This window comes from Wolffia australiana, chromosome 15, assembly GCF_029677425.1.
Source record: "Wolffia australiana isolate 7733 chromosome 15, ASM2967742v1".
NCBI lineage: Eukaryota > Viridiplantae > Streptophyta > Magnoliopsida > Alismatales > Araceae > Wolffia > Wolffia australiana.
The window spans coordinates 13,961,032-14,033,120 of NC_135849.1; the positions used below are offsets into that span (position 1 = coordinate 13,961,032).

At 43.6% G+C, this 72,089-nt stretch overlaps 1 protein-coding gene across 1 annotated transcript; it reads right to left on the minus strand.

Moving 5' to 3' along the window:
* Window positions 1–7,305: 7,305 nt before the first annotated feature.
* LOC144712828 (uncharacterized) lies at window positions 7,306–58,845 on the minus strand. The gene is made up of 25 exons (XM_078587161.1): window positions 58,579–58,845; window positions 58,249–58,372; window positions 58,061–58,132; window positions 46,224–46,325; window positions 45,975–46,143; window positions 44,258–44,356; window positions 43,996–44,145; window positions 43,553–43,592; window positions 36,208–36,265; window positions 35,581–35,669; window positions 30,094–30,192; window positions 29,891–30,006; window positions 29,684–29,802; window positions 17,698–17,768; window positions 12,071–12,173; window positions 11,650–11,789; window positions 11,311–11,469; window positions 11,128–11,231; window positions 10,779–10,954; window positions 10,487–10,676; window positions 10,254–10,353; window positions 8,569–8,737; window positions 8,086–8,168; window positions 7,929–8,005; window positions 7,306–7,809 (listed from the first exon to the last, which is right to left on the minus strand). Exons 1-25 carry the CDS (start codon window positions 58,828–58,830, stop codon window positions 7,638–7,640), a joined length of 3,033 nt encoding a protein of 1,010 aa, XP_078443287.1. The 5' UTR covers window positions 58,831–58,845; the 3' UTR covers window positions 7,306–7,637.
* Between the last annotated feature and the right edge of the window lie 13,244 nt (window positions 58,846–72,089).

The window sequence follows — 72,089 nt, forward strand, 5'->3', positions numbered from 1 at the left end:
TATCGACTTACAAAAATTATATATTTTCAAATTTAATGTCAAAAAATTCCAAAAAATGATATTCTGTCCCCAAAATTATATTCTTTTAGAATCTATTGTCAAAATCCAAAAAAATACTCATAAATGTAGAAAATTCAGAATTCATTCTAAAAATAGATTGAATCATTTTAAGCTTGATAACATGCAAATATGAGTAATTTAATGCAGATAAGCATGTAAATATGATCATATAAGGTAAAAATGCATGTTATCAGTCAACTTTGAAATTTTCTCCTCTACCTACAACAACATTAACTTTAGTGGTTTGCCTCTGCTAAAGTGGTTTAGAGTAGTAATTAAGCCACATACTGTCATGCTCAGTGGGTTATTGGGGCATGGTTGATTGTTCTCTTATTGGTGTCAAAGCATCAATCTAATATGAGGAAGTTTGAGATCTGGATCTGTTAAATAAGCCTATATAAAAGGGGTTATGCCTTGTTCGTCTTGTGTTCATTTGTTATGGTCTCATTTATCAATATATATATAATAATAACAATAATAATAATAAAGACAAAACAAACAAAAAATTCACTGAGACAGAAGGGAGAGAAAGCATACCTGAATACTCGATCGGACTGATCAAAATGTAGTTATTCCACTAAAATGTAAATCGAGGGTCAATTATTAAATTAACTTTTTAAAGGAATTTCCACTTCATATTTCACTTGAATAATCGGAGGCTGTTTGTTTTAGAGTTTGTAGAAGAAAAAATCCAAATGATCTCTAATTCAAAGTAAAGAAAGCTTCTAACACTTTCTCTGCCCAAAAAAGATGTCATTTGACGGGAGCAAATCATTAGTTCATTTTAAGATATGATGTGTGAATCAGAAATAGAGTTCTAAACTAGTAAAATGCATGATTTCAAGTCCACTGATGAATACGGGTTAAATCCACAAAGGCCTATGGTTGACTTTTAAAATGATTGATTTGGTCAAAAATTTTAAATTTTATTAAAAATTAGTTAAAATTCTTAAAATAAATTATAAATTCATATGTAAAAGATATATCAATCCAATGAAACTAAAATTAGCCAAAAAAGGGAGTATACTTCTGACAAGAAATCAGAGATGAAGTAAAATCATGCAAATTCTTTGCCAAAGTAAATTCCTTAATTCTGGAATAAAATTTTAATGGAAGTCATGTTATTCTAATTAAGATAGTATGATAGTTATATGAATTGCTTTATATTTAAAAAAAAAATTAAATAAGATGACCTTTAAAGTGTTGACTCTGACTTGCTCATTGGCTTCATGTGAAATAAAGGTGAAAATGGAAGAATAATATCAAAATATTATATTTCCATAAGTATAAAGATAATGGATGGCAATCATATAAATATGATGCTATTTGTAGAAGCGACAGAGTTAGTATGGATTTCTAAAGCCAATTCTTAGAAAGTGACCTGATTATGAAGTCTGATCAAAGCAAAGGAATAGTGACAGAATTATTTGATTGGGTAAACGAGTGAGCCAATAGATGGTAAGTTTAGGAGTAGTGGATTCCAAGGAAGAAAAAATCATGTAAATTTGAGGTTTAAGTATCAAGATATGGCTCCCAAATATCAGTGCCCAGATATTGATTCTTTCATTAGGATGATGTCGTCAAATAAATTTGAGGAGTTAAAACTCAACAGAAAAGCAAAAATTTTTGCACATAAAGAGCCCTTGAAAAAATATATTCCTACCAAACCATGAGATTTGGTAAAGCAATGAGGGAGAAATCTAGGGATGAACTTTACGCAACAAAATGACAAAGAACTTTGGAAAACAGTTAGTATTTTTTCCAAATCACAGTAATTTGATAAATTAGTTCTGAAATTAATATTATCTAAATTAAAAAAGCAAAAATGGTTATATATTTCCAACCCATAATGCCAAAGAATTCAGCATTAAACAAAGTTTAAATCTCACTATTCAATTTTGGATATTTGCTGCATGTCGTGGAAAGTTGTCCCTCCTCTTTTGATGGATTGAAAATATATTTTTATACCAAGTCAAGACTCACCAAGTTAATTATGCAAATCACTTGGTTTTTATCAAATAAACATGATTGCACATTTTTTGATTGATCAAGGATTCCTTAGGTAGGTTCAACATGAAGAGAGAGAATATACATTCATATGAAGTAGAGAGACCATGGGCGTCTATCTTGTTAAATGAAAGCATATGATAGAGATATCACCCTGTTGCACAATGTGAGTGGCCATGCCACACAGGTTGTGCGGTCTTCAGTGCTTAAATTGTTGATATTTTCCTTTGAGATTCATAAATGATAGAGAGTTTGTAATATTATATTTTTTAAAACCATTGTATATTTACTCCTTGATACATTTATACTTTAAATGACATGGCCCACTTTATGATTACAAAAAAGATATGTTTTGTGATAATAAACTTTAAACTTGATATGTTTTTCCTTCCAACTAGATGGTCCAAATGGAATCCATGAAATAAATTCATAAATTAATACCTGTACCCTCATCAAAGAGGATCTCCAATGTTAGGCATTAGTTTGTTTTTTGTTAGAAATATTTTTCCCATGTAGAGTTTTTAAAAAAAACTGGACGGATAGTTTTACAACCGATAATGAAGTTATAATCAATATTTTATTCATTTGATAGATGAAAAAGTCTGATGAATGTCATCTGTGAACTTTACATGTGGTAAGGAAGATGGGGACGTTTGTCACCAAATGAAAATAAGCATCATGTGCTTAAGGCCCCTTCTTTGTAGCACATTTATGCCTCAATCTCAATTGAAACCACTATATCTACAATTCTTGAACATTTTTTAGGGTATGTGCTTCATGCTGGATTGAGATGGCGAGCACACCTGCTACATTCAGTTCCCACTATGCTTCAAATGCATTGACTCTCTGATCACCACGCCAACCTAAATTTAATCTTATTTAAATCCATTATAAATGAAAAAAATTATTAGACTGAAAATGTTTCATGTATTACAATAAGTATTTTGACTTGAAAAGTCAAACTAAGACAACTTTAAAAGTTGACTTTTATTATTCTAATATTAGGCTTCTTTTTGCTTCCTCGTTTGTCCATTAAGTCTTAAAATAACTGAACTTAATAAATATGGTTAATTTAAAATGGTATGACTTTGAAAAAAGGTCAAACATGAATAACTAATATAATTAACCTTGAATTAATGTAAAATTAAGACAGTGGAATGGCACGGTAATGGTGAAAATAATATAAAATAATGAGTGATAGTATAAATGAATCCACATCATGGGTTTTATCCTTTATGCAGACAGTGGAATGGCATGGTAATAATGAGTCATATGAATGTCATATATGGCAATTCAAGAGGAGTTTCGGGTGTGTACTTCAAGGGTAGTTATGTATTTCTCTCTTTTATCCATCAATGTAACAATACATTCTTGGATTTGCTTCTAAATGTTTCTAGAAAGTAATTATACATTTCAATAATAACTATTAGTTTCATTATTTCATCAAATGAATGTAGGATAAATATGTTTGAAGAGGTTGGATAAGGGTTTCGGAGGAAAGCATGGAGAATCCATGAGTGCACTCCATTGAGATACTCACGTGATCATCTCCCCCACTGAACCTGATTTTTTCACTATTTTTCAAGGTTATTATTATCATTGATAGCCTTCAGAATAACCTTTTCATCAGAGAAAATGAACATCACAATTATACTTTATGCCATCGCACCCGCCACACTCTATCTTTCGGACCAATGCCTAGTGATGCTCGAATGCTGCCAAAGGTTCATATTTTGTTCATCTCCAGACTATTTGATTCATAAACATCATCATAAACTACCAAAGGTTTCTAGAAAATCAAATAAATTATTTTAAAAATTAAAGAAGTATTTTTCCAACATCTTAATTTTTTTATTTATTATGCTTCTATGTCATCATACCTAATTCCTAAAAGTATAAAAATGGACACAAATATGAATTGACTTAATTTTTCAAAAATTTCTCTATGTGGGTTCAACCATTGCTCTATGCACTTCATAATGAAGTTTGCTCACTCAATTTTCTCTAACATTTGTTTAGTAGACCCCACCTAAATAAAGTCAAGCCTTTTGCTCTCCACACATTCACTGCATGTTTTGAACCTGAATTTTGAATTTCACAATTGGAAGCATAAATCAGGGTATCCATTGCCCATTTTAAAGCTGAATTTTAGTTTCACAATTGGGAGTGAATACACATAACTGTTCACAAGATATGCGATAAGATTTAACATGCTAGTATCTGATGACAATAGGACCCATAAGATAATAGGTTGAGAACACAAGTTCACATCCCAGTAAGTAAAACATAAATGTCATAAACTAGATTGAAAATGCCCAAATAATCTTCATGAATACATCTTATATGACACCCCCTTTACTTAGGCGATTACACTTCTCATATATAACCAGATTCTCTGAGTATATCTTCCAATCCAATATAATTTAAAATTTTTATTGGTTTCTGGTAAATGTATTTTCCTAAATCTTGCAGAATTTTTGGAATACTTCTTGGTCTTTTTCTCGTCCAAAAAAGAATATGAATATATTTTTAGCTATTAAATTTGATTTTGACTTAAGTACTATGATGTCATGATAAGTCCAAAACTTAGGTACTTTCTTAAATTCTATTAATTCAGAGATCAAAAAGGTTATGCAAGAAATTTATATTTAGGTAATATATAAGTAAATTAAGGGTAAGTGAAGAATTCATCTGATACTCTCAAAACACAATTTTACTTTATGATGGTGTTGTCTTGTGCGCTCAATCAATAATTTTATAAAACCTTGTATTCATTGAAATAAACATAACTAGTGATTATTATGGATCTTCTCCATATGGAACATTGAGTAGGGACTTGAAACTTCGTAAATGGTAGTTAAAGTTATGAGATAAGATACATGTAAAATACGAGATTGTGTGACTTGGGAAATGGCAAGGTGAGAAGGTGATAGTTAATATTTATTAAGAGTGAGAGGAAAAATACTGTGAATAACGGACATAAAGTAGTGATCAGAGAAGGAAAATGAGTGAGAGAGAGATAGAGGATAAAGAAAAGTGATGATCAGGGGATGAGAATGTGGATAAATAGATTCAAGTAACTGTAGATGTCTAATTGGAAGCAAACATTAATGAGTGTTAAGGAGTGTTAAGAGGGGATGACGAAGATAGAATAAGATGGGAAAATATGATAAGAAAGATCTAACCTAATAATGATGATGAAGATGAGACAATTTAAGGCTAGAATACTTACCCTAGGTCCTTATATTCAGCCAAAAGCACAACACTTTGCTGATGATTGGCACCTCATCTTAGCCACATAAAATTATTCTTGATCAGCCTTCTGTATCATCAGATATCATAGATTGAAGTTGGATCAATCCTGGCCCCTGCTTTCATTTAAAAATATTATTTTTGCTTGTCACCATAGTCACTGCATCATATCAGGTTTTGTTCCTTTACTCCCCCCAACCTCCAACACAATGGTTGGAGCAGATTTGTTGCACTATCTTTGATCTAAGAATTCGATACACCCACGTTTTCCCACATATAATAAGACAAAAGAAATTAATTCAAAGAGTAAAATTAAATAAACATTGCTACACACCACATTTACAAGTTTAATTTCACCAAGTGACATCTGTCAACATGTCATTTAGCAAAATATATTAGAACCACAAGATATTAGAACCACAATGTGGCAACATCTGGCGACGCAGTTTGTGCCTGCCACATCACTAAATTTCTCTTATGTCAAATGTAATATGACATGTATAGGTGCCATTTTTTACTTTTAAGCCATTTATTGCTTATTGAGTCCTGACTAGGGATCGCCCATCCCCATACTGACATCGGATTATGGTATCGAGACGGATGCTGTACCGGATACCAGATATTAAATTTCCAGTATCCGTTTTTTCTGATATCCAGATGTTGGATGATATTATCGAATATCGGATGATGATATCGAATATCGGTTGCTACAGTACTGATATCCAATATCGAGATCCATCTTGATGTCGTCATCCGCCTCTGTCTATCATGAAGGATGACGATATCAGAGTTGGATATCGGATTTCGATATCCAACATAGGAAGGTTGTAAAAATAAATATAATTCGTTGTAGCTGTCATCATGGCAAAGTTTGGAGACGACATCTGTGGGCTAGCAGGTAATCGTAGAGCTTTCTGAATAATATATTAGGTCGTTAAATATATACAGCTCAAAATTTTAATTTTCTTCCATATAGGATAATAGGATTCAGAGTTCAAGATTAATATCCGAATCCTATTATCCTATATGGAAGAAAACAAAAATTGTAAGGTATATGTATTATACGAGCCACTAATATAGTAAATATACATGAATTAAATAATAATTAACTATATTTGTTAACTCAAAATTCTTATTTTCTTCCATATGGGACAATATGATTAGGAGTTTAAAATTGGACGCTGAATCCTACTATCCCATATTTTAGAAAACAAAAAGTTTGAGGTGTATATATAAAACGAGATAACAATATAGTAAAAACAGTTGTCTATGTTAATGTAAATCATCTGAAATCATGATAATTATTTATTTTTTCTTGATACCGGATATCGATATCCTGATACCGGTTTCAAGATCCCAATATTGAAATCCAATATCCATCTTGTCCTTACCCATTCAATATCCGTCCCCGATATCCATTTTCACCTGCCAAACGAAATCCGTCTGATATCCAATATCTGATATCAGACAGCGTCCCAATTTTTTCCAGATATCGGATATCGAATGTCTGATACCAGATATCAGACAGACATTCCCTAGTCCTGACATGAGTCCCTTTTTTCTTGTTCTTTGTGATTGAATTTATTGCAATTTTAATCCATCCTTTTTTTTCTATTGATCCACTTCTCCTCTTCAACTAAAAAAATCTAAGATGGGTCAGCTCATGATTAGCTATCATAGCATCATGAATTGCTCTCGTCTTGCAAATATAATCGATAGGGAAATTGTAGGAAACTTCACTTACAAAAATAAACAGACATGGATGAAGTCTTCCCGCCTGCAGCCATCCCAGCTATTGCAACTATTCTACTAAAATATACTGATGAATTTCATCATTTAGATTTCCCGTCTTGGACTAGTATCAAAAAAATTTCTGTTAATCTGAAAGGTTAATCTGAAGACCAATATTTGTTTGAATCATCAACGTCTCATCTTAAATGTATGTACTGAGTTTGATGAGTTGAACACCACTTGATGCCATTCTCATAGCAAAAACCAACTGACAAAGACAAGACAGATTACAACCCGTGTTCACTCTCCAGTCAGAAACCTTTGAGTATAAGTTGTTTGTCATACATCATGTTGACTTATAAAGCCCTGCAAATGTCTCATCAAATCCCTCAAACTGCAGCCATAGGACCCATGCCAGCAACGACTCAGGTGCAGGCATTGTCAAAGTCATAACAACCATAAGTCAAAGAACTATTGCTGTGATTCCATCAGGTTGTTCTCCCACTCTCTCTCTCAATCCATTACTCTCCACTGCTCTACCTCTCTCTTCTCTATCTCTCTCTCTGTGCAATGAAAGAGAAGCGGTGCTAGTTGATCTTGGCCTTGGGGCGCCTGGGGCGTAGCACAAACCATAGAATAGCAGCCACCACAAAGAAGGCGGGGATAGTTGTCATGTCAAACTCCACTTGAACCTTCCTCTCTCGCGTGCAGTGGATAGGGTGCAGCTGTGCAACGGCCGTCTGCACTGACTCTTTGAAGCTGCATCAGAAAAAGGTGCGATTTATAAGAAAAAAAAAGACATTAAAAACCCCAAGGAAAATGAATGGTGAGGCCATTCATTTTTTGTCAGATAGCAGGACCGACTGAATAAATCACACCTTTTTGACGTCTCATCCAGCATGTTCAAAAGTCTCAAAGCATCACCGAATCGCAGCCCAGCAGAAACAGATGAAATCTGGAAAAGAAGACAAATTGATGAAGGCGATCAGCCAAAATGGCTCGTTTAGGGGGTAAAAGCAAATCTTTTTTGCTTACTCTTCTCCATAGATCGACAATCGAATTGTACTTTTCAACTATATCTCGCTGCATCGGTAGGAATACCTTGAAACCCTTCTTAGCTGATTTCTACAGTCAAGTGCAAGCAACGTTCGCAACTTCATTACTAGACTTCCGGGGTCACACTCCTATCTCTTGGTATTTATTGAAATAACTTCCACGAATGTAAAGATAAAAGTGACAGGATGCAAATTTAACTTCTCAATGGTGACCTTGAAATAAAACGGCTAAATTGCCAAAAATAACGAAGCAAATAAGAATAAAAGCGCAAAAGTGGACACAGAATATTGACTTAGAAAATGCAGGGGGAGACATGCTAGTGCCTTACCTTTGTGTAAGATAACAGAAGAAGGGAAATCTCGCAAGATCATTTCATTGGCTATACTACTTTCACCGCATGGGGTGAACATAGCCGAAAGGTATATAATTGAAAGAAGATGCACATAAAGAAGTCAAGGATACTCGTACGCTCCGACAAGAGAAGATGGACTGCTTCATTGACAGCCTGAATAGATTCTTCGAGAGTAGTGGTGATGTAGTTACGAGAAATCGCATCAGACTGGAACCCTGAGATCTGCCACCCTTGAGATGTTATGGAAAGGGGATTACATCCGACAGACCAAATCCAATCCTGCGAAAAATCATCCAATGAGTAAATCTGAAACAATGATGAGATAACTTCTCTAAATTAAACAGAGAAATGGAATATTGCGCAACATCGTGAACCAAGTAGCCAGTAGTCTATCAATGATTACCCTGTCTTATAAGGCCAACAAAAGTGAAAGGGCATAATAAACACAGACGGCCAATAGAGCATTCAGAAACACCAAATCTAAGGTATTAAATACAAAAGAACATGATATGTGATCTCAGAAATCAAATTACAAGTCACTATGCATATAGTTTGTTTGTCTGTCAGTGCACCAACCTGTACTCATAAGGAGAAGATGCAATTTCTCTGAATAAGAAATTCCATGAATGACCCTAATTGTGTAATCGAACATGTTGGCATGTCACTTCATGTGATAATCTAAAGCCAAGCCATTGCACCGTCCTTCCACTTTGACACTTTGTCATCTGATTACACTTTAAGTTAAGGCATTCACATCATCCAGTGATGCTCACCATTCTACTCTATGTTAGGATTTGACACATCCCTACAACGTTGATATGTGAAGTTGACGTTGGGATTGGTAGACGCTTTGCTGACAACGATGTCAACACCAACTGGCATCAATGCCATAGTCACTGTTTACTTTCCTACATCATCGTCATAGTTAAGTGGGGCAGTTGATGCTAATGGCACTGACCATCAGTCATTTTTTTATTTAGAATTCTACAAAGGAGAAGGCTGACGTTAGGGATGGAATCAAGTCTGAGACCTGTCATTGTCACAACCCTCAATGGTTAAACACCACCAATGTCATCTGTAATCACCCAAAAATCTGTCAAATTCAACGTCAACAGTGACATCACAGAGGATCATCATTGACTATGAAAACTACTATACCTTGAACCATGCAAATAACTATAAAAAATATACCTGCAAACATACTGATTTGGTGGATGGACGCGGATGACAAAATAGTAAATGCCAAATGAGGGATTTCCGAACGACAAATAGAAAATTGCAGGACCTTAGTATGTCCAGGGGTGACATTCACTGGCTAAGGAATACTGTTAGACTCTGCAGATGCATATTTTGCAGTATCCTTCCATTTCTGGGGTTTGAGAGGAAAGAGTCGTTCATTCAGGAGAGGTTATTGGCAAAAATACGGGTTACAATATGCGAGGGCCCATTATGATTTAAGTAAACCTGCTCACTTACAACCAATATAACATAAAACTCAGAAACAGGATAACTTCCCATAAATCTGAATACCATTCACAAGGGAATAGGAAAGAGAGAAGACTGACGGACACAGGGACGTGAAGGTGTAGGCCAGTGCTCAAGAAATACTATTGAAGAACATATTGACTGATAGCATAATACAAGAGACCCACAGGTAACCCAATAACAAATTCTAAACAGTACTTGGTTGCCTTCATCATAAATGTGGCAGGAAATTATTGCCTGGACACGCTTAAGCAATGGTCAAAAGAGATTCAGCAGATAAAAAGTCTATAATCACTCCGCAGAATAATACCTCAACAGCAGTTTCATGGGCAGGGCTGTAGACCAAGTGAGGAGGAAGAAGTCCAGAAATATGCTCAGCGGTCGCAGCAATTGCAGCTTTTATGGGCATCCTGCAACATTAACCCAAGTACACACACATTAAAAGAAGATATGGTAATTAAAGATATTGGCACAACAACAGAAATCTTAACCTCAAATCTCACAAAGGGAGAAATGAAGAGAAAACAGAATAGTACAGCTAACCTCAAGTCCCACAAAAGTGGACGATTATTGCATTGAAAATGACTTTCCCACGAGGATAAATCTGACTGGACGACGATGACCATGTCAGACAGGCCCTTTGCCTGGTAATGTTTATCCACAAACAAAGGATCGCTATGTATGAACCAGAAGATAGGAACTTCGAGCACTGAATGACTATCAGCATGCTTTCCTGAAACAAATCAACCAGCATGCAAGCGTCAACACAATGCCAACACTTGTTGAATGAGTGGAAGTGGTGAACTATCTTTTCTCTACATTGACCACAGGGTACCTTTCAGCGATCCATTATCATTTAATCTCCGCAGCTGAAATTGGAGTGTATTAGAATCAAAATATGAACGAACAGTTGTCCTGTAGGTTCCATTAACAAGTAAAAGAGGCACAGCAGCCGCCCGACGTGCCACAGCAAATGCCATCGCCAAAGGAGGATTTTCTGACAGCGCCAATCTAACAAAGATGAACAAGTGTCATTGTCGCATCAATTTTTTTCAAGCAAATCAGATATTTTTCTAGAACTGTAATACCATTGGAGGTAAATTACTTCAGAAAACTAAAACATATTTTGGTCCTGAAATTGGAGAAATATGTCATAATAGACCTAACAAAAGATCGGAACATACAACTTTGTGCTAAACAGCACTTCCTGAGAGGGCACCCTTAGAGATGAGAGACCTTCCTTAAGAGCGACGAGGTTCACCGGCAGCTGCTTGACATCTCTTATTTTCTGAAACGACAGCATAAATGAAATTGATAGAATGACAATGCAACAGGATCCCCTCAGCGCAAAGCAGACAAAGGGTTACCTCTTGAGTGATGAAATATAGTTGGAACGATAACTTATGGTAGAAGTGGTAGGCCCCGTCGGAAACAGATGGCGCAATTACATGACTCATGAAACCCCTCAAGGTTGCCCCAAGTTGAGCCAGAAATGAATCACGTGCAACAGTGTAGTTCTGAACACCCTATAACCATGCAATAAAACAAAAAGATTAAGATCTGACATCGGAACCATTCTTCTCAGATTTTTTGTGAAGTAAACAAAAACTCAATCGTCAGTCAATACTAGTACAATGAAGAACCAAACATCACGCCATGCGTTCCCAAAGACTCAATGTTTTTGCCGGAATCAAAGAGAACAATACCTCATAGGCATCGCTGAATAAATTCCAGTTCTCCATCCTTCTTAAGGCTTCCAATGCCTTTTTCTTGTTGGTCTCGTTATGCTCTTCACCGTCGTATGTTTTCAGCTCATTCTTCAAGTCCTTCATCCTCTCATCAAGTTCTGAAGACAGCATATGCAAATGAAATGTGGTGCTTCTCCAAAGGGAGAAAGATACACAATTTTCATATAAAAATACAAAGAGGTCGAATAGACTGATCTAAAAGCTTATAATCCAATGTAAAGTAATCAACGAAGTTGGACCACAAATGGAATAATGCGCGTTTTATTAAAAAAAATGGAACGATATTAGTATTTCTTAAAAATACAACTAGGCTATTAATAAGAAAAAAGAGTCATTCAAGATTATGTTCAAACTGCTTTCAAGTGTTAAAATGACTTACCTTCACAAAGAGCAAGTTTCACCTTTCGGCCCTTGCAGTGTTTGAAAGCGAAAAACTCATAAACATCAATCTCAGCGAGGAGTATGTCAATAGCTTGATGATCCTGTGACAAGATATAACCCAAAATTCCATTAGCCAATGAAAACAGATTGAAACCCAAAGATAATAGAAACTAGGATGCTTTTGAGAGGCAGACCAAACAGAAATAGATACTGTTGATCTGAGTATTACATGTCTTTATTTTCTCTCTCTTGTTAGCCCATTAAGGGCCCTCTCTAGTCAGCCCATTAGGGCTTCCTATAAAACCCTGTAATCTCTTTCATTTGTTATCAAGAATTGTTCTTTTCTTGTTTACGTGGTATCAGAGCCCTAACCCTAACCCTAATCTGGGTTTCCTGGGCTCAACCTTGCGCTCCGATCTTCGGCGGTTCTCACGACCGCCTGATCTCGCGCTCCGGTCTCTCGCCGTCTCGCTCCGGGCCTCCCAGGCGCTCGCCATTCTGACATCCGCCGTCCCAGCGTCTTCCGCTCCGCGCCCGCCGTCCGGCCCGCCTGGCTCGCGCCCTCGGCTCGCGCCGCCCGGCTCGCGCCCTCGCTCGCGCCGGCTCGCGCTCCGGCTCGCGCCGCCCGGCTCGCGCCGCTTCGCGACCGACGTCCCGCGATCGTTGCCCAGCGCCGCCCCCAGCGACCGTCGCCCCGCGCCGCTGCCCGCGCCCGCCGTCCCGGCGCCCGACATCCCGGCGCCCGACGTCCCAGCACCCGCCGTCCCAGCTCCCACCGTCCCGACGCCCGACGTCTCGGCGCCTGCAGTCCCGGCTTCTCGTCGTTCCGGCGCCTTCTGACTGTGGTCTACTCTGCTTTCATCATGATGAACCCGGTTGAAGCCCAGACCTCTACTGTTATGCCAGACTCGACGCCGGTATCTACGCCACATGCATCTGCGGTGCCTCTCGAGCCCGGGAATTGGTCGTCCTCCTCTGGACCATCCTCTTTGCCTCGGATGCCTCCGGATGGTATGTTTACTGGATTCAATCTCCTGCAATGGCGCCAGTACGTCCAGATAACTTTAAATGGGCGTCTCATGCGCCATCTTCTAGAAGACGGACCTTCCCGGACCGATCCCAAGTATTATGACTGGCTGGACGTTGAGGGGGTAGTTCATCGTTGGCTCTTGGACAGTATTTCACCTAGTGTTAAAGGTGAATTCATGTCTCTAGAGTCGGCTCGGGCGGTCTGGGAAGCAGCACTTGAGAGCCACTCCAAGAAGCACAACATTGCGACTCTGTACGAATTAGTACATCGGGTCGCTAACCTGCGTCAAGGGGACCGGTCTATCATGGAGTACAGTACGGAGCTCATTTCGTTGTGGAATGAAATTGACTACTACATGCCGCCCGACCCCCATTCGGTGGACCGCCAATATACTCTTCAACTTCGGGTTTTCCAGTTTCTTATGGGACTGAACCCGGAATATGAAGTTGTACGGGCTCAGCTTATTCATCGGGAGACTGGTCCTACCTTCAAGGATGCGCTCCACAGTGTGCGGGTTGAAGAATCCCGCTTCGGCACTTGTAGCTCATTCCTCTTCGTCTGCACGCCCATCGTCGACTCCACCACCCGGCTCTTTGCCACGTGGTCCGACGGCTCGGACGGAGGATTCTCCAAAGGGTGATCCTTTGCTGTTTTGCAATTACTGCAAGAAGCGAGGTCACTCTAAGGAGACGTGCTACAAGCTTCAACGGAAACGCGCACAACCGAGCAACATTGCTGCAGCCGCCTTCGCCCGTGCCCCGGTCAAGTGCCTATGCTGTACGGTCTTCTCCCGACTAGTGCCTCGCCCGCTAGCTTCACTCCGGAAGAGATGGAGCGTCTACGCCGCTTGCTTGATCTTCCAGTCGTGGGCTCATGCTCCTTGGCCCACGCAGGTATGTCCACCAGTCTTCCCACACCTACATCCCCTCCTGGCCATTCTTTTTCCTCCTCCACTTGGCTTCTTGATTCAGGTGACCCCGCCCACATCACCCCAAATCCCCGAGCCTTTCAAACTTATGCACCCGCTTTCTGGCTCCTCCAAAGTTAAAACAGCCTCCGGCGATCTTCTCACCGTGGCGGGTATTGGTCGGTGGTCCTTTCCTCTTCTATGCATCTATCTAAAGTTCTTCATGTTCCTCGCCTTACTCATCATTTTCTCTCCTATCTAGCCTTGTTCGCGACTTGAAACAAGACCTTACCTTCTCTCCTAATTCATGTTTTTATCGTGATAAGGTGTCGGGAGGACGATTTCCATTGCTGAGGAGCATGAGGGCTCTATCTTGTTCGCCTTGTTCGAGTTCTCTTGCTTTTGCTGCTGCGGCAGTTTCCCTTCGGCTTCCACGAGCGTGTGGCTTCTTCATTGACGTCTCGGCCATCCTTCTTTGCTACTCTTTATCGTCTCTTTCCTAAACTCTTTCAAGGCCATTCTGTGGACCGTTTGTTTGTACTGCTTGTCGAATTGCCAAACATCATCGTACCACGTATCCTATCTCGTCTTCTCATTCTTGACCCCATTCTCCCTTATTCACACCGATGTGTGGGGCCTTCCCCATTCATAGTACTTCCGGTTCTCGGTGGTTATGCATCTTTATTGACGACGCTACTCGATTCACGTGGGCATATTTCTTGAAGAACAAATCGGAGATATCTCGTGTCATTCCTCAATTTTACTCCCTTATCCAAACTCAATTCTCTATATCCATTCGTCGCTTCCGCTCCGACAATGTTAAAGACTACGTTAACACCACGTTAAGCACCTTCTTCCAAGACAAAGGCATTATCCATGAAACTTCTTGTCCCTATACACCACAGCAAAATGGCGTTGCCGAAAGAAAATTCCGTCACATCTTTGAAATGACTCGGAGCCTTCTCTTCCATATGCATGTGCCCAAGTATTTTTGGGGGGAAGCTGTCTCCACCGCCATCCATCTTAATCGCCTTCCATCTCGAGTGCTTGACTACTCCACTCCCATTGACCGTCTTCAGCATTCCTTTCCAACTCTCTCTCTCCGAACTCATCTTACTCCTCGTGTATTTGGATGTGTATGCTATGCGCCCAACCACCAACTTGGTCGTGATAAACTGGATCCCCGTGCTATCAAGTGTGTGTTTGTTGGCTATTCTTCCACCCAAAAGGGCTATTTATGCTATCATCCACCCTCTCGTCGGTTCGTCGTCACCAAAGATGCCACGTTTGATGAATTGCTTCCCTACTATTCCTCCTCCTCTCCTGAACCCTCATCGTCCCCATCTCCCTCCGATCCACTCGAATTCCTCATCCTCGTCCCTCGTCCCTCTTCACTGGCCCCGCCCGACGTGTCTCTGCCTGTTGCTCCTCCAGCAATTGTGCCTCCCGACCCGCCTCCGGCCGCCGTCTCAGTCCCTCCTGTGGAGCCTCCTCCAGTATCTGCTCCTGCGCTCGACCCTTCTGCTGCACCTTCTTCGATTCCTCCGCTCCCTATCCGTCGCTGCCCGCCTGAAAAACGCTATGGTATTACCCTTGCTCGTCGCAAGCCTCGGCTTCCTTCTTCGTCTCCTGCTGCCCCGTCTACCTCAACCTCCACCCCTCCTGCCACCTCCTCATTAGCCGTGCTGCCCTCTTCCCGTTCCTCTCCCCTCTATCCGTTGGCGGAATCTATCTCCTCTCATCGCCTCTCACCCTCTTATCATGCCCTTCTCACCTCCCTTGATGCCACTTCCCTTCCCAAGACGGTGGACATTGCCCTTTCATTTCCGCATTGGCGTCAGGCCATGGCGGAAGAACTTCAGGCTCTTGCTCACAATGAAACGTGGGATCTGGTTCCTCTACCCGGAAGCATCTCGTGGGTAGCCGTTGGGTGTATGCTGTGAAGCATAATTCTGACGGTTCTATTGAGCGCCACAAAGCCCGGTTGTGGCACAAGGGTTCACTCAGAAACATGGCATTGATTATCAGGAGACCTTTGCTCCGCCGCCAAGCTGAATACTGTGCGGATCTTATTGGCCCTTGCTGCGGATCGGGCTGGATTTTGCAACAATATGATGTGAAGAATGCTTTTCTGCATGGAGAGTTGACTGAGGAGATCTACATGGCATTACCTCCTGGCTACACTTCCTTAGTGCCATCGTCTCCGCAGTCTGTTGTCTGTCGCCTGAAGAAAGCATTATATGGCTTGAAGCAATCTCCTCGTGCCTGGTTTGGTCGTTTCACGACGGCCATGCAGCGTCGTGGATACCGTCAGTGTAATGGCGATCACACCCTTTTCTACCGCCATTCCACGTCAGGGGGAGTCGCTATTCTTCTTGTGTACGTGGATGACATCATTATTACGGGTGATGATACGATGACCATTACTGAGCTGGCTATGTATCTCTCGTCGGAATTTGCTATTCGCCATCTTGGCCCGTTGAGGTACTTTCTTGGCATAGAGGTGGCCTATTCTTCCAGCGGGATCTTTATTTGTCAGAGAAAGTATACGGTGGACCTTCTCTGTGAGCTTGGAAAGGAGGACGCCAAGCCTGCTTCGACATCGATTGATGCGAACCATCGACTTGGTGCCGATGCGGATGAGGAGCTTGCTGAGCCTGGCCCATATAGAAGACTTGTGGGAAAACTGCTTTATCTCACCCACACTCGCTCGGACATTGCATATTCAGTGGGTGTTCTGAGTCAGTTCATGCAAACTCCTCGCATGAGCCATTTTCATGCTGCTCATCATCTCCTCCGTTTCCTGAAGGGCACCATTGGCCGTGGATTATTGTTTCGTCGCCATACCGGCCTGCGTCTTGAAGTCTACACCGATGCAGATTATGCCGGCTCTGTGGTTGATCGTCGGTCCACATCTGGGTATTGCACCTTCTTGGGCGGCAATCTGATTACTTGGAGGAGCAAGAAGCAGAAAGTGGTCTCTCGATCGAGTGCTGAAGCGGAGTTCCGTGCCCTTGCGCATGGTCTGTGTGAAGCACTTTGGATTACCCAGCTTCTTCGTGAGCTACGGTGTCCAGTTCCCTCTCCTGTCCAGCTGTTTTGCGACAACAAATCGGCGATTAGCATTGCTCATGACCCCGTTCAGCATGACCGTACAAAGCACATCGAGATCGATCGCCATTTCATCAAAGAGAAGCTTGAATCGGGAGATTTTTGCACGCCTTATGTTCCGTCCGCTGAACAGCTTGCAGATATCTTCACCAAAGGGCTTCATGCCCCTAAGTTTGAGGAGCTCTGTTCCAAGCTGGGTGTGGATAACATCCACGCTCCAGCTTGAGGGGGGGGAGTGTTGATCTGAATATTACATGTCTTTATTTTCTCTCTCTTGTTAGCCCATTAAGGGCCCTCTCTAGTCAGCCCATTAGGGCTTCCTATAAAACCCTGTAATCTCTTTCATTTGTTATCAAGAATTGTTCTTTTCTTGTTTACAGATACTACTGAGCAGGGTTCAAGAAGAGCCGTGCTACTTAGTAAGAATCCAATAGCTGAGAAAACTGTCCTCAACGGCTGAGAATTCAACAGTCGAGAAGAACCCAAAAACCTATCCCCGCCCACTAGATAGGTTTCACGTTCTTCTTATTAGTAAAATAAAATGCCTGGTCAATAGGAGAACAGAATTCAATCTTACATCACCAAATACAGAGAATCTTTCGCGAATGGCCTCTTGCAGCTGATCCTCAACTTCTTCTTCAGATGCTTCTGATGAAATCCCCAAGAACGAAGAATAAGAATCACAAGAGAGGATTAAATGGTAGCGGTAACATCTAAATGGACATAAAAATTATATTAGGCTGTAAGGACACCAACTGACAGATCCCGATTATTCCCATAAAACAAAAGAAAAAAATAATCATCCAACCCAAAAACAGCAAAACGGGAATGATATCTCACATCCACATTTCCATAGAGGGGAGGTTAAGTTTATGATTGAGATGAGATCTGAAACGGGGATGGGGCAGGAGAACAGCAGCGGTAAGGTGGGGGTTTGAGACTCTGCTCCCTCTGGAAGGCCCTAGCAGTGATCACTCTCCACCATGATGCCTTCCACTGCCGTCTCCCCCTTACCCTTCCATAAGTAATGTGACGAAAGATATTTTATTTAGGCTCACAACCAAAGACGAAAATTCACAAAAGGCAAAAGACATATCATCCAGATTTCCAACTAGAATTAATTTAAAAAAGGGTATCGAGTCAGAAAATACTTCAGGGAAACGTGAGAGGGTACACTGAAGCCTCTAAGCCCACTTATTTAATTGTAAGCTGATAGGCATCATCTCACCTATTAAATCTGCTACACAGCCCCATAACTAAGTCTATATGGCACAATGCACTGCCTTGCAATGATGTCTATGAAATGTTAAAGCTGTAACCTCTTTTCAGCATCCATTTTTTGTATTATTTGTATGATAGTTGAAGGGACAATAATGTGTGAAATAAAGAAGTGTCTACTCTGTCTGTACAAGTCTGCTGTCCATAAAATCTGTGATGCCCAGGAGCAACAAGGACTATGATAAGTCTTTGAATGAGTAGTCAATTCTAGATCCAAACCTTCGAGAGTAGACTTCAAGAAAATATGTGAATTCGTCCCCAAATAGTCGATGTTCAAGAAGGAAGAGAGAACAATAGATAGATGTCAACGCTTTGGCAAATAGGTTACACATCAATGGAGAGGGAGGATCTCCGAGCTCCAGCCTTGCTGCAGCTACACAGTTGAAAATTCTTGATCTTGAATGGCGGTCAAGGAGTCTTTAGATAGGCTCTGGTCGTCCTGATCCAGTGTTGGTCTCATTTGAATTCGCATGTCTGTTCTGTTTGTTCAAGGGATTCTGTTGAGCCCTTTTTCATACTTCATGGTTAAACCCTCATTGAGACCTCATACTTCAATAACTCATACGTTTAGGATGCTATCAAAAGAAAATGATTACTGGCAAGATTGTTTAATCCTTCATTCATCTGGGACCCTTTGTAGTCTACCTCATCAGATTTGCTGGCATGTTTCTGTGTACTATCTTATAGTATTGCTAAAAACCCTAGAGATTGGTCAGAACTGATACGAGGAAAACATGTTAGTGCACAGATGACCACCCTGCTAATAGATGACCTGATGGATTATAGAATGTTGAGTGAGGAGGAGAGGACTCCAAACAGAAAAGAAACCTCCATGAGCTGAAACAATTCCAGGGTCGCCAGGTCGCCATAGGAGAGAAGCTTTGGGAGCAAGGGGGAAGAGAAACAGGAAGTAGAGGAGCAAATACGAACCATCTATGCCTTAATTTATACACAGTTATTCAATCTTCTAACCGTCAGGGTTATTCTGACTTCACTATAATGGTACAAATAAATTGTACATGGACACACACACAATTATATGGGTTTGTGGGTAAAACGGTAAAATTTAAACGCAACATGACCTTTAAGTGATAACGGACCAATTAAATCCAATCCGTGGACTAATTTTTTTGGAAAAAAGAAGGTTACCTAAGATCAGTGATCCTCCCTGTATGATTAATAACTAGAAATGATAAGCACACACTAGACCCAAAGGGGTCCACACCTTCCCCTCACCTCCCTCTAAACCAAACTGAGACCAACTCTCCATATCGTGCACTATACTGACCAACAACACCTCCCACCCTTTGAAAATAACCTTACTGTGATGCAGCCATGTTGCCAAGATCACTGCATAGAGTCGTCCCTGCTCCTCCAACCCCCTGGACACCCCGTCCCATAGAGCATCCCAGAAGGTCTCCTCTGAGAAGACATCCACTCCAGTAGTAGACTGGCTGGGCCCACTCTGCCCAAGTAAATGGGCATTCCGAGGAAAGATCAGAGCAGTCTTCTTTACCCCCCCAGCATATAGCAATGCTACCAGGCTTCTGGGGGCCATCTTTTCATGAAGGCCTGCATCACCAACCTTTGCCGAAGGAGCTGCCAACTAACCAACTATACTTTTAGGGGGATCTTTAGCTTCTATATGACATGGCGAGCACTGATGTTCGACAATTCCACCACTGGTTGTGTGTGTCTGATCCACTCGCATACACCTCTGATGGAGAAGAATATCCCGACCACATCCACCCATCTGATGACCTATTTGCAGGTCTCAAATGTAGTAGGGACTGCAGCCTCCTCTGATAATTCTCCACATTTTAGGCTGACAAGTTGCCAAAGAAAGGAGGATTCCACATGCCATCCCAACAGTCCCAATCCATGGCTTACGTGATTCTCGCAATGGTAAATTAACATGGAATCTTCATTGGGGCCCCCAAGCTGACCACTATTCCAACCAATAGCAGAAAGCGGAACTGTCTCCCAGCTTGGCGGAGAAAAATTCTGGGGAATACCTGCCTCAGCAGCTGCCATGATGCAGATGTCCCTCTACCAGACACACACCACTCCCAGTCCATCCATAATAGATCACTATACTTCAAGACCTTTAAAGCCACGTCCTCCTCTGGTCCCATAAGTCCACCAACCCATTTGGCCGGAAGGGTGAGGTTCATATCATGTAGTTACAACACCCCTAGGCCCACCGGGTTTGGGTGGTCGGCAAATTGTGTGGGAAGATACTGCGGCCATCCCCCTCCTCTTTTCCAACCCTGAGCCATACATAGAAACCTCATCGTCATTCCTTCAAGGTGCTTATTGACAATGAGGGGTAGCTTTGAGACTGCGCGACAGAAGGGAGAGATTCTTCCACCAATGGTCGAGACTCATGGTGTCAACAGGCAGAGGCCTACCACTAGTAGTCATGAACACCAGAAAGAGGGTATAAGGTTCTGTGGTTTCCAGAAACAGTTTCTAGAGCATAATCTATTTATACAGGAATTTTCCATAAAAAATGACTTCTTACAAAGAGATCTTAGCAAGTGAGTTATAGTCAGACTCCTGGTATGGACTCATCACAGCAGACCTGATCAACATGGTTCAGTCAACGACTGAGCCTTTGGAGGGAAAAATAACCAATCCGTAACAATCTTGTGGTTATAGATACCCCTTATTACGCAATTAGGATGTCTTTTGGATGATTGATCATTTGATGTTTCCTTGACATGAGCACTTGTAGCCATTTATCTTAGGGTATGAACTCCTGGATGGAACAATCATGATTTCTTGAGCCCTACGCTATTCTAACTCCTCATCTTCTTCTTCTGTCTTCCTTCCTCCTATCTTTAAATTTGACAAGTCATGGTTACGAGAAGGGGGTTTTAAAGAGGAGGTAAAGGACATATGGCGGACACATTCGGAGCAGGAGCCAGGGGCGAGCAGATTGGCAACTCGCATAGATGGGTTGAGAGATCACTTGAAAAGCTACAGAAGGAGGATAAGGGAGGCGAGATGTAAAGTGAGAGTCGAGGCCCTCACAAGAATTAGAGAACTGGATGAGGTGGAGGACGGTCGGACATTAATGGGTGCGGAGATTCAGGAGCGAAAGAAGTGGAGATGTGTGGTGGCAGAGGAGGATAGGAAGGAGGAAATGGATTGGAGACAAAGATCCCAGCAGCTATGGTTAAAGGAGGGGGATGCAAACACGAGGTTTTTCCACCTTGTAGCAAATGGACGACGGAGAGTGAATCAGATATTATCAGTGAAGGTCGGATCGCAAAGGGTTACAGGGACACAGGCAGTGGGTTGAGCAATGGCGGAGCACTTTCGTTCGATGTCACGGCGGGGGGTTCGGAACAGTTGGCGGTGGACGGGCCAAGGGCCGTCTCAGTTAACGCAAGGGCAGAGAGATGGTCTGGTGCGGCCTTTTGATATGGAGGAGGTTCGGGCAGCTATGGCAGGGCTGAATGGCGAAGGCGCCCCAGGACTGGACGGCATACCGTTGTTTTTCTACAAGGAGTTCTGGAGTGAGGTCAAAGATGATGTGATCGCCACATTGGGGGAGCTTAGGAACCCTCAAGCAAATATGGAGAGGATAAACAAATCCTTCTTATTCTTACTACCGAAGAGGCAAGGAGCAGAGAATGTAGGCGATTACCGGCCCATATCGTTATCCAACTCCATATATCTCATTGTGGCAAAGGTACTGGCTAATCGATTTCAAGGGGTACTTGGGGACTTGGTTGGGCCGTTTCAGTCTGCTTTTGTTCCGGGGAGACAGCTTGTTGACTGTGCAGTCATGGCAGGGGAGATTATTGCTTCGTGGAAGAAGAATGGGACCAAGGGGTTCATGTGGAAGGTAGATTTTGCGAAGGCATATGATTCTTTGGATTGGCGGTTCCTATGGGCAGCGCTACGAAGGAGGGGTTTCCCGGAGGAATGGATCAAATGGGTGAAGCGATGCGTGACGTCTCAGTCGTTTGCCATGTTGGTAAATGGAAGCCCAGAAGGGGGGTGGATCAGACCGCAGAGAGGGCTCAGACAAGGGTGTCCACTAGCGCCGATGCTTTTTGTTCTGGCAGCTGATGTACTAGCCATAAGTACTTCTTTGGTATGTGGAAGGGGTTGTATTAGAGGTTTTCAGATGCCGAGCCAGCCATTGGGCATCCCTCTGTTACAGTATGCCGATGATACACTGTTCTTCATCGAGGGATCGGTAGAGGCCAAGAATTTGGCGGCACTCTTGCGGGTGTTCGCAGATTGTTCAGGACTGCACATCAACAGAGGAAAATCGGAATTTGTGGGTTTCGGCCTATCGATGGAGGAGGAGACCCAGTGTGCCAGTGCGCTTGAAACACCAGTGGGTTCATTGCCTATGAGATACCTGGGGCTACCCCTATCTGTTGATAGCCTACAACAAGCAGACCGGCAACCAGTGGTGGAGAAGGTGGAGAGACGGTTGGAGGGTTGGAAGCAAAGAGTCTTGTTGCGAGGGGGGAGACTAGTGCTGCTGCGATCGGTATTATCAGCAATTCCAACTTTTTATTTATCCGTGTTTAAAATCCCGGTGGGTGTTGAGAAACGCCTGAGCGGGATCATGCGGAGATTTTTTTGGAAGGGGGCAAACGCAGGGGAAGGACGTGTCATGGCGCTGGTTTCATGGAATGACATCTGCACATCAACTAAACAGGGGGGATTTGGGGTGCCTGACCTAAATACACTGAATGTGGTGCTATTGACGAAATGGGTTAGACGGATCGTGGGACCAGAGGATGACTTGATTAAGGAGGTGGTGAGGGACAGATACGGATCCAATTTGGATTGGGAGAAGTTGATGCGTAATGTGAGGGGGGAGTCGGTTTTTTGGAGAGGGCTGAGGAAGGTGTGGCCATTGGTCAGGGAGTTTTTCCGGGCCCAATTGGGGAATGGCGCCGGTTTTAGGTTTTGGATGGACAATTGGTCGTCGCATGGACGACTCCATGATCTGTTCCCTCGCCTATATGCCCTTGCCCGTCACTGGCATATGCCTTGGTAGAAGAGTGTTGGGATGGAGTGTGGTGTCCAACTTTTGCGGCCATCTTATCTAGTCAGCGGGTAGAGGATTTTTTAAGCCTTCAGCAAACTCTGAACAACTGGAGGCCAATGGAGGGAATGACAGATGGGTGGGTATGGGCATCGGGTCCGTTCTCCAGAGTTTGAGACCACACCACTATGAGGACCCAATCATCTTAAGGGCATGTCGCTCAATCTGGAGGCAAAAGATTCCTTTAAATATCAGGGTGTTTGCATGGCTGCTCGCCAAGAAGCGGACAATGACCCGCGTGAGACGGCGAAGGTTTTTTCCGGCTGAATCTTCACTATGCCTTGTGTGTACGGAGGAGGAAGAGGAGTGCGAGCATCTTTTCTTCCATTGTCGGCTTGCTCGGGCGCTATGGGCTAGCCAGGGGCTGGCAGAGGTTACGTCGAGCTTGCAGTTATGGGCCACACTGCCGCGGCGCCAGCATGGGATTGACAAGGAGCGGGGGCTGAGATTCACGGTGCTTTGGGCGATATGGTCTCACCGCAACGAGGTCGTCTTCAAGGGGGCAGCAATATCGGTGGAAAGGGCAATAAATGATGTAGAGAGACTGGTTTTCTGTTGGTTCGGTCCTGGATGAGGTGGTGGATATGGGGGGAAGGATGGGCTTATGCTTTTTGGCCTAGACCCTTCCACGTCCATGTGTATGGAGGGTCACCAAGTTGGGTGATCTTCTATATTATTCAAAAAAAAAAAATCTTTCTCCTCTTTTTCTTATTTTTTTAATAGATGTCCATGGGAATCATAACAATTAGTACGCTATGTTTATACAAATTTAGTTTTTCGTTATGGATGCAATTTTAAGACGGAAGACCACCAGAATGGCGGGAGACCAACTGGCCATTCACCTGTAGACCCTCACAGAGCCGGAACAGCACATACATCGGAAGCGGAGGAAGATGAGTGGGTGAGAGTTGGGCCACGAAGGCGAAGAACCTGTCACCCAGTCGCGCGTATTAACAAGGAAGAAAATGAAGAATGCTGCTACAGATGCCTGAAGAATGGACATAGAGCGCGGGAGTGCCGCGGCAGTGTGGTATGCCAAAAGTGCACAGGGACTGGACATCGACAAACAGAATGTCCTAAGAGAGCTAGAGAAGGGCCAGGACTCTCGCCACCACATCGATGGGTGGGAGGGCGGCTCACAAACCAGCTGTTGATGCTTGTACGCTGGTTGGAGCAATGAGAAGTCAGCAGGGGGCCCACATGGGCTGCCTTGTTGGGGAGGTCACACAAGGAGTCCCCACATTACATGATATATAGAGGGGACTAATGAAAAAATTTCCAGCCCTTGACAAAGCTGAGCTTTGGCCCCTCGAGTGCAGGCATTTCTTCCTCCGTGGGGCTTTGATGGCAGTGTATATTGCTGCAATAGGCTGGATGCAAGAAACTGGATGCAAGTCCTCCCAAGCGACGGATCATCAAGTAGACTCATCAGCACATCTACCATTGAAGCTCGGGACATTCCTATGGGTTACAGAATAGGAGAGGCACTAGAAGCACTTGTTCGACCCCTGGGCATCCTTAGACGTGTCATCTCCAATGGTTTAGGGTCAGGAGACCCGAATAAGGTAATCCTGGAGGTTGAAGGGACCCACGCAGCCACTCCGCCGCCTATCCTCAATTTCTGGGGCCCAGATGGTATTTTTGAAATCAGAATTGGCTCAGTTCTGCCTCCTCCGCCGCCGCTGCAGATGGAGAAACAACTGGGCGAGAAAGCCCAAGCGCACCCAGCCCTCTACTTTTGACGGGGAGCCGACGTCAGGCCTGAAGGAAACAGAGATCCTCTCGGAGATCCCCTAAACCGCCGCCTCCACGGAGAAGAAGAACAATAGAACGGGAGGGAGCCTACAAGTCGGCGGAGACATAAATCATACATACTCCACCAATTTAGAGTACCGAAGGCCAGAGTCACAAGGTGTAGAGGAGTCAAAACTCCACAAACAAAGGGAGACAAGAAGCGATGAGAGCCCAAATGCATAGCTGCAAACGGGAGATGGGTTGGCAGGAAGGGAAGAAGGTCTTGAGAACTCGGATTGTGTACCAACCCTGGCAGATGATATGACAAGGAAGGGTAACAGAATCCGGAGAAAGCAGCAAAGCAGCGGGCAGGTGCTCACGGCCAAGCAAAAAGGGAGAGCAAGGTCCATCACGAGAGAAGAATCGCTGTGTGGGCAAGGGTCGGTAAAAGCGGGCGATTGCTAATAGCGGCGGAGAGGCTAAAGAGAAACAACACCAAGATAGAGCGTGGGGTGAAGGGGGAAGCCGAATCTCGGGGGAAAGAAACGGAGACCATTGGACTGTCCAGCAGGAGGATCACAGAGGCCGACAAACGTTGAAAGGACATCGAAGAAGATGCTCTTAAGAATCCCCATGTTAGAGTGATGGCGTCAACGGTGGGACTGAAACTGACACCTGGCAACAAAGGGGGCTAATAAGGTTTACCATGAAGTGCATCTCATGGAATGTCAGAGGCCTTCGGGACGAAAGCAGGCGAATGGTGGTGGGAGGCTATTTGAGAGAATGGGGGGCCTCAGTGGCATGCTTACAAGAAATGATGCTGGAATACTGTGAGCCTAAGGAATGGAACACAGTGGGTGGTGGGAGGCTTCCTGGAGGGTTTTTTGGCAGTCAATGAGGTCGAGCAGTCCGGTGGAGTGGTGGTAGCATGGAACGAGGCCATGTTCTTCAAAGTGGCTACATGGACGGGGCAGTTTGCTGCAACAGTCAAATTGAACCGTATGAGCGACAACTTCGAAATAGTCATAGCCTCCATATCGGGCCCAGCAAATGCCCAACGTAGAAGGGAACTATGGAGGGAGATGGCTGAGTTAACAAACACGTTGAACGGGTGCCCCATGTTGTTGGGTGGTGACTTCAACATGACATTAGAGGCTAAGGATCGACCAAATGAAGCCAGAGGGAGAGGCGTTGACTCAAAAGACTTTTGAGATTTCATCGCAAAGACATCCCTACAAGAAATGGGGCTTTCTGACTGCATATATACGTAAAGAAACGCAACGGGACGAAACAGGATGTTGCGCCTGAACTGGTTTCTATGCTCTGTTGAGCTCGCAGAGCAATTTCCACTAGCGGACGTGAGATCACTTCCGCTCCCTCTCTCTGATCATACACCAATCGTATGGGCCATAAATGAGACAACCAGGAGACCCACCTACCTCAAGGTAGACAAATCGTTGCTGCAAGAGGTTGGCTTCAAGAAGAGGTGCAGGAAAAATGGCGCTCACTATCCCGACTACGATCAGAGACGAAAACGTTAGCCACCAAAATATACGGGCTGTGACAACATTTCGTGGAGTTTTGCAAGCGAATACACGAGCACAGAAAGAAGACAAGAAATGAGGCTTTGTGCAGAATCAAACTACTAGATGATTTCGAGGAACGCGTGGGGCCCACTTACAGATAGAAAAATAAAAAGGAAGATAATAAGATACAAATAAGATGGCTGGCTAACAGATACCGTATGCAGGCGCACCAAACATGGCAGACTAGGAGTATTGCATATTCAAAGCATGAATATAGCATTATTAGCAAAGTGGGTGACACGGATGTTAGTCCGGCCCATCTCCAAAGGGCCCATTAAGAAATGACCGTTGGACTCCAACGGTCATCGTCTCTTGTTTACAAGACTATAAAGTCTCGATCGCCCTTGTTGTAATTTTAACTCTTTTCGTGTGAATATATTTTGTCTATTTTTCCTACGATTATTCTCTCTCTCGATAAATCTCCTGGTGCATTCTTCCGGATTCTCAACGGATCATGCAACCAAACGATGACCTCACCATACAGATCTTGAGAGACAAGTATGGTCGGGGATTGAACTGGGATAAGAAAATAGCCCCAATCAAGGGGGCGTGAGCATTCTGGCAAGGCCTCCGACAAATCTTCCCCAAGGTCCGGGAGTTCTACTCTGTTCAAATAGGCCATGGCTCTCTCTTTAAATTCTGGACAGACCCTTGGTCGTCGCGCGGTCCCTTGAGAGAAGCATTCCCTCGGCTACTTGGAATCCAAGGGTTGAAGGTGCCTTGTCAGACCAACGACTTACTGATTTCTTGGGCTTGCAACTAGCTCTAAATCAGATCTGCCCTAACCCGGGGGAATCAGATGGTTGGGATTGGACAAGAGCTCCTTTCTCAGTCGGGAAAGCCTATGCACGAATCCGACAAAAATACGATCCAGGTGTGTCGAGCCATCTGGCATCTTAAGGTTCCGCTTAAGGTCAAGATTTTTGGGTGACTCTTGCTCCAAAAGAGACTGATGATCCACATTTTTCCCAATAGAATGTATCCAGATGCCCGACGGTATGCGTGTTGTGCACGAGAGACGACAAGGATTGCAATCATTTATTTTTGGATGCCCTTTGGCACGCACAGTGTGGGCCACCCAAGCACAGTTGGCTGTGAACGCATCATCAGAGGAGACCTTTTGGGAGTCCATGCAGAGGACCGGTCACAAACGTCGAGAAGTGGGGGCCGAGCGCTGACAGTGCTCTGGGGAATCTGGCTACACAGAAATGAGGTGACCTTTCATGGGGGGAAGGCCTCTACTGACGGGCTCGCCCATGAGATAGAAGGTCTCATAGCATCATGGTTTTCCTCGTGACGGGGATGGAAAGGGAAGAGGAAAATGTTTACATGTAATAGAGCCCTCGGACTCAAACCATGTACTTGTCAGGTGGTTACCAATTTGTTTTGGAAAAAAAAAGAAAAAAAAACAGTCCAATTCAAAGGGAGAGACCACTCGTAAAGTAAAGGTTGATGACATTGTGATACGGTTCCTATAAGAGTATACAAAAGGAGAAAATGTCAAGGACAGAAAAGGAGGGTCAATGTCCTAGAGAGGGGCACTGGTCCAGGTGGTGCTGACCTGGAAGAATAACTGCTAGGTCTTGACTGGTAGTTTAGAGGGGAATAAAGGAGACTAAAAAAATAAAGGAGGCTAGGAGGGAAGAAGGATCTTCGACAGCAGACTTTCTTGGAGCGCACCGGAACTGGGAGGGCAGAGCTGCATTTGGCCTAGACGTCCTAGCAGGTTCCTGGATACCTCAAAAGCTGGAGGCAGAAACGAAGGGGACATTCCAATTGAAAGATTAAGTATAGCGGATCCCATACAGTAAGTGTCTCATTTCAATTTTTGAATTTCTACCAATTACGATAAAAGAACATATCACATTGCAAGAAATAACTTGATCTCTTCCTCTCCCATTGATGCTCCTCTCCCTTCTGACTGCAGACGCTCTGTGATGGCTACGGTTTGAATAAGTCGAAAAAGAGTATATGTTATACTCCATCCACGCTGGTTTACATACCCAGCCAATAAAAGAGGTTGGTGAACCCAACTTTAATTGACTTATTCCTGGAATAAGTCAATTAAAATACAATCACATAGACCACTTATAACTGAGACCCATTTAAAATAGTTTAGTCACAAAAAGTAATGATATGGTCCACTTATATTATGTGGCCCATTTAAAATAGTTTAGTCATAAAAAGTAATGATATGGTCCACTTATATTATGTGGCCCATTTACAGGACCAGAGACAATAACATAAAAACAAAGAGACAAAGCAATGTCTCCAATCACAGACATTATTAAAAGACGAAAGAATTCAGTTAGACTCAGCAGTTAAGCATTTTACTGGCTCAGGAGTTTGACAGTAAGAGGCTGAACCAATTGAAGAACCTATTGCACATCTATAGTAAGAGGAGACAATTCTTAATTCATCTTTTGCATCCTTTGTATTTCGCCCTGCCAACCTGATATTTTAATGGTTTACTCTCACGTGGAAATAACAGATTCCTCCAAGGGGTTGTCCAATGGGCCGGTCAATCAGAGAGATAAATAAAAACTTGAGGAACCAAACGTCATGAGTCGAGTCCTATAAAATGGGGTAAAAATAGAGATGGATAAAGGCAGGAGATTTTACTGAGCTTAACATGGCTAGTGACTGCATCCAGTACATATTTCATTTATTTTTTTTACTCTTCTTACACAACTAACCATCAAATCTACATCATACTAGTTGCTGACAGTGACATTTTTTCATCTAATCACCCTGTACTGAACAGATATTTTAGATACTATCACAATCGGTCCGTGTACCATTTGAATGGTCGTACAATCATAAATAATCATACTTGAGGAAATTATATGATATCGACCAGAAACAACAACCAAAAATGCAAGTACCAGAAACTGCACCAAGGGTCTTTTCAACATTTGGCAAACTGAGTTCTGTTCGAACACCTTCTCCACCGACAGTCGGACCCCAGGAAAACGATCCCACAGTTAGGTCAATAAATGCCCATCTGGTAGGATCACTAACTCCATGTTAATGCTCAAAGAAGCGAATAGTGAATCATTCCCTCAACTGACATAAGCAACTAAGAAACAGACCTGTCTTTTCCGAGCCATGTATCTGTCATACATTCAGGATGAACGCCAGTCAGCTCCCCAGATTTAAGCTCCTTCTCCAGTTTTATCCTCAGATCATCCTTTGCTCCATCGAGAATCTAAGGGAAGTATCATTTTACGTTAAAGTTTGCAGTTTAATAAAATAAATATTATAGATAACATTAATCCAACAATTAAATATAAACCTGAGATGCTTTGTTCAAAAAGACTTCAAGGGTATCTTGTCCTTGATAGAACCTTTCCACATTGTCCAAAGAATTTTCCACGGTGGTACACCAATCGTCCTAGTCAAAAAAGAATAAAATGATGATAAGAGTAGAGAAATTTGAAAAAAAAGCATGCACACAGTTCGACGAAAGAAATCATTGCAAATAAAACAAACTAATTAATATCACATAGGTCAAGGAAAATTTTTGAGATCGTGGAAAATGGTGCCTCTCTTGTATTTCGCCCTGAGACAATTTTTGAGATCTGGGTGGCGGAGAGTCGAGCAAAAATTTTGACTGGATTGCCGACGGTGGTGAATTGATGGCAGTAGAGATCAGGAGTTTGGATGGCACAAAGGCAAGTCGCTGGCACAACAGCATGTCCCTGGGGCAGTGGAGTCAATGTCAGGGTGAAGCTGCCAGTTGAGGCCCACAAACGATTTCGCCAGCAGAGGCGAGGGTCGATGACAGTGGTGAGTCGCCGGCGGAGGAGTGATCGACAAGGCTGACAGTACGACCTCTAGGAGACCTCAAGGAGGCCGGCAGAGTGGTTGGACAGAGGAGGGGGGTTGACGTCAGTTGTGAGTCGTCGGCCAAGATGATTGGGTGTTTGGACAGCAAGAAGGCAAGTTTTAGGAGTGTAAAGATCAATGGTGGAGATGTCGGACTGAGGGATTGGGGGAAAGTGTCGGACTGAGGGATTGGACGAAGGTGGTCAGCATCAGCAGCAGGACGGTTGGCGGAGGCAGCAGTGAGAAGTTGAAGACACCAGGGCAAGCAACCCTGCAGGCTAAGGTGGGGTGCCGTCATGTAGGGCGACATAACGGGGAGCAAGTGCTTACCTGGATCGATCTGGCAGCGGATTGATGGAGGTGACTGCGGTGAGCTGATGTAAGGGGGGTCTGACGACCAGGCCAGGGATTAATGGCATTCCCTCTGGGCTGTTCTTGTGGAGAGGTGACGAGGTAGCAGCGGAGGGTTGACCACAGCAAATCCCATGGCAGTACTAACACAATGAAGTAAAAAAATGACATTTTACTTGGGGGAAGTGGTTGGGGGCTTCCCGGCTCTAGAGGAGGCCCACTGAGAGCTATGATAGAAAATTCCCGCATTGGGCCTGGTGGGGTTGTGGTGGAAAGATACAGTTGCTATCTTCTTCCAAGGAGCATCCATGGCGGCATATGTTGCAGTGTGTGGCAGGACACAGGGTCAATGGTAGAGTGGAGATATGATGGTGTCAGGTTTTCCTAAACGTTGTTATAAAATTCAGAGGAAATCCAATAGGATATACAATATTGCAGGCAATGGAGGTTTTTGGTCGGGCCTTTCAGGAGACTCAACCACCTCATCTTGATGGGACTGGCATCCAGAGACACCAAGGTAATGGTCCAGGAGGTGGTGATGATCAAAAGATAGCAGATGCAAATGATGGTTTGGATTCAAGGTCCTGCGGGTATCGTGAGGCCACCAATCTGTACAGCCGTGTACCTTTCTTCAAAAAGTCAGGAGGGGGAATGAAGAATGGCTCTTTTTTTTTAGGATGTAGAAATTGTACAGCCATGCACAGGATGCCAATCTAGGACAAAGAATGGCTCATTTTTCTATGATGTAGAAATTGGTAGGACCTGGGATCTCAAGACCAGCACTTTGCTAAACTGCAATTTGGCCCCCCCAAATTTAATACTGTGACAGGTACCTTCAGGGTATGGCTCTAGGTGCCGCCCCCCGCATTACAGAGATCGGGGATACGGTACAACAAATCAAAGAAGACCCTCAAGCAGCGTACAGGAGGTAAGGACCTATGGGCATCTTCTACGTCCTCTAGGGTAGAAACAGCCTCAGATTCCTCTATATCGAGAGGCACCATCAGCTGAGGGGCAAGTGGGAGGGGGATTGCATACAAGAGAATCATCGAAACTCTTTAGAAATCCATAGCCAGTGGGACTGCAGAGATGGATCACGCTCAAACAGATTTAGTGTCACCGGTAGAGAGACTTCTATACAGCCAATACCATGGACATTAGTGACACTGATGGTGAGATTTGAGGAGGTTCTACAGTTGCAAAAGGGGCCAGACGAACAACATCAGCTGCTGCGGATGTGAGAGGTTTAGATTGATTTTAAGATTGTGACCTCTACAAGGGAAGAAACGAGCAGACCTGAAGTGGCCAATGGACATGGGAAAGTGCAGGTGCCCAGAGGTTTAAGCGGATCAAAGTAGGAACTATTCTATGGCACAAAGGTGCAGTATACAGAAGGGGAAAGTTGGCACTGAGGGATGAGGCAGGGAGAAAGGAAGGATGATAAATGCAGATTTTGGAGGAGGGGCACACCAGGAAGGCAGGCAGAAGACACAGAGAAGGGCAACTCTAGGGGCGGAAAGGGCAAGGAGGCAAAGAAAGATCTACAGACGAACTGATGGGCACATGTCCCCGCCAAGGCAGTGGGGCTGCCGTGGAGGAGCCGGGGTGGTGGTTGATGTAGGAAGGTTCATTGCCATTTTCGACAATGTAGCAAAGCCACACCAGGGTGAAATAAGAGCAGCAGGTCAATCTGGCGACACCTTCCTCTATAGAAGAAGTGGAGGCCATCAAGGGGTTGAATAGGAAATAAGAGCAGCAAGTTTCTACTTTTCTTCTTTAGCTAGTTCTGGTAGTTGGTTGCAAATGAGGTTATAGACACCTTGGAAGAATTTCTGAGAGAAGGCTATGGCCTAGAACGAATCAATAAATCACGCCTATTCAACTGAAGTGCCAAAGGGCTGTTAAAGTTGGGGACTTTCAACTCATCTCACTCAACAATTCCATACATATCACCACTGCAACTGTCTTGGAAAACAGGTTTATGAGGGCGATGGAGCTCTAGTTGGGCCTCTTCAATCAGCCTTCATTCCGCGCGGTAGGGGCAGGAGAAATTCTAACCACATGGAAGAGAGAGGGGACCAGGGGTTTCACGTGGATAGTGTACTTAGCAACGGCATATGACTACCTCAGCTGGGACTTTTTGTGGTCTTCTATCAGGAAGAGAGACTATCGCACCTGATGGGCGGAATGGGTGCGACAACGTGTTACTTCTAATTTTTTCCATTTTCGGTGAGTGGCTGCCTAGAGGGAGGTAGGATCCATCCACAAAGGGGGTCAGGCAGGGGTGTAGGCAACCTTATTCTTCATCCCAGCTGTGGATGCCCTGACTACACATACCATTTAAGCATGTGTCGATGGATTGTTGAGGGGTTTCTAAATTGTGAGTTATCCAAAAGGCATTCTGTCACTCCATTACGTGGATGAAGTGGCAACCTTTATGGACGGCTCCCTGAAGAAGGCTAAGAACCTCTCCACGATATTAGACCTATTTGCACAGTTTTTTAGGCGTAAAGATCAATCTAGCCAAATCCACATTTGTGGGGTTTGGAGTATCACCGAAGGAGGACAATGCTCTGTAACCTTTGGGGCACCCATCAAATAATACCTGTGTTATGTGGGCTTAACATTGACGGGAGGTCAACTCTCCACCATAGATTGGCATCCAGTGATAAAGAACAGAGTGTTGTCGAAGAGGGATTGCATGTTGCTGCTGCGATCGATCCTCTCGGTGAAATCAATCTTTTACCTCTGGGTCTTTACAATACCTACAGGTGTTGAAAAGTATCTGGAAAGCTTGATAATGAGATTTTTTGGGAAGGATCCAGGTCTGGGAACGACCCGGGGATGTCCTTGGCTTCCTAGGACATGGTATGCAGAACCAGAGGTTAAAGATCTAGGGACTGGGTACTGCTGATTGTCAGCAGATGTCCACCTTCTTTCCCTTTATACTCTCTCTCCTATACCATGTACTTCTCGGTATTGTATATCTACCCTTCTGGAATCCAGTTGTACCGAATCCATCATATTGGATCCAGAGACCCAATTGGTGTAAACCCAGTATAAGTACTGAGTAATCGTGCTAAACCTAATCAAGTAATATTTTTGGTTGAATCTCTCTTTCCCTTTCTGGCAGCAAAGGTTTGGACAGGTGGAGAGTGAGCTTGACGATTGCTTCTCCTCAAGATCAGCTGAAAGCTGACACTGATAAAATGGGTAGGCAAAATTATGAGGTCAGAGGAACATGAACTTCGTAGAGGACAGTTATGGCTCAGGACTGGATTGGGAGAGGTGTGTGGAATCTACCTTGTGGCATGAGATAGATCTTTCCTAGAACCCAGGAACTTTTTGGCATCAAACTAGGGAATGGCTCCTTTCATCAACATTGGTTAGATGGCTAGTCAGCTAGAGGAATTCAAAGGGAGGAGTTCCCACACCATTCCGCCTTCAACTGAATCCCCAAACTACAGTAAGGAAGTGCTGGGACAGCACATGGAATCTGATCTTGGACGGTGCTCTGCCTGACTAGACGGTGCAAGAGCAGTTGAGCACGCAACAATTGATATTACAGCTCAGACCTTTGAGAGAGAGAGAGAGAGAAGAGATCTGGGAGTGGAGAGGCACCTCCTAGGTTTGGAAGATAAGAGAGGGATTGACGAAGGAATCAACAACCATCACCATGCGTGGACTTCAATAGGAACAGAGTGTTCCCATAAACGAGCAATTTTTTTAATGGTTGCTGATTAGGCCATAACTTGTGTCACGAGCCCCCCAGACAAGAATGTTCCCGGATGCCTCAACAGAATGCATTAAATGATTAATGGACAAGGAAGATTGTTCCCACCTTTTCTTTGTATGTCAGTTCACCCAGCCAACATGGGCATCCCAACAAATCCAAGGGGTGAAAGTCACGCCAGTCCAGGCCTTCTGGGGCTCCACCACAGGAGGCGGCACAGGGGGAAGATGAAATGAGGAATGCTAGTAACAGTGCTGTAAACGAAATGGATGTACCATAATGACGTAGGTTCTAAGGGAAAGATGGCCTTGACAAATATTTTTTTTCATTAACTGGAGAGATTTAATTCATTTTGGTTAGGAAGGGAGCAAAGGAGGGGCCATTCTGTACATAATGTGTATTTAACTTCCATATATTTTAATTTTTTTGAAGAAAATAAGGAAGACCACCCTTAATTGGTGGTCAACCTACTACCATTAACAATGGAAAATATGTATTTTAATACCACAAGATAGATCACCGTTCTCAGATGATCTTCCCTATTTTCTTCAAAAAATCAGGAAGAAGGTCAGTTACGGAAAAAAGAAAAAGATCTTCCTAAATAGACAAGATTAGCTATTAAATATAAAAAACAATTATTGAACTATAGCTATTAAATATAAATAAATGAACAGGACAGATTGATGTCTGTTCTCAGGTGATATTCCCTATTTTTTTTCAAAAAAAACTAATCGAATCAAAATGAAAGGTGGGTCCGGACGTAATTAATTGTCAAGATAAATATTGATGCAATTATTTTAAATATCAAGTCAATAAGTCAGAACAGAAGTTGCCGAATACATATTTAAGGAATAGAAGAAGTAGTCTCACCATGTCGATTTCTTCAGCTGCTGTCCAGGCGAACTTCGACATCGGGTGTTTTACATACAAACCCTTGTGGCTTTTGACTTCTTTGAGCTCTGCAATCGTCAGATTTCTTTGAGAGATGCACAAAGATTCGAAATTATTTATAAAACAAAACACCTTTTGCAATTCAGACAGTTGACAAATGATAATGCATTATGTTGTTCTGAAGTTCAGTATAGATGCCTCGCTGAGATCCATCGCAAATCAAAAAAGAGAGAGAGAAAGAGAACAAGATGAGAAGCTAGAACGGCCTAAACCTCAAGAATTTCCAATTATGAAAAACCTTACCCCCACAATAGCTGAGTACAGCTAACTGAAGCCCAGGAAAACCTAAAATGATTGTTCAACTTCCATGTCCTTTTGGTACATGAATTGTATTAATAACAATTTGGTGAATCCTGACAGTTAAGAACTTTCCCACCCAATTATTAAATGGGCCCTTAGGAGCCTGTCCAGACCTTCTTGGATGAGTCCTTAACAGGACTCAGTTAGCCGCCATAAAAATGAAACAACAGAAAAATGAATCCAATGACCAAATTACTATTCATTTCAATGAATTGTTCAAGCAAAGGAACACCATATAGAACGCACCAAGAATGCCTTTAATGGAACTGCCCGGTCGTAAAATTTGCGCTTGTAGAGTTTTGTTCTGTAATTGAGATAAGAGATTAATCCTTAGAATAAAAGAGATAGTAACACTTTAAATTTCACACAAGAAAAGCATAAATATATATAGTATCGGGTTGATCACTGATTCCTGGTAAAAGTATCAATCTGAAATTGAAATTGTCTTAAAAAATCATAAAAGACGAATGAGAACTAAAATTTGAGGTTGGAAATTTGGGTTTCAATGAGATCATTAGAGCTACTGTTTGATCCTATGTTACATATCAATGCTATGATCTTCTTCCATAGGGAATATCAGATCTGCAGGAACAGAACTTGCCAGCCTCCTTGCATTAGGGTTTAGCAATAAACGACATTACTATACCTGAGACTGGGGATTATATACCCATAAAAGAAGAGAATTGGACTGGGCCCAGAAGCAATTTATGTGACCTAATTCACACGTGCGTGAACAAGCCACTTTAAAAGACAAGGTGGACCACCTGTATCAGTAATACATAGGCCTAAAGTCACAGGGAAATTCGAAAAATATGGGAGGGAGGGATTTCCTCTGATCAACAGAGATCCTCTGCTCAAATTAGGAATTATTTTATCTTTGGCTTACTTGTAAGTGTGGGCCTTAGAAATCACGAGTATCTTCAACAATGTTCATCTCAAAACGCATAATTGGCCGGCCCTACAATAAAACTAGAAGCTGTCTCCCTACATCTTACCCATCAACAGAGATCGTCTGCTCAAATGAGGAATTATTTTATCTTTGGGCTTACTTGTAAGTGTGGGCCTTAGAAATCACGGGTCTCTTCAACAATGTTCATCCCAAAAGACATAATTGGCCGGCCCTATGATAAAACTAGAAGCTGTCTCCCTACATCTTACTCTGGCTAAATTAATAAGAGGCAGATTCTATAACGCTCTCTTCCCTTTCATAAGCCCATTAGGGGCCTTTTTGTCCCTTCATTTCCCCTTCAAACATTTAGCCCTCGTTGGAGGGCAGTCTCTTCATTTTGGTAACTATGAGCCCACCAGGCAATGTACACTCTGTCGGATCTCAACCATCTTTGCGACATCCACACTCCCACCCCTCCTCGTCCTCCTCTCAGTATCATCCATTCTGCCAGAGCCCATATACTCCCTTGATACATCCCTCGGGAGGAACGTATCAGATTCATTTTGCTTCAGAAAAACAGTGTGTTGAGACCCACTGATACTCGTAATGGAAACTCCAAAACGCTGTCCTCAACAAAGTTCGAACACAGAACAATTGGGGAAAAGGTGGAAAGGATAGAGGGAAAACAGAAAGGAACGGAGTGGAGCACCCTCGCTCCCCTTGTCGGCAGGAGGCTCGGTTGCTGGGTTTACGGTCGCTGTAGGAACAAGAAGGAGAGGAGTTAGGGTCAGGGTAAAAGGGTGAGAGAGAGAAAGGAGGGGACTCACGATAGGATTTTCTCTGCCTCCCAGCTCCCTGGTCTCCTCTCTTAAATAGAGAGTTGGTCAGGAGCCGAAACGTCCCCCAGGGAAGTCGAAGCGCCCCACAGGGAAGTTGAAAAGTCAGGGGAAGTCGAAGCGTCCCCAGCGGAAGTTGAAACATCAAGGGGCCTTTTCGACTTCCTTCTCTGGTAAACCCTTAGGGGGGTCTTAACAATTCTCCCCCCTTGAAGCGCCAACTTGTCCTCAAGTTGGAATTCTGGAAAACGGGCAGCCATCTGCGCGGCATCCTCCCAGGTTGCCTCAAAATCGGGGAGACCCTGCCATTTAATCAGGACCTGTGTGCCTTCACCTGTATATTTATAGCCTTGGAGGGCCTCTGGGGAAACCTGCCAGACGAGGTCCTTTGATAGCGTGGGAGGTATCTCTTGAGAGGCTTCGTGGATGCCCACTGCTTGCCGGAACTGCGACACATGAAAAACCGGATGCACCGTGCAATGGTTCGGTAATTCCAGCTTATAAGCCACGGGCCCCACGCGGTGACTGATGAGGTACGGCCCAAAGTAACGTGGGCCTAGTTTCTCGTTAGGGGGGCGTGCCAAGGAATTCATACGGTATGGCCGCAGTTTGATGTAGACCATGTCTCCTACTGCGAAGGAGATATCACGACAGCGCTTATCAGCTGAGTGCTTCATGATGGCCTGGGATTTTTGGAGATGGTATTTCAAGACTTCCAACATCAGATCTCGTGCCTCCAGGAGCCTGTCCACCTCTGCCACGGGCGACGGGGACGAACCAAAACGCACCAGGGGAGGAGGATCCCGACCGTAGACAATCTTGAAAGGCGACGTCTTAGTGGCCGTGTGATAGGCAGTGTTGTAACTGAACTCAGCCCATGGCAACCATTGGTGCCTAGAATTGGGTTTATCCCCTGCAAAACAGCGCAAGTAAGCTTCCAAGCCCCGATTCACAATCTCCGTCTGTCCATCGGATTCGGGATGATATGCAGAACTCATGTGGAGCTGTGTTCCTTGCTGTCGATGTAACTCGCGCCAGAATGCACTTGTGAAAACTCTGCCCCTGTCAGACACCATGGTTTTCGGAATCCCATGCAGTCGAACAATCTCTCGAATGAAGATCGTGGCAATGTCTTTAGCCGTGAATGGATGCTTGACTGCAATGCAGTGGCTGTATTTGCTGAGGCGGTCTACGACCACGAGGATGCTGTCGAAACCCCCGGAACGCGGCAAGCCCTCCACGAAATCCAAGGAGATGTCGTCCCAAATTTGCGCCGGTATCGGAAGTGGCTATAGAAGGGCCGCCGGAGCCAAGTGGGAGGATTTGAACTGGAGACACACCTGGCATTGATTGATATGCTTCTTGATGTCGCTCTTCATGCCGATCCAATAGAACTGCTGTTTGATGCGGTGATAGGTCTTCAAAAATCCCATGTCCCCCCACGGCCTTGCCATGGAATTCTGTGAGAACGAGTGGAATGAGTTCTGATTTGCTGGGGATGACGAACCGGTCCTTGTAGAGCAGGAGATCTTCACGAAGAGTATACTGTGCATTTCCAGGGAATCCTTGACGAAGATCTGCAATCACCGACTGCCACTTGGGATCTGCAGCGAGCTCACGACGTAGAGTCTCTTTGTCGTGCCACACCGGAATGGACAGCGAGCAGAGGGCCGCCCTTTCCAGCTTGGGTGAGAGTGATAGCGCATCCGCCACCTTGTTAGCCCTGCCTTCCTTGTATTGAATCTCAAATAAAAAACCCATTAGCTTAGAAACCCACTTATGGTAAGGCCCTTGTACCTCCTGTTGCACGAATAAGTATTTCACGCTGTACTGATCGGTCCGAATAGTGAATCGTCGAAACATAAGGTAGTGCCGCCAGCGGTGGACCGCCCACACTATGGCAATGAGTTCACGTTCGTATGTGGAACGTGCCTGTGCGGTTGGTGGAAATGCCTTGCTGAAGTAAGCCACGGGGCGGCCTTGCTGCATCAAGACAGCCCCAACCCCCAGTCCAGATGCATCGGTCTCCACGCAAAATTCCTGTGAAAAGTCAGGTAAAAGTAATACAGGGGTAGTGGTCATAGCAACCTTCAGTTTCTCAAAAGCCTGCTGAGCGGCCTCCGACCACTTGAATGCGTCCTTCTTGAGAAGCTGGGTGAGAGGCCAGGCGATGGTCGAATAATTAGCCACAAACCGGCGGTAGTAACCGGTCAACCCGAGGAACCCACGCAGCTGGCGCACAGTGCGGGGAATGGGCCATCCCACGATGTCGGATATCTTGCCCGGGTCGGTAGCCACCCCTTCTTGTGAAATCACATGGCCCAAGTACTCCAATTGCCTTTGTAAGAAAACACACTTCTTAGAATTCACGCACAACTGGTGAGCAGCCAAGGTGTGGAATACTTCCTGAAGATGTTGCTCGTGAGAGGTACTGTCACGGCTATAGACCAGTATGTCATCAAAGAAGACGAGCACAAACTTCCTCAAAAAAGTTTGAAATATCTGGTTCATGAGGGCCTGAAAAGTGGCAGGAGCATTTGTAAGGCCGAACGGCATAACCAGAAACTCGTAGTGACCTTGGTGCATGCGGAACGCAGTTTTGGGCACATCCTCGGCATGCATTCGAATCTGGTGATACCCGGATTTCAGATCCAGCTTGGAGAAGATCGACATCCCATTAAGCTCTTCCAGCAGCTCGTCAACCACCGGAATTGGAAACTTGTCCGGAACACTTATGCGATTCAATGCCCAATAATCAACACAACAACGCCATGTCCCATCCTTCTTGGGGACCAGCAACGCTGGGCTCGAATAAGGGCTGGTCGAGTGACGGATTATTCCTTGTGACAGCTGCTCTTGTACTACCCGCTCCAATTCATACTTCTGCGCAGGCGAATAACGATAGGGTCGTACACTGACTGGGATGGCGTTCGGCAAGAGAAGGATGCGGTGGTCGATGCTGCGACGCGGAGGGAGACCCTGGGGTGGTCTAAACGTCTGGGGAAAGGTCACTTGCAACTTCTCACATAAGGGGGATATCTCAGTCTCGGAGATTGGCTGAGAAATGCCCAACGCATAATGAAACTCTGAGTGAAACCTCCCCGAATTTCGACGGCGGTGCTCGGGTCGCGTGGAAAGAGGCGTGGAAAGGTCGCCCTTGAGGGTATGGTGAACGCCGTCAACGCTGAAACTGAGCATCAAGAGATCATAATTAGTGTTCACCCAGCCGAGGCTCTGCAGCCATTGCACGCCAAGAACCACTTCAATTCCGATGCGCTCCAATGGTAAGAAATCTTGGATGATAGAGAGGCCCTGCACTGTTAACTCCAGCTCTCAGCATAGTTGATGGCCTTGTAAGACATAGCCGTCGCCCAAGGTGATATCATACGGGTTGATGTCGATCATCTGAATGCCCAATTCATTGACTCATTGTCTGCAGATAAAGTTGTGCGTCGCACCTCCGTCGACCAGAATAGATATTCGCCGCCCACGAAGCATGCCCATCAACTTCAGTGTGCCCTGCGAAGTTAGGCCTAGCATTGCATTCAGCGTCACCTGGGCGGTTCCCTGTAGCTCATCATCTGGGGTTGGGGGGCATTCCTCTTCGTCCTCCGATGAAGGGCAGAAGTCGGCCTCACTCTGGACCAAATAATGCCGCAGCTCGCGCTTGCAGCGGTGACCCGGTGTGAGTTTCTCGTTACAGTGGAAACAATGCCCCTTCGCCTTCCGCATTCTCCATTCTTCCTCTGTCAGACCCACAAGGTCCTGCCCCCTTTTTTGCCAGGCTCGGAAGCCATTTGGCCCCCCACCGCAGCAGGTAGAGACCGTGTGCTTGGCGGTGGTCGGTTTCCCCGCTCTCGTAGGGAATGAGCCATTGTCATCTTCGTTTGAACCCCCTGCAAGACTTGAGACAGCTGGTGCTCGGCCTCGAAAGCATATTCTTGCATCTCATCGAGGGATTGCGGCTTACACCTCCTGACCTCAGAACGAATATCCGGTTGGAGAGCCGAGAGGAATGACTTTGCGAGGATGTCGGAAGGAATAGTGAACGCGTACCCTGCTAACAGCTCAAATTCCGCAATAAGTTCTTCCACTGTCCCCCGCTGCTCGAGCTTAAACAAGCGATGATGCGCCTCATCTGTCGAATACCCAAAGCGCTTAGAGATCCGCCTGCGGAAGTCGTCCAAGTCTGAAAACCCAAAGTGGTCATCACGATAGCAGAACCAATCCAAGGCTTTCCCTTCCAGATGCATCGCCACCAATTGAAGACATTCATGGGTTGCCATAGGGTGCAAACGGAAGTATTGATCAACCCGTCGTAGCCATCCTTCCAGGTTGTCACCCGAGAACACTGGCAGGTTGCCCTTGCCGTAAACACGGGGGCGATCTGAGTGACGTCCTATTCCAGCACGAGGGTCTTCATCAGGCACGTCGCATGCAAGCGGAAATGCCCACGTCGTGTCTCGGTGTGGTAGGATCGGTGGAGGTCGACCCGTCACACGAGTACGCTGAGTAGCCTGACGATCTGCCATGAGAGGAATTCCAGTATGGTGCCCCCCGTGATCTTCTAGGGGAAAGGCGCGTGCCGGTGGTAAGCCCGAATCCCACTCTGGAAATCGCGCGTCTGGGTCGCTCGCGCCGGTATGCCCGGAATAAAGCGGCACCGACCCACGCATGTCTTGCATAGGCATGGGTATGGATGGAGACCCACGCAGCCGAGGATGTGGGGGCAGGGGGGCGAGACGCGGCATGCCGGGAACCAACAGTCCTGTGTGGCCAGGCGGCACGGGAGCCGGTGGTGGCAGTGTGTCGCGAAGGGAAGCGTTGTCGTCTCCCGAGCTGTTGGGTCGCACCGGAGGTCTTGGAGACGTGCCCTGCCCTGTGTCCGAGTTCGTTCCTTTGGTAGCGAGGGTTTGAAGAATCCGTTCCAGAGCAGTAGTCGTCTTCTGACTTTCGTCCAACCTCGCCGTGAGCGCAGCCAGGGTGTCTGCTGTGTTTTGGGAGACAACGGACAGCTGGTCCACTCGCCCTTCTAACTCCTCCATTCACCCTAATGTCAGCCCCTTCGGCATGCACAGGTCGCTGGAAGGTTAGGTCTGATACCAAAATGTTGAGACCCACTGATACTCGTAATGAAAACTCCAAAACGCTGTCCTCAACAAAGTTCGAACACAGAACAATTGGGGAAAAGGTGGAAAGGATAGAGGGAAAACAGAAAGGAACGGAGTGGAGCACCCTCGCTCCCCTTGTCGGCAGGAGGCTCGGTTGCTGGGTTTACGGTCGCTGTAGGAACAAGAAGGAGAGGAGTTAGGGTCAGGGTAAAAGGGTGAGAGAGAGAGAGGAGGGGACTCACGATAGGATTTTCTCTGCCTCCCAGCTCCCTGGTCTCCTCTCTTAAATAGAGGGTTGGTCGGGAGCCGAAATGTCCCCCAGGGAAGTCGAAGCGCCCCTCAGGGAAGTTGAAAAGTCAGGGGAAGTCGAAGCGTCCCCAGCGGAAGTTGAAACATCAAGGGGCCTTTTCGACTTCCTTCTCTGGTAAACCCTTAGGGGGGTCTTAACACAGTGCCATCTGTTTTTTTCCGAGTGAAACGAGATATGAATCCCCTCAGTATCCAAATCATCAACCAGAGAGGAAAGGTCGTCAAGATAAGGGTTTATGGGAGGAGCACATTTCCATGAATTAAAAATTAGAATATACAAAAGCTAAATAATTTAGCCTCATAAGGAAAAGCTGACCACAGTCCAGACTCCATAAAATCGCATAGGGAAAAAGTTAAGCAGTAACTAGAAACGTTGTGCAGATAGAGAAGGCAAAATCATAAGGTTAGCGTTGTTAGCATTGACGCTAAGTTCCAAACATCCGTACCTCTTTAAGAGTGTTGAGTTCCGACTCAGAAAGGCCCCTCCTGCAAAACTCGAACCATTGATTCATACTGTGAGATCCATAAACGAAAGAAAAGAAAAACTGCAGAATATGAAAGGATTGATGATCTCAACAATGTAGTTCATGAATGTCAAAACTGATTATGTTTAATCTCCAAGGTGATTAGAACCATGTATGTGCATCCAATCCTTTTAAGATGCTCAAAAGTAAAGGTTTTTGATAGTTTAGAAGAAAACCATGATGAAAGTTATAAGCCTTCATCTCTGAGAATTACTTCGATTATCCATAATTTTTTCCTACCTTTCAATGATGGTAGACAAACTGTAATCATTCTAAACATACTCATGAGTAAACTCATCAGGAAAGCGTTTTTCCAATCAAACTTGTTTTATTTAAAATAAAAATCTGTGAAAAAATTTACTGACCTGTACCCATATTTGACTTTTTTAGTGTCGTGTCTGAGGTTTAAGATGAAAATATTATACGCATCCTCAACCTGAAGATAACCAACTATACTGGAAAATAAACGTTCCATTGCATCAATGTCAACTTGCCAAAGAACGCTGCCATCATCCCTGTAAAGAGCGTAATGTTCAAAGAAGGAAGAAGAAATACAGAGCACGAATAAAGAGGAGACCGAAGAGTACTCATTCTCATGTTCTATCTTATCTGTTTAAAGATAATTACCTGGGATCTGTGACATTATCCCTGCGGGCAAAAATCTTTATTGCACGTTGAAAGATAGATGTTACCTTCGGCCCCATGTCAGCAGCATGGACAGAAAAACTGCATTTAACACAAGAAAATCAACCCAGTAATAGTAAAAGTGGTATTTTGCCTTTGAAATTAGTAGAATCGAGTATCAAGACAGTAGTTGAAAATATCGCAAACCTGAGGAGATGGCTGTCTAGCATTGAAAACATTGAGGTATCCTCTTTTGCAAGTAAATACTTTGGTATTAAAAATTAGTTCAACAAGCCATCAAAGAGAACTTCTTTACACTAACAACAAATTTACAGCAGGATGCTGCAAACTTCCACGATGACTTTCCCATGGGTCTGTCCAATGAATAGACAATTGTCGACATGATTCCATGAAATATATATGTATATGTGTGTGTGTGTGTATAAATCAAACTGGTTCAATCCATTCATTGTGATATATTCATTTTTTTTCCTACCAAGATTTGGCATTTGTCAATCTGACTGGTTATAGTCCATACTATAACAGTATCACTAACCAAACGAGGGGACTTTATTTCTGAACCTAACAAATAGGCCTCATATCCAATATTTTTAAGAGCACCCTAATAAAAGAGTAAACATGATTTGAAGAAATGCTCAATACAAAATAAAGGCGACATTGATGAAATCGAGGACTTAATGAGTTAGGCAATAGAAAAGATTTGATTAAATCATGCCTCTTCACCACAGAATAAATGGCGACCAAAATTTAATAAAAATAAAGTCACGGATTTATGTTACATCCAAGAATTTTTTTTCTAATAAATATTGAAGGACGTTTTCGTCATGATGTAGCACGTGTAGTCACATGCTGTGTTAAGTTGAGACAAAACTAACCTTTTCACTTCCATCTATGTAAAATATACTTCCGTTTAATGCAAGAGAAAGTGGATATTTTCTTATTTTGTTTCTCAATCGTCTCTCCCTTGTCAATGCCCTAAGAGAACACTTTGCCTCCATCGCTCTTTCTGTCTCCTCTATTGTTCTCTCTGCCTGCAACCTAACGAGAGCTCAATTTCGCCATCCTAGCAGTATTAACAGCCCCCATCACCAGATGGGGTGGGGTCATCCTACTTCAGAAAGAAATTTAGAAAGAACCCTGGCCCAGATAAACCTACAAGTTAAAGGAGCACTGAACAAAAAGGGATCATGGAATTGGTATCATCCTGTGTACTCCTACCTAGCGTAGTTAGTTCTCCAGACCAGGGGTCTCCAAGTTCAGTAGCAGAGAGCCTCACCTTCTCCGTATGTGATTATCTTGCAGCATGCATGTATTCCCTCATGTTATCCCTCTTCCCTCGGCCGTAAACCAATTGGATTGATCTACTGAACATCAATTTTGATAGATTACCGGTGCACTACTCTTAGTGATCTTGTTTTCAAAAAAAAAAACTACTCTTAGTGATAGATTACCGAGGCAATAACAGTCCTCAATTTTTTTGGCAAGATGTAAGAAATTAGCAATCAATCTACACTTTGAAGGGGAGTTTTGTCAGTAGCTTGACTGCCAATTATTTTTTTTAAAGAACAGCTTGACTGCAAATTATGAAAGCTCAGTGTTCCAAGACAATGAAGAATTATATAAGCAATGAGAAATCGTCATCTGAATATGATTTAATGAAACACGTGTTATTAAAGGGAAAATAAGGATAAGTAATCACTTGTAATTAATGTGGCCGACCAGTGGAAGGTGGTGATGTTGCACTTTCTTTGCCTGGATCTTGTAGAATGGGTTAAGAACCTCGCCAATTGGTGGAATACGAGTATGCTCAAAGATATGATCTATTTTTAGAAACCATCGTTCCAGCTCTTCAGGACCTAACCTAAATCCTACGCGAAAAAAAAAAACTAATAAGGACGGCACCTAAACCATTACAATTCTATCGAAAAATGTGACGTACAAAGGTTACCTTGATTTCCTTGTCCATGGAAGCCTATGAAGATAAAGTTAGTAGGAACGGGAAGGTACACGGAAGCAACCTCTGATATATCCAGATAATGTGCGATATTGCCTAACAACATTTCAATAGTGGATGAAACAAAAGCAATGGTTGGAAATAAATAATAAGAGAATTCTTCAACAAAAATAATAATAATAAGAGAAGAAATTTAAAAAGGTTGTAACCAAATATCCAAGCACTAGTTACAAATTTGGTTCAAAAACTTTGCAACAAGCAGAGCCGGATAAACGAGAAGAAATATTCATTAATAGATCTATCTGATTTCCAGGAGACCACGCCTTTGAAAGATAAGCACTAGACTATTAGGGGTCACAATTTCAATGATGATGAGACTGTCAACCAAAATATTTAAGTATTGTTTTCTTTGATATATTTCCTTTTTGGATACTTTCCTGTATAAGCAAATGGTCCTTCTATCATTAGCCCATATTGACGTACAACTAGGCCAATATATAAGCCAAGGGATACCATGAGAAAAGATAATGCAGTTATTTTTTGTTTCTTTATCTCCTTGTCTTCTCCTTCACTCTTCTAGGGTATCCTAGAGAATTCTATCATTAGAGACAGGAGAAGCCCTGACACAATGTTCAACATGGTATCAGAGAGTTCTGAGACAATTGTCTGTGGCGCAAGCATCTGTCAAGCATGCATAATCGTTGTCGTCATTGAAAATGTATCATGTTCGGCGAAGGTGTTCTCGGAGCACGTTTGTTTGTTGAAGACATATTGTGAGTGATGTGGAGCACACATCATCGTCTTTGAAGACATATCATGATTGGGTAGTGATTACATGATCAAGAATTATTTTGCGCAATCCTTGTGTGGGATTACATTTTCTTCTCTACCGTATGAGGCCTCTGTTGGGACGACAATCGTCACAGACACTTTTTTTCCAACGGTGTGGTGGTCCTTGGTTTGATGCCAAAGTTGATGTGTTACTATGGTTGTCTTACACGTTGAAGTGAAGGCAGAAGCAAAAAGTGATGCCTACACAGTGCAGTGTTAGTCGTCGAAGACCTTTTGCATTTGAAACAGTTGTAGCATTTGTCAACGGAGGAGCCGGAGACTAACTATCTCCAGATTAGTCAGCAGGAGCAAGGATTATCTTCTATTTTACACCACATAATCCCTTTTTCTTTAAAAAGTGATTTACACCATGGAATCCCTGAATCATTCAAATATAACGGGCTAAACTTACTACATTGGAGAAACTTTTGTTCAAATGATTATTGAAGGAAGAAGATTGAATCACCACTTGGTTGAAGAGGTCAAGCCATCCAATCCACGTTATACAATGTGGAAAGTAGAAGATGCTATTGTCAAGACCTGGATTCTCACCAGTCTGCAGAGAGACCTAATCCCAAAATATCTTCTTTTTTTTTTAAGAAAATAAGGAAGACCACCCGAAGCGGTGGTCAACCTGATGCTTTTAAGAAAAGACGCTGTGTAAAAACTATATACAACCTGACCAAAATGGCCTGCCACTCACTTCACTCCAAACCAAAAAAATATTAGTGCCTTCACGTCTTGTAGGACATTCTCCATGGAAGCCTTCTTTCCCTTGAATACTACTTCATTACGGTGCAGCCATATCGCCCATAGCACCGCAAGGAGTCTTCCCCAATCCAGCTTGCTCCTGTATCTTCCATCACCAGTTGAGGTCCAAAATGCCTCATCTGACGACACATCCGCCCCTGCCAACTCTTGCGATGCCCATACTCCCTGGGCAAAGGGACATGTGAAGAATAAGTGGGCGCAGTCTTCATTGTCTCCAGAGCACAAGGGCACTCTGTGGAAGCCATCGGGACCCATCTCTTGCGTACATCTCTTGTAACTAATCGTCTCGGCCTCAACAACCAGCTGAAGAGCCTCACCTTGAGCGGGATTTTTGCTTCATCAACAGGGAGCATGTGGTGGTGATTGCTGAATCCTCCAGCACGTCACCTCTGAGCTTCATATAGGCCTCTTTTACCGAAAATGTTGTCCCTTGCCATATCCATCCATCCCGTGACTCCCTCGTCGGGCTAAGAGGGAGAAGAACTTGTTGCATCTTCATAAATTCCGAAAACCGTGGCTCCGATAATGCCCCTGTCATGATTGGATTCCAAGCTCCATCCCAACATTCAACAGTGGTAGCGTGAGGGCTCCGCGCTAGTGCAAAAAGTCTAGGGAATTCTATCTTCAGGATGCCTTTATTGGACCAGTTCTCTGTCCAAAATCGAAAATCAGCACCGACTCCCAATTTGGCGTCAAAAAACCAGCGGATATGCGGTATGGCTTGACGTAGACCCTGCCAAAATGGAGACTCCCCTCGAGTTTTGGCCCAACGCCGCTCCCAATCAATTTCAGAGCCATATCTGTCTCTCAGGACATTCACGACCAGGTCCTCTTTTGCTGATCCAAGTCTTACCACCCACTTGGTCAATAATGCCAAATTCATGGACTCCAGTTGGAGGACCCCCAAGCCCCCCTGAATCATAGGTCTGCTTACTATATTCCACGAGACCAGGGGCACCCCTTTGCGCTCTTCGCATTCATTGCCTCCCCAAAAGAACCTTCTCAACAATCTATTCAAGTGTTTTTCCACACCTGTTGGCATCTTGAAGACCGAAAGATAGAAGACCGGGATTGCTGAGAGCACCGATCTCAGCAGTACCAAACGACCCCCTTTTGATAGCACTCTGTTCTGCCAGCCTTCTAATCTCCTCTCCACCTTCTCAATCACTGGTCGCCAGTCTGCATTTACCATACGTCTCCCTGTCAATGGAAGACCCAAACAGCTCATTGGGATCGACCCTCTAGGTGTGCCGAGAGCATAATCCCAAAATATCTTATGATTGTCACTGCAAAACAGATCTGGGATTGGCGCATTTATGAGTTAGTTACCAAGGCAACACTTCTTCAGCAAGGAGAAAAGGCGGTCCCAGCTTAGATATGTGAGCTTCAGGGTCTAGGGGATGAGATGGATCATTATAGACGCATTGCTGAGATAGATTGTCTCTGCCAACGTTACGTGATGAAAGATTGACAATATAAGCTCCTTATGGAACTTAACGCTGAGTATTGTTGATAAGAGATATTCCTTCTATGTTTATTGGTCTTTCTATTATTTGTCTGTAAAGGGGACACATGTTATAAGTGGCCTATGTTGTTTCTATTTCTTTTAGCTAGTGTATGCATGCCACAGTTATGAGTGGCCCACATGATCCTGTATCACGTGACTTTTCCAAGAATAAGTCACGTGATAATTCAGGCCCATTGAACTGTGCTATTTGCTGGTATTTTAAGCCAGCTAGATGGAATAGAGATTGTTTTTTTTCTCATTCTACCCTAGCCGCCAGAAACCTATCTGCGGCCACCAGAGAGAGGAGCATCCAAGGGATATCAGAGAAGACGATGAAATCGTTTCCGTTTTGTCAAGTATGACTCATTGCAACGTCCAATTCTCAACAGAGAGAGAGTTCCAAACTTAGAACAAGCTATACAACTAGTACTTGAGGAAGAGAGCCGTATGCAGCATTCATCCAATCTATCAACCTGTGAGACTCGCACTGGTCTTGTAGCAACTATGAAGGACAAGCACTCAAAACCTCACCCAAGTGAAATGCACAATCAGAAACAGCAAAAGGGAAATCTACATGGCAGACCAGAGAGCCAACTGTCTGTTCCTACTGCAAGCAGTAGGGACGCAGGAAGGAAAACTGTTGGGACCTACATGGTCGACCACTGCGACAAGCGCAGGAATAGTGAAAGGACGACAGCAGTCTGAGTCAAGAAAACATAACTCATCTGACACTAAATGACTTCTACTCTCTCAAGGAGAATTTAGAAAAACTGAAAAACATGGTCCATCCAGTAAACATCTTCATGGTCTTCTAGGGTGTGCACTACACCAGGAAACTTCTTACTTTTCTTGGTGTCCATAATACAGACAATTCTTCAGATTGGATCATTGGCTCTAGGGCAATAAATCACATATCTTTCAAATTTTGTTGAGTATTCTGTCAGTCTAGCAGTCGACGAGTACTGACTGCAGGGGGGAAATGATTCCAGTCAACGTTATTGGGACTGTTAGAATTAAGGGTCTGGGATTGCTGAAAAATATTTTGCACGTTCCTATGCTTAAAATACAATTTATTTCTCTTTCAACTTGAACTGGTTGTTCTGCTATCTATGTCTCATTTTCTACAGTACTCACATCTCTCGATTGAAATTCAATAATTTATTTCCAGAATTGATGCAATATCACCTCTCAAGACAGTGGATGAATCTATGGATGATCCAAATTGGAAACAAGTCATGGATGTTAAAATTAATGCACTGCTCAAAAATGACGAAGAGGAGATTGTTACATTACCCTCAAGTAAGAGGGCAATGGGATGTAGGCGAGTGATCACCATAAAGTAAAAAGTTGATGATACATTGGAAAGGCACAAAGCCAGGTTGGTTACAAAGGGTTATACTCAGTCCTACGGGATTGATTACGACAAAACATTTGCTCCTCTGGCCAAATCAAACATGGTATGTGTCAGCCGAGATAGCCTGTCTTTACCTCTTTCTATTTCTTGTTATTTCCTTTTTTGTATTATTTCCTATTTCCAGACTAATGGGCCTTGCTGTTAGCCCAAATTCGTGTACCCATGACCTGGTATTTAAACCAGGAATGTCAATGTAATGAGTGTGGTTGTTCAATTCTGCTAACCCTAGGGTTTCTAGCCAGAGCGACCTGGGAATAGCTGTTCTATTGGTGTTCGACATGGTATCAGAGCATTTGTTGTAAGGTCAAGGAGTTCAAGAAGACTACAGTCTGGTTCTTCGAGCGGGAAGCTTGAAGAGAAGCGTTCTTTCATTTCTTGTTCAGTGAAGATCTTGGTCGTTCTGGCGGTTGACCTCGGTCTGTCTTGACCTTGGTCGTTCTGATCGTCCGTGTTCTGCTGGTATTCCTGATCTCAGAAGCGGTTTCCAGTGAAGAACATTCGGAGCATCTGCATTCTTGATCTGTGATCTAGGTCAACATCCAGAAGCTGCTCCGGGATTGTCATACTCGTATTCTTCCACTGTGCTCGTATTGGTGTTTGTTTCTCAGGAGCTGCATTCTTGATCTGCGACCTAGGTCGACATCCAGAAGCTGCTCCGGGATTGTCATACTCGTATTCCTCCACTTTGCTCGTGTTGGTGTTTGTTTCTCAGGAGCTGTATCACACTGCGTGAATCGTGGTGTTCGTTCTTGTCCGTGTTTTTCGTCAGCTCAGTTGCTGACCATATTCTACGCTAGTCTTGCTGCCTCTCCAGGAGTCGACTAGTGATTACGTCAAGAAGTTGAAGGGAATGGCAAAGGAGAAGTCTGGGTCTTATGATACACAATCCGCTCAGCAGGGACATGAGATATCTGCTGGTGTATACCCAGGTGCTCTCATTAATCATGGGATACCAGAATCCATGAAATATGCTGGGTTAAATCTTCTACACTGGAGTAAGTTCGTTGAAATGGTGCTTGAAGGAAGATGACTGAATCATCATTTGATTGAGGAGTTACCGTCAACCAGTCCCTGCTATGCAGTGTGGAAAGCAAAAGATGCCATCGTCAAAACATGGCTTCTTAACAGCATGCAAGGAAATCTCATTCCTAAGTATCTTCTACTTTCCACTGCAAAACAAATTTGGGATAAAATCCACAGAAGCTGTCTACAAACCAATAATGATTGGCGCATTTATGAACTAGTAACAAAGGCCGTGCTTCTTCAACAAGGAGATAAAACTGTCCAGGAGTATGTATGTGAGCTTCAAGCACTATGGGATGAAATGGATCTTTACAGGCCTACTGCGGAGACTGATTGCCCTTGTCGGCATTATACCATGAAAGACCGTCTGTATAAGTTTCTTATGGGGTTGAATTCAGATTATGAATCATGGCGGCGCCAAATTCTCAACAGGGAGAAAGTTCCAACGTTGGAGCACGCTATACAACTTGTGCTTGAAGAAGAATGTCATATCAAGCCATCTCATATCTCAACTGGTGAAGTTGGCACTGGCTTTATGGCCAATACCAAAAAACAGTCTTCCAAGTCCTATTCCCGTGAAGCAAATGACCAGACTTCCAAGTCTTATTCAGGAAAACCCACTTGGCAAGCCCGTGAACCGTGGGTATGTTCGTACTGTAAAAGGAAGGGTCACAAGAAGGAAAGCTGTTGGGATCTACATGGTCGACCACCCAAACAAACCCAAGCTTATGTTACAAAAACACAGGAGAATTCTCTTGCACCCAATGAGACAGCTACCGGAGAGCACATCCTTGCGAGAGGAGATGATGGCTCTCATATTACTCTTAATGACTTCCACACACTCAAGGAGGAGCTGGAAAGGTTGAAGAATATGGTTTGTCCGGCAAGTACTTCAATGACATGCACTGGTGAGTGTTCTTTTCTTGTTGCCCATAATTCACATCAATCTACAGAGTGGATAATTGATTCTGGAGCGACCGACCATATGACACCTTTCCTCTCAAAATTTGTGGATTATTCTACATGTTCCGGATGTCGTCGTGTATTGACAGCAGGAGGAGAAACACTCCCAGTTACTGGCATTGGAACGGTTAAGATCAAGGGTCTAGGACTTCTAAAGAATGTCTTGCATGTTCCTATGCTTAAATCCCAATTAATTTCTCCTCAAAAGTTGGTTAAAGATTCTTCACTCAGTCTAACACTTGACTCCTCTGGCTGTTTTGTATATGACAAGAAGTTGAACCGAAGGACTGGACAAATTGAAGAGAAGAATGGCTTGCTGAACGTGAACGATGGTGCTGCTGTGGTGCTGATGGTGGAGGGAGGAAGTACTCCTGAAGAAGATAGTCTTCCAATAGTAGAGAAAATCAAACTCTTTCATTCTCGTTTGGGACATCCGTCATTTGAACAATTGGGAAAAATGTTTCCTGTGTTTGCTCGTAATGTGGATCTATCCAGTCTTATATGTGATTCCTGTCAGTATGCTAAACATAGAAGAACATCCCTTAAAGGGAAGAGTGAAAGAAGTACTAATCCTTTTAATCTTGTGCATAGCGATGTATGGGGACCGTGTGTCGTACCATCATTAAATGGAGATCGATGGTTCCTAATATTTGTGGATGACTGTACTCACCTGACAGGGGTTTATCTTCTAAAATACAAGTCTGAGGTTGCTGATATAGTTAAATGTTTGTTGCTCTGGTGAAGACACAGTATGGTGTACTAGTCAAGAAATTCAGGTCAGATAATGCCAGGGATTACTTCAATACAACACTATGTGAATATTTTCAGAATAATGGTATTATGCACGAGTCGTCATGTGTTAATACACCACAGCAGAACCGTGTTGCAGAGAGAAAGATTGGACATATTGTAGAAACAACTAGAGCTTTGCTCCTTCATCAGGGAGTACCCAAGTTTCTCTGGGGAGAAGCCTTGTTGACTGCTACACATTTAATTAATCGGCTGCCATCTAAAGTATTGGGTTATGAGAGTCCATTAGACCTTATGAATCATTTCTTCCCTCATGTAAAACTGAGAACAGGCTTGAAGCCACGCATCTTTGGATGCACAGTCTTCGTTCACATCCATAATCCTACTGACAAACTCAGCCCAAAGGCTCTCAAATGTGTATTTGTTGGATACACACCAACTCAAAAGGGTTATAAGTGCTATCATCCGCCATCCAAGAAAATATTTATTTCCTTAGATGTTACTTTCAATGAATCTGAAAAATATTATGGGGCATCGGGGAACACATCTGGTGAAAACCATCCTGAACCCAGAATTCAAGACGGTGGGAGAATGGAATTACCAGTTATGAAGCTAACCCCAATTACAGGGGAAGTTGATATGGAACAATCTGACAGCCAAATGCAGACGACAGAAGCTGGAGATCCAGTGTCCATGCAGCAAAATATGAGTGATAACTCTGCTAAGAGAGCAGAGGATAACATTGAAATGGGGGGCATTCCGAGAATACAAATTGAGACTGAAGAAACACAAAATATTCTGACAGATGGAGTACTGCCAGAAATTGACCAAGGTTGGCCAATTGCCTTAAGAAAGGGGAAGAGAAAGTGTACTTAGTTTCCTCTATACCCAATGTCACAGTTCGTTCAATATTCACATCTCTCTCCCCGATATCAAGCATTTCTTGCTGGAATTGATGAAGTCTCTACACCTAAGACAGTGAATGAAGCCATGAGGAGTCCACAATGGAAAGAAGCTATGGATATGAAGATGAATGCACTGATCAAGAATAATACATGGGAAATTGCTATCTTACCACCTGGAAAAAAGGCAGTAGGATGCAGATGGGTATATACAATTAAATACAGAGCTGATGGTACATTGGAAAGATACAAAGCGCGATTAGTTGCAAAGGGATATACTCAGTCATATGGGATTGGCTATACTGAAACATTTGCTCCAGTCGCAAAGCTGAACACAATACGTATTCTGATTGCCGTGGCTGCTAACTTGAATTGGAAACTGTATCAGTATGATGTTAAGAATGCATTTCTTCACGGAGACTTAGATGAGGAGATCTATATGGATCTACCGCCTGGATATTATCAGTCTGACTGCAAGGGCCAAGTATGCAAACTAAAAAGGGCATTATATGGCTTGAAACAGTCGCCGAGAGCATGGTTTGGAAAGTTCTCCCAAGCTATGAAAGGTATGGGATATCAACGCAGCAATGGAGATCATACCTTGTTCGTAAAAACAAATATGAATGGAAAGGTAGCTGTCTTGCTTGTATATGTGGACGACATTGTTTTTTCTGGCAGCGATGAAGAAGAAATTTTTATTTTAAGTCAGAAACTTTCTCAAATCTTGGACATAAAATCCCTGGGCCTGCTACGTTATTTTCTGGGAATTGAAGTTGCCTATTCCCCAAGTGGCATATTCATTTCTCGGAGAAAATACATACTTGATATTTTCAAGGAAATGGGCAGTACCCATTGATGCAAATTCGAAATTGGGGCTCTGTGAAGAAGCACCATTAGTTGATCGAAGTCAGTATCAGAGGTTGATTGGCAAACTTATATATCTTCAACATTCTAGACCAGATATTGCATTTACAGTGGGACTGCTAAGCCAGTTTATGCATCATCCCAGAGAACCTCATATGCAGGCTGCAGTTAAGGTACTTGCATATTTGAAGGGTACAGCTGGACATGGTCTATTGTTTCGAAGAGGAGCACCACTGGTACTGGAGGCATACACTGATGCAGACTATGGTGGATCTGTCCAGGATCGACGGTCAACGACCGGATATTGTACCTTTTTGGGAGGGAGCCTAATCACTTGGCGCAGCAAGAAGCAAAAGGTGGTATCACGGTCCAGTGCTGAAGCGGAATTTAGAGCAGTGGCTAAGGGAATTTGTGAAATTCTGTGGATCAGAGGCATTTTACAGGATCTCAAAATATCCCAAGATAGTCCAACGGTACTATATTGTGACAGTAAATCGGCTATTGATATTGCTCACAATCCAATTCAGCATGACAGAACTAAGCATGTCGAGATAGACAGACACTTTATCCGTGAGAAGATCGATGCCAGAGTGATCCAAATGAAATACATTCAGTCAGCTCATCAGGTGGCTGATCTACTTACCAAAGGAGTTCCCGGAGGAGTATTTCATCGGCTGTATTCCAAGCTGGGGATGCAAAATATCTACCTACCAGCTCGAGGGGGGGTGTCAGCCGAGATAGCCTGTCTTTACCTCTTTCTATTTCTTGTTATTTCCTTTTTTGTATTATTTCCTATTTCCAGACTAATGGGCCTTGCTGTTAGCCCAAATTCGTGTACCCATGACCTGGTATTTAAACCAGGAATGTCAATGTAATGAGTGTGGTTGTTCAATTCTGCTAACCCTAGGGTTTCTAGCCAGAGCGACCTGGGAATAGCTGTTCTATTGGTGTTCGACAGTATGTATTTTTCATATGGTGGCAGCTAACTTAATTGTAATCAGTATAACGTGAAGAATGCATTTTCATGGCGATCTAGTCAAGAAAATCTATATGGAAATTACGGCTGGATATTATCAACAAATGCACAAGGGCCAAGTGTGCAATTGAAAAAAGGCATTGTATGGATTGAAGCAATCCCCACGAACGTGGTTTGGGAAGTTCTCTCAGGCAATGAAAGACACAGGATATCGTTTGAGTAATGGAGATCATACCCTATTTGTCAAGACAAGTTTAATCAGAAAGGTAGCTTCTTTACTTGTCTATGTGGATGGTATTACTGTCAGTAGAAATGATGAGGAACAGATCTCTATCCTAAGTCAGAGACTTTCATCAGACTTTTGATATCAATGGAATGCCCGTGGTGAGTATGTCCGCCACTCGCTGAGCTGATTGAATATACTTCATATGAATCACTTTACAATCAATCTTCTCTAGGCTGAAGTGTCTGTCAATTTATACATTTCTTGTCCTATCATTTCGAACTGGGTTATGAGCTATATCACAATAAAGTACGATAGGGCAGTCTTGAGTTACTCTGAGATCAAGAAGAATACTTCTGATCCATAGGATTTTGCAAATCTGTTTCGCTACTGCTCTGAATTCTGCTTCAGCATTTGACCTTGACAGAACCTTTTGCTTCTTACTGTGCCAAGTAATCAGGATTCAGAGCAGTATTCTTCAATATACAGAAGTCGATCAACGATCCAATATAGATCCACCATAATATGGATCAGTGTATGCCTCCAATATTAGTTTTTGTCCTTAATGGAATACCAACACATGTCCAGCAGCCCCCTTCAGATTGTCAAGCACTTTGAATGCTGCCTGGAAATGTGGTTCCCGTGGACTCTGCATGAATTGACTGAGGAGTCCTACTGTACATGCATTATCTGGCCGAGAATTATAAAAGTATATAAGCTTACCAATCAATTTCTGACATTGTGCATGGTAGACAGGAGCTACTTTTTCACACAGTCCTAACTTCAAATTTGGATCCATAGGTATGCCGATAACTTCCATCAGCTTTATTCCAAGCTGGGAATAATATCTACCTACCAGCTTGCGGGGGAGTGTAAGCCGAAATATTGGTATATTGTTTACTTTTTGTTATATTTCCTTTTCGGATACTTTCCTGTATAAGCTAATGGGCCTTCTATTATTAGCCCATGTCAACGTGCAACTTTGCAAATATATAAGCCAAGGGATCCCGTGAGAAAAGATAATGCAGTTATTTTGTCTCTTGATCTCCTTGTCTTCTCCTTCACTCTTCTAGGGTCTCCTAGAAAATTATATCATTAGATAAAGGAATAACACTGTCATAATGTTCGACAGAGACTCAAGGCAAAAGAACGATGTTTGTAGTTGTCATCTCTGGAGTATCCCTCTTAATTCACTCCTTCCAAAAAAGATTCCGATTTATCTCCTTTAAGAAACATGAGAGCAGATGGGATTTACATAAATTTTGCGGAAGTTGAACACACGGCTGAAAGAGATGGTAAGTCCTACGCAAACCTGAGTCTCATGGAACTATTATACCAAGTGTTATGCTAGTTTAAGTATGGTGATAGAAATATCAGAAGTAACTGTAATCGTCACGTTGCCAGACTAAAGACTAGGAAAAAAAATTTCCGGCAGCCAGCCATTTAATTTAGTAAGGCAGGAGTTATCTCATAATTTAGCAGAGCTGATAACAAGGATGGACGATCGACAAGGTGACAAGAAAGGGGGTTTCAGTATGGACGATTAATAAGTACACACGCGACATGGAGGGCAGTAAGTGACAGATAGTAAGTGGAGTCCTCCTTACCAGCATTCGTGTAGTTGATTTCGCCCATTTTGGCGTGATTGGATAATACCGAACTTTCCAAGTCATCCAAATCTGGAATTGATTTTAAAAAAATGAAAAACAGTTTGGTTAAAGGAAAGTCCTCAACAATGCAAATGCAAAAGCAAAAACAAGACCGACACGACGAAGAAAACAAAACAGGCGCTCACCTCCATGAATCACGTTTTCGCTCCAGAACTTGCTCCTCGACTTCAAATTGAACAGCGAAAAAACCTTCGATTTGCCACTCTTGCGATTCGACAAAGGAGCCGCATGGCAAGAAACGCCTAGAAGCTACATAAAAAGGAAGATAAGCCAGAGAAGAGGAAGTAGAACAACGCAAAAGTCCAGATTAAGCCGGACAGGCCGCGGCAAATCAAATGCGCACGATATGGAAGCGCTGGTTAGATGGATCAAGTGAGCGCATGAATATTTAGCGCAAAGTAAGATCCATGTGGAAAATTGAAGGCACAAGGGAAGGGATTCGATCTCCAGCTCACCAGTAGGGTCACCAGGAGACCTGCAATGAAGAGAGAAGACGAACGCACGGCTCGATTACTACGGCGAGAAGCGCCACGGGAGCAAGACATCACTCCTCCCTGCGAAGAGGCAACTTCCCCCATCGGCTTGTACAAATACCTCCTCCGCCTCGCCGCCTTCTCCTCTCCGGCAGGAAACCGGAGGACTCGTCCAGCGGCAACAAGCAGAAGGGCCGCGACTTCGAGTACAGTGGGATCCGGCCCAGATACCATTTGGCCCGGATTAATACTTGGCCCACTTACAAATTACAGTAATAAGTTAATAACGCTGGGTCCCGCCCAGCCAAATCACACGGTCGTCCGGGACGGGACGTTAGTCTACTTCGGGACGGTCTTTGGCCGCGTCCAGCCACTTCGAGTCAACGGCCAAACTCTTTAGAAATTACAATTTAATTTGAAATTTTAGGACATAAATTGTCCGTTCCAATATCAACATCTAGGGTTTGACTGTCCCGGTCCTGTCCGGGCTTTTAGCAAATGCCTAAACCTTACCTAAACTTCGGTCCAGTTTCGGTCCGTTCTTGTTCGGTGCCGGTCAGGTCAAGACCCGTACGGGTGTGGTCAGGTTGACTAGTCAATGACAAAATCAAAGTAGAAAAATTATGTTCACAGTTGTGTTAAATATCCTCTATCTCAAGTGGATGCCACGGAATCTCTCCAGCGAGTTGTATTTTATATTTTATAGAATTTTACAAAAAATATTAGCTAAATATTTAACAATTTATTTCCAATTCCTGTCAGGTTTGTCCATTGGACCTAATCCTGTCTGACAAACCGGTCTGCCCTCAAATGGAGTATCTATAGTTTCGATTTGGTTCGGGGGTAACCAGTAATCGGTCCTAAATGTCCAACCCTATCTTCATCTGTCCTCGTCTCAGGGGTTGGTTCCAATATCTACATTGCTCCTGCTGCGTACGATTAGCCAGCCTTGCGGCGGCAGAAGGATTAGGACGTCCCCCATGCTACGGTTCCTCGCGGTCCGGCTGCATTAGGTTAGGGAGCTGGGCGATAAAAGCTCTTCTCTCTTCTGATTCAAAATCGTGGCGTAACGTGTATCCCCCATTGTTCCGGTCATAGAATAGATGAAATAAATCCAAAAATGGATTTTTGTTCAAGAATGAAATCTTATTGGAACTGTCCATATCTTCTGTCCTCGTCTCACTGGTTGGTCCTGGCATCCCTCCTAGCCGAGAGAATAGGTGTTTAAATTTGATATCCGACATGTATATTGAAATAGAAATTTAGTAATTTAATAAATAATTAAGCTATGTGGCATTCAACTTCCTCTCTGTTTGAATAATATTAATCACCGTTACCTTAATTGATATTTATCCAATTAGGTCAACAAATTCAACTGGTATGGTCAACAGTCAACAGGAACTTTAATAGCCGAGACCCATAACGCATTCACCACCGTGGGTGTCAACGTTTGGTTAACTGTTCAACTATCCTATCCACGTGTTTCATAAAGCAGAAACAATTTTACGCCAAGAATTAAATTAACAATATTTGTAACTATTTATCGTCTTTCATCGTCCTTCCTATGGGACATATCTCCTCAAACAAATAAACTGGTAACTATTTATTGATATTATTTGGTACCAAAATTGATTTTCGATAACGGACGGGCGAACACTACGGTGGCTTGTAACGGGAAACGGAGCGAAACCAAGTTCCCCTCCCATCCCGTTTCGTCCCGTCCGCACGCTCTCTCGTGCCATCGGTTCGAAACGGAACGGAACGGCGACAGACCACACAACCGTTCCGTCCCAATCCGTGACCCGGCATTCGTCCTGAACCTTCAAGCTAGGGGGGTGCTCGAGATGCAAAATAGGAACGAAGGAAAACAAAATGAGAGGAAGCTCAGTCGGCGTTCGAGAGGGAGAGGTCGTTGATGGCGAGGACGAGATCTTCGAGCGCAGGATCCGGTTCATCCAGCCCTTTCTTCAGCAGGGAGAGCAATTCGTCCTCCTCTTCCTCCTCCGCTTCGCCGGCGATCCTAAGATCCCAGACCTTGAAAAGATCTTCTACCAAGCCCGCTTCATCTCCTTCCTCGCCGCTCAGAGCGAAGGAGAACGCGTCGTCGTCGTCGTCGTCGGCGTCCCATCGATCCTGCTCCTGGGGGAACTCCTTGCCAATGACCACTGGTCCGCTTTCCCCTGCAATTTCCCGAGAATAATCGTCTTCGGCGACGCCTAGAAATTGGCGTTCCGGGAAGGGGTTCGGAAGGAGAGAGGCAGCGGAGACAATTTTGGAGATCAATTCGCCGCCGGGAGGATTGGCCGCCGTCGATCCTTCGTCGTCTTGGGGGGAAGAGAAAGATGCGAGCGCAGAAATGAAGCCCTCTGTCAAGGTGGCCCAGGCATCGTCAGATCGAAATCTAGAATTGCCATCTTCGCCGATGTTTGGATCGTCGACGGCCAGGCAGGAGTCTACCCACGCTGCTGTATCCTCGGGGGATAGATCGTACCAGCCTTGTTCGCCGTCTTCGGCCATCGATCGCTGCAAGTTGGAAACCCTAAAAGGGTGAGCACAACGGCGACGATTCGTGGAAAGCGGAGGAAGCGCTCTTCGGGAGGAAGGTGACGATCATCTCCACCAACCGTATGCCATAAGAGTTTTATTATGGTGGGAAGATAATTGTTGCACAATATTAACTTGCCGAAGATCAGGAAAACAAAATAGAACTTGAACCCTGATATGTTTCGGCAACGGGTATTAGAGCTGTTGGACGGATGACGTTTCGCCATCCGTCTTTTTAATATCAGTCATCGTCCATGACGTTGGACGAATGACTGAACGGAAGGATTTTCGTCATTAGCCATCCGTCATTAGTCAAGTCATCCGTCATTCGTGACGAATGACGGATGACGAAAATGATGGACGAATGTCGGAAGTAACGGATGACTATTACAGACTCTACACAGAATTTTACAATGTCTACATAAAATGTCCTTATTATAGTTCGCTCTTCATTTAGTTCAGTAATTCTCACGATAACAATAAGTGATTTCTTCATTTAGCTAGCCTTTAAGGAACCAACTTACAAAAAAGAACCCCATAATTCTATGCATGATACGGAACATTAATGAAGTGAAAAGCAAGTGGATGATAGTAACTTCAATTCCAGAAAGTAATGGGTCCAAATTTTCTTCTCGTTGAACCAAATCAATAACAATGACATAAACGTAGCTAGTAAATCAATTTGGATTTACAAGATTAAAAGCTCACCTTAAACTCTGGAAGCTCAATAATGCTAGCGCACTCAACTACGTCCACCACCCCCACGATCCGCATGAGTCCAAAAAATTAGAGAGAAAGAGAAAGAGAGCAAGTGAGAAAGAGAGAAAAGAGTGAAAGATAGATGAAAAGTGAGAAAGCGAGATGAAAAGTGAGAAATAGAGAGAGCAAGAGAGAGCTTACGTTTCTACGGCGGTTGACGCTGCTGGCGCTGGCGTCGGAGTCACCGGAGAGGAAGTCGAGGGTGCCCAAGGAGAGCACGTTGTCGCCAGAGGTGGAATGGCCGGCGGGGACGCCTCCGGCGAGCACAGTCGAAGCTTGCCAGACGTAGCTGACTCTCGTGGCGTTGCTGGGCAATCTGATCGTCGCGAAAGACGGGCAAAGAAGGGCGGAGGTAGAGAGCCGAGAGACAGAGAGAGGGCGAAAAGCGACGACCGCACAGGGGGAGAAGGGACAGACGAAGAGATGGAGAGGGGCGATATACAGAGAGGGGGAGGGGAGAACGGCGCCAAAGAGGGGGGGTGGAGAATGGCGCCAAAGAGGGGGAGGAGAAAACGACGCCAAAGGGGGGTTCAAAGACGTTCGTTCCATCACCGTGACGTCCGTTCCGTTCCGTTCCGTTTTCTTCAGTGGACGATTGACGGAGCGAACGAATGGCATACTTTGGATGATGACGGAATGATGACGAATGACGAAAATGACGGAAATTTTTCCCCCGGACGGACATCGGAATGGAAGTCCGTTCCGTTCCATTCTGTCCGTTCAAAACCTTCATTTTCGTCCAACAGCTCTACGGGTATATCAGTGGAAGAAGATCCCGCAGAACCCCATAACCATCCCTAATTAAGGCTCGTCCCCCACAACCCAGCCCATAACCATCCCTAATTACGCGGACAACGATGACAACAACGGGGACAAAAATGCGGACAACAGTGAAGACAATGACTATGGAACATGTTGTGGCAGAATTATGGGGCCCTGTATGGGGAGAGAGAGGGGGAGGGTTTTGGGATAGACTGGAATGTTTTCATGGATGGGGTGTTTGAGTTCAGAGAGGAGGGGAGGGGGAAGGGCAAGGGAAACTTCCCTATAGAACAGAAGAGGAAGTCTTAGATCAATAAGAAGTATGACATTCTCAAGTTCCCCATCCCCAATCCCAGCAAGGTCATCCCTTCTAATCTCTATCTCTCTTTAGTTCAACTATCTCAATCTCCAAATCCCATCTTTATTTTCATTCTATTCTTTAAGACATCTCAATTGTTATGCCCACCTCCTCCCTCATTATCCGAATCTCTATACCATCTTTATATCCTCCATTCGAAGTCTTAACAAATGTAAATATATATCTCCAACTCCATCTACATTATTTCCCCATGTCTACATTTGCCATCCTCATCTCCATCCAATCATATTCATGTATATCTATGATGGGGACCATCTAGAACTGAAGACCGGTCTCGGCCAGCCCGAGGAGCAGGGCTGACATGAAAGGACCAGCCTTTTAGTCAACAGGCCCACAGATGTTGCCTTGTCTTCATTTGTGCTTTATGGCTTCTTTTTACTTTTGAAGGCAGAGTATGTGGGACTGCGTGATAACACCCTAAAATCATTATTTAATTTAAATAATTAGCACATTATTGTCCATTTAAAGAGTTTAAAATAGGTTCGTCGCATATTGTTATTCCAAGCGAATTCTGATTTTAACCCAATTTTTTTAATTTATGAATTTTATGGAATTTATTTAAGCTTGGAATAACTCTATTTAAATGGAAGTGCAGGTTTTAAAACTAAATTTAATACTAATTTATGAATTTTTGAGATTTTTCTAGCATTTTATTGAATGTTTTGGTAATTTATTTGAGAAAGAGATGAATTTTTTTAAATATAAAAAGATATAATTACAAGGAAAATAGGAGTTTTAAGAACTTTATAAAGTCGGAGAAATTTTGTTTCAAATTTGGTAAATATACCCTTAAAACAGCTTTTGGTTGCCCATTGCAGGTGTTAATATCCAATAAAAACAATTCTAAGGACTGATTGAATTAATATAGATTTTTTAATGGTTTTTAGGGAAATATGGAGGAGAGAGAAAGCGCAAGGCATATTTCTAATTACTTTTGGGCAGCGTCGGTTTGCGCACGTGAATAAAAGCAGGAACTTTTGCGCAAAACTTCAAGAAACTAAGTTTATGGAGCCACGAGGCAAGATCTAGTGCGTCAGAAAAGAATCTGATGGATTGAATGCGTTGGCAGAAGCATCTTTTGAGGCCGGCAAGTGCACCGTCCGTACTGTGCATACAAATATGCGTGCATGGGAGGTGATGTGGCGACGTTTTAGTGGGTGTCATGGGTAAAAACACATAGGTAAGTGTAAATTGAAATGTCTTGTTTTGTTCTATTTTTTTTCTCCAATTTTCAGCCCACGGGTATGTGGCTCACCAAGAGAGGAGGAGCCAAATTTAAGTACAAATGTGCCTGGCCATCAGAAAACAGACATGAATACACCAGTACATCAAAATTTGAATTAAATAAATGAAATATTGATCCAATGGCTAGGATTGGTCCATATTCATTTATTAATTACTCTTAATCTTGAAGTCATATTGAGCTCGAATTTTATGAGCTTGCTCGTCTTGACATCCTCTTTCTATCTACATGGTTGGATCAATCAGATCACGCCTACATCAATGGATAAAAATTAATAAAGTAGTGGCGGTAAAATGGAAAATTTTACCACTTAACCTATGTATAAAAACCAAAATTCAAGCCGAGGAAATCTGAGCTCTTTCATAGCTGCAAGACACCGAGGAGCTCTTTTTTTTATTCTTATATCAACTGCATTTGGTATTTTTACTTCATTTTATTGAATTTCAGTATATTTGGATTACTTTTTAGTGAAATGTGTGCTTGTTCCTCTTGGTCTTAGTCTGAAATTCTAAATCGCTTGGCTTGAGCGGCTGATGCAGGATGATGGCAGAGTCGTAGCCCGAGGGGGTATCCGAGGACGATGCTCGGATACTGAGGGTGATAATACACGGAGGTCGTCAAAAATGGCGTCCGTTTGATATGGACCTATAGAGATGCGACTATGTGAGGCGTTGCAAGCCTAGGTGACAGTACGTGTAGGCTCCGACTCGTGGGAGGCGCCGGGCTCCGTGCTCTGGGGAGGGCGACCGATGACAATGACAGTGACCTACTGACCCTTGTCGGAGCGACAAGGAATCTACGGCGCCGAACAGATTAAATCCATCAGTGCTCTCGCGTAACGGACGGGCTCGGACCGTACCTAGGATAGACGCTCAATGGACGCTCTTGTATCCGTGTGTACTCTCACCTACTCTATCCTGAGTGCGGTGGAGTGCAATCAAAGGGCATACGACAAAGATTATTAACGCGCGGGGTAGAGGAGCAAGGTACCTCTTGGCGACGACGTCCCGGAGTCATACGCCTGACGATGCAAAGTACCGGCAGGTGGGGTCGATGGAGCTGTGCCGGTGGCGGCACGACGTCGCTCGACTGGCGGCATGGAGTAGTGGTACAAGAGCGGAGTCGGCAGGGGAGAGGTGCGTAGCGTGGCGGCGCTTAGGACGGTGGCCCTCAGGGCAACGCGAGGGCAACGACCCTCAGTGCGGCATGGGGCGGCAGCCCTCGAGGCAGCGAGGAATGGCAGCCCTAGGGCAGCATCCGTCTAGGTGTCGCGGGACGGCGGCGCTTGGGTGGCAGCCCTCGGAGCGTCGTGGGACGGCGGCACTCTGGCGGCGGCCCTCAGGCGTCGGGGGATGGCGACGCTCGGGCGGAGGCGCTCGGGCGTCGCGGGATGGTGGCGCTCGGGCGTCAGCCCTTGGAGCGTTGCGGGACAGCGGCGCTCGGGCGGGAGCCCTTGGGCATCGCAGGACGGCGGCGCTCGTGCGGCAGCGCTCGAGCATCGCAAGACGACGGCGCTCGGGCGGCGGCGCTCAGGGCAGCGGCCTCCAAATCAGCGTGGAGCAGCGGCCTAGGGTTACACCAAGGGACAGCAGCCTCCGGCGGCCTTAGGGTCTCTGTTGACGGCCGACGATCAAATCTCGAGCAGCGGCGGCGCGGGGCTGACGGCGCCATTGAAAACTTGCAAATCAACATGATTAATTGATGCATTTTACATTATATTTATGTGTTTTAATGACCATATTTGCATGTTATCATATAAAAATGGAGATAAATGACTAACACTTTGATTTTACTATTATTTCTTATTTTTATCATTTTTTACATCGTATTAAACCTCATTTCATTGAAGAAATATTTTTTACAGGGCCTTAAATACTTGGCTAAAGGTTGGTACGGGCTTTCATAATTTTTCTTGAATTTTTCCATATTTTCATATAATTTTTTGGCCAATATTTAGTTAAGAAATGATTTTTTCATATTTAAATAACACATGTTCTATTTATTTAGCATTTTATAATATATTTATATATACATCAAGGGGTATCCACGTCATTCGCCCAAAATTCAGGTGAATAAATGGATGTATATTATTTAAATAAAATTAAGAGAGAGAAAATAACATTATTGTCTCAATATGGCATCGCGAATCTCGATGCCATAAAGAGCCAATCATCAGCTCGGAATTTACGACGTGGCGCGGTCGGCGAGAGAGAGGTATAATTTTTTTACTTTTCGTGCAAGAATATTCCGTCGGTTAGCCGCGTGCATTAAATGCACGCGGTAACTGACAATGTGCAATTTACTTATTATTAGTTGTTAGAGCGTACATTTAATGTGCGCACTAACTGACACACGCGATCCCATGCGCATGCAGCGTCGATTCTTTTTTTGTTTAATTATCGTTTTCTGTTTTTGTTTTAGAAAAATAAAGAGATTTAAATACAGGAATCGATTTCCAATCATTGCGGGCGGCGAACGCGGACAGCCACGTGTCGACACGCAATCCAAGGGTGGCGAAAACAAGGAAAAAAAGGCTCAGTCAATCAGAAAAATTGGTTTTTTTATATAATGAAATGATCCAACGACCTAGATTAATCTGCAGTAAAACGGCGATATCTTTAGATCTAGCGGTCCGATTGGGCTGAAATTTTGAGGGCATGTTTGTCTTTTCCCCCTCTACATTTTCTACAGTTGGATATTTAAATAGAGGTCTGGAAAAGGGCAAAATTGACTTTTTAAAGCTCTCTCCAAGGATTTGGCTAGGAAGGAAACGAGAGTTGCTTAGGAAGTCGACAGTTCTTGATTCTGCACTCAAATTTGTAAGTTTCTGATTTGTATTTCAATCTTCTTCTTGAATGATTCTAAAACGCCAAGGCATGGGCGAAATGTACATGCCCTATAAGTGGTTTTCAATGAAATTAGCACTGCATTTGGATTCTGATTCAAGATCTGGTTTTTGATCTTTAATTCTACATCAATTTTGAACATTTCTGCATCATTATATTTGTAATTTAGGGTCGGATTTAATCTTTTCCCCAAATTCTTCACTTTCTCTCTCTAGGTTAATTTGTCTAGTTTCTCTCTCTAGATTTAAATTTTTATTATTTGGAAAATCAATTTAATATATAAAAAACCTAAAAACAAAATTTGATTCGAAAATTCATTCATCTTGAAGTCCAATTTTAAAATCCCTCTCTTGATTATTAAATTCCCAATTTTAATTCATAAAAATTGTCTTAAAATTTTATAATAATTGGGAAATTAATAATCCGAATTAATCTGATCTTATAATGGAAATAATTCTATCTTAAGCTTTCTGACAAAAATATTTAAAATCAAAATTAAGTTTTTTACTTGATTTTGATTAATTAAAAACACTATTAAGCATAATTAAAATTTATTAATTTCACAATTAATTCATCTTTGAATTATTTCATTGAAATTAGATAAAAACTCTTACATTGCTGCCTCCGTGTGGTTTGACCCCTTGCTTTCTCTATATTCTATATTTAGTGATCAAGGGTATTTATAAATTTTATTGTATAAGTCTAAACATCAAATTACACGCATTTTTAGGCTTATCAGCCACCACATGCACGAGATTAGGGCTTTGGCGGTGGAATCCCGACGGAATGGGACTCGGCGGGATGGGACAGGCGACGGCTGTCGGCCGCGTCCCGTTCCGCCTCCTCTCTTTAACTCTCTTTTTTTCTCCTTTTTCTTTCTTTCTTTTTCTCTTCCTCTCACAAGAGGACGGAACGGGATACGTTTCTTTCCAAAAATTCGAAGTCTTTCTAACTGTTAGGGTGCCCTCTACTTCCCTTATGTAGGGAGGGTGTTGGGCCCTAAGGAAGGACCAAAAGAGGGGGAAGCCCATTAGGAAAGGATCCCCCTATTAAGACCACTAACACAAATGTTTAAAACAAAACAAAAAAAGAAAAGGAAGAGGGTTCAAAGGGGGAAAGGCAAAACTAAAGGGCCTTTGCGAGGATAATGGCCCGAGAAAATCAAATCTATCCAGATACCTTTCGCCCTTGCCTTGGCAGGTCAATCTGCGGGGCTCGAGCCAGCGATTGTCGCCGAAGACAACGAGGGCTTCGGCGTCGTCCTTAATGGAGTGGGGTCTCGTTCTCCATCAGCGGCATGTACAAGCCCTCGCTAGTATCTATAGGATTGATCATTGAATTGAGCTGACAGTGCCAACTGCACATTAAGAACAAAAAAATTACAAAATAATAATGAGTTAGCTTAATTTCTAAGCAAGAATAGAGGTTTATGTGATACTAGTGAGCTAGTTGGATACCCAGTTCTACAAAACAAATTAACACTAAATCTTCTTCTTAACCCCTCTATTTGACTACTTTGATAGTTTTTTATTGGATCAAAAAGACAATTTAAAGAATCCACCATTCTTCTATTATTCCCATCTCCTCTACCCTCCTTTCCAAAGTCTCCATATAATTAGGGTAATTTGATCATCGTTGAAGATTATATTAACCCTAATTAGGGCCACATAACCCAATTGGATCAATAATTTAATTTCCTTATTAGTCTCCTTTGGATGACCCTGAAATTCATCATTACACACCTTAAGCTTAGGGATTTACAAATTTTATTTCATAAACTGAAATGGACAATAATAAGGGATTAAAATTGGATAATTCACCCCTTATTTCTAGCATATCACTATGTGTTTGTATGAATGGGTCTTTTGTGTCTACCCATATGTTTGTGTGTGGGGACCCACATTTACAGTTTTTCCACTATGAATTTGGGCCTCCCCTTCTAAAACCCTAACCCACCGTCACCACTATCGCCGCTAGTGCCACAGCCGTTTGTTACCTCTGCAGCTCACGCCTGTGCACTACGCACCCATGCGACCCTGCATCCGTATTGCGCTCATGGTCACCTTGCTCCTGTACCCCACAAGTGCTTGCACTTGCTGAAGTTGCGTACCTGCCCTTCAGGCCACCGCCGGTGTCGTCGCCCCCGCTGCTACCCATGTGTTCCGTGCCCACTACCGCTCACCATGCAGTGGTTGCACGCCAGCTGTTGCTGTCACTACGGAGCCGTCATGTGAACTCTGCCATTGCCATCATTTGTTACCATCACCATTAAAGGCGACCAGGTTTTATCTAGTATGGTATGTTTACCCCTCTCTCTACTTATGCGTTCATTATTTCCTACAGTGCCTCCCAAACTTGTCTCCACCGCTAGGGTTAGCTTTGAGATAAATTGAGTAATGATTGAGTGCTAGGGTTTCTAACGGTATGTCCCTGGTTGGACTCGTCGAGGGTGTGCATACTAGCAGCAGTAGTCGTGCTCGCATTGTCAACCTTCGACTTGACAACTGTGTTATTGAGAGCCCAGTGGTATTTCGATGTGCCTCCTACTTGATTTACTGATTGTCGATTTCTGTCGACATCGGGTTTGTACTTCTCATTAGTTTTCTCGTCGCATCAACATTTGCATTACTTCACATTTCCCTCACCTAATTGAGGTTGGAATGGTCATTCCATTCGGACTTGTCATTCCGCAATAATCTCTCTCTCTCTCCTTTTGATGCCATTCTGCATGGCGTTCTTTGTCTTCATCAGATAGATAAGGCATCCATACTCAGTGACACCATGAACTACATCAACAAGCTAAGTAGGACCATCAAGTAGCTCACCATCATCATTGATAACAAGAAACACGACCTGAGCAAGAGGCGGAGAACGGAGTCCCCTGTCACCATTGTCAACACTCTCACTGTTTTTTAATTATCTCTCTTCCCTCACTCTTTCTCGTTAACTCTCTCTCTCTCTCTCATTTTCTCTCTCTATTCTCTCTATTTCTCTCTCCTAGTCTCTCCATTCACTCTATGTCTCTCTCGGTCTCTCACCATTTGCTCTAGTTCTCTCTCCGTCTCTCTCCATTTGCTCTATTTCTCTCTTGGTCTCCCTCCATTTGCTCAAGTTCTCTCTCAGTCTCTCTCTATTCGCTCAATTTCTCTCTTTGGAAGTCACCAGTTTGATCCCAAGTTTTTCTCTTTTGACTTGCTCACCTAGAGTGATCAAACGAGAGTTAATAAACGGCTCGTGGGATTGACGTGATTGGATAGGGATGGCTATATCGTCGGGGGACTCAAATCAGAATTTGGGTGATTCAAAAGTGATTAAAAAGTTCAAGATCTGGATATCCATCCAGTTTGATCTTTTCGATTTCATTTTTGAATTTCCCAAATATAATCTGAGTGGAAGCCTAAAGAGAGGGAGCCTCCCGTGCGCATAGAAATAAAGTAACTACCCATCTCTCTTTGTTCCCTCTATTTCTCTCTTGATCTCTCTCTGTTCGCTCTATATCTCTCTTGCTCCCCCTCTCCATTCTCAAGATGAATATTTCACATATATTTCTTCATCCATACTTCTATCCTCAGTTTCATTTTTAGTGATGGACGAATGATGAAAAGGGACTGATGAGACAGATGCGACGATGGCAAAACATGTACAGATGACAAAATGGATGGAAGACTTGGAACGGAATCAAAATAACATCAACAAAGCAATGATTGAATCACTTGTGAAAATATTGTATTTCTGATTTCTTGGACTCTCAAGAGCTAGTTGTTGAGATGCTCAAGTGTTCAACCTCTAGAGGTATCCACGTAGTCCATGACACATGGAATCTCCTCTTTCATCTTGATGAGCTTTGCTCAACTTGACTGTTGTCATTACATCGTCTCGATTGCATCGGGAATAGAGAGAAAATATGTGGAGCCCTGAATAATTTGAGCAAAGGAAAATTTCCCTTTATGTTTTCCCCTATTTATACTAAGTGGATGTTTTTCATAAAATCTTAAAACTTTTAAGTATACTTTCCAACGCACAAGTGGTATTTTTTATTTGTGTGTGACCCTCTAGGCCCAAGTATTCATCTAGTTATCTCGAACGCCCCAATTACGAACGTCAAGTTAATGTTAAATATGTCATTTAAGGCTCCTTGTTTGTACAAAAATATTTATAATTTTCATTAAGAACATAGATCGAGTAATGGTCGAATTTGTGCGGAGCAAGTTATGAATGGGTGAATTTTATCTTTAATTTATTTTTTGAAATTTTCTATGATTAAATATAGTTTAATGAAAATTAATTCAACTAAAATCTGTAAATTCATAGAATGTTAATCCGATCAATCTAATTTATTCTAATTTGAAAATTTTTTTGGACTTTTTAAAAAATTATAATTGAAAGTACAAAAAAATTATGATTAAGATTTATCTTGCCCATGCTTATAAAGCGTGAGGTAGGCTTTGCCCGTCCCGATACCGGCACCGGATGCCGGTATCGGGACGGGTGTTGTATCGGATACCAGAAAGTCATTTTCTGGTATCCATTTTTTTCGATATCCGGATACCGGATATCGGTTGCTACAGTATCGATATCCGATACCGATATCTGTCTCGATATCGGCATCCGTCTCCATCTCAACGGAGCAGATGACGATATCGGATATCGGATGCGGATATCAAAAACCGATATCCGCATCGAATTATAATAAAAATAAAATTACTTGATAACATGTTATTTGCAGAGACATCGTGAATACGTGTGTTCAAATTTTGAAGAGAGCTTTCTATTTGGTGGTGCACATGTGCCAATGAGCAATAGAGGGAGCCGAGTGATGACAATTTTATCCTCTCTGGTGATGATGGAGATGATGACAGAACACACCAACAAGTGGTGGAGTGGAAGGTGGCATATGTGATAATATAAACCAAGGCCATCGGTAGTTATAACCTAGGGAAAAAGGACGAAGACATGAGTT

Excerpts from the sequence above, each read along its gene's own strand:
- LOC144712828 (XM_078587161.1), bottom strand. The coding sequence starts at position 58,830 with ATGGTATCTGGGCCGGATCCCACTGTACTCGAAGTCGCGGCCCTTCTG. Across the intron at positions 36,266-43,552 it reads AACTCAACACTCTTAAAGAG|AACAAAACTCTACAAGCGCA; the intron begins GTACGGATGTTT and ends TCTCAATTACAG. Across the intron at positions 7,810-7,928 it reads CTGGATGAGACGTCAAAAAG|CTTCAAAGAGTCAGTGCAGA; the intron begins GTGTGATTTATT and ends TTTCTGATGCAG.